Genomic DNA, 65,369 nt, shown 5'->3' with positions numbered 1-65,369 from the left:
GCGTCACACATAATCATCACCTTCATCACGTTCTTGGGTGCGAATGGATATCTTAGAAGCGAAATAAGAAGAATTGAATAGAAAACAGTAGTACTTTGCATTAATCTTTGAGGAACAGCAGAGCTCCACACCTTAATCTATGGAGTGTAGAAACTCTACCGTTGAAAATACATAAGTGAAGGTCCAGGCATGGCCGAGATGGCCAGCCCCCTTGATCTAAGAACAATGCGTTCAAAGATGATCCTAAGATCCTAAGATGATCAAAAGATGCCTAATACAATAGTAAAAGGTCCTATTTATAATAAACTAGCTACTAGGGTTTACATGAGTAAGTAATTGATGCATAAATCCACTTCCGGGGCCCACTTGGTGTGTGCTTGGGCTTGGGCTTGAGTGTTACACGTGCAGAGGCCATTTGTGGAGTTGAACGCCAGTTTCTGTGCCAGTTTGGGCGTTCAACTCTGGTTTTGGATCCTTTTCTGGCGCTGGACGCCAGATTTGGGCAGAAGCCTGGCGTTGAACGCCAGTTTACGTCGTCAATTCTTGGCCAAAGTATGGACTATTATATATTGCTGGAAAGCCCTGGATGTCTACTTTCCAACGCAATTGGAAGCGCGCCATTTCGAGTTCTGTAGCTCCAGAAAATCCACTTTGAGTGCAGGGAGGTCAGAATCCAACAGCATCAGCAGTCCTTTTTCAACCTCTGAATCTGATTTCTGCTCAAGTCCCTCAATTTCAGCCAGAAAATACCTGAAATCACAGAAAAACACAAACTCATAGTAAAGTCCAAAAATGTGAATTTAACACAAAATCTATTAAAAACATCCCTAAAAGTAACTAGATCCTACTAAAAACATACTAAAAACAATGTCAAAAAGCGTATAAATTATCCGCTCATCACAACACCAAACTTAAATTGTTGCTTGTCCCCAAGCAACTGAAAATCAAAATAGGATAAAAAGAATAGAATATACTATAAATTCCAAACTATCAATGAAACAGAGCTTTAATCATATGAGCGGGACTTATAGCTTTTTGCCTCTTGAATAGTTTTGGCATCTCACTTTATCCATTGAGGTCCAGAATGATTGGCATCTATAGGGACTTCAGATTTCGAATAGTGTTATTGACTCTCTTAGTTCAGTATGATGATTCTTGAACACAGCTTTTTTATGAGTCTTGGCCGTGGCCCTAAGCACTTTGTTTTCCAGTATTACCACCGGATACATAAATGCCACAGACACATAATTGGGTGAACCTTTTCAGATTGTGACTCAGCTTTGCTGGAGTCCCCAATTAGAGGTGTCCATGGTTCTTAAGCACACTCTTTGTTTTTTTTCTTTGGACCTTGACTTTAACCGCTCAGTCTCAAGTTTTCACTTGACACCTACACGCCACAAGCACATGGTTAGGGACATCTTGGTTTAGCCGCTTAGACCAGGATTTTATTCCTTTAGGCCCTCCTATCCACTGATGCTCAAAGCCTTGGGATCCTTTTTATTTGCCCTTGCCTTTTGGTTTTAAGGGTTATTGGCTTTTTCTGCTTGCTTTTTCTTTTTCTTTCTATATTTTTTTTTCTATTTTTTTTTTTGCCTTTTTTTTTTCTGCAAGCTTTGTTCTTTGCTGCTTTTTCTTGCTTCAAGAATCATTTTTATTATTTTTTAGATTATCAAATAACATGTCTCCTAGTCATCATTCTTTCAAGAGCCAACATATTTAACATTCTTAAACAACAACTTCAAAAGACATATGCACTGTTCAAGCATTCATTCAGAAAACAAGAAGCATTGTGACCACATCAATATAATTAAACTAAGTTCAAGGATAAATTCGAAACTCATGTACTTCTTGTTCTTTTGGATTAAAACATTTTTCATTTAAGAGAGGTGATGGATTCATAGGATATTTATAACTTTAAGACAGAGTTACTAACTACTAATGATCATGTAATGAAGACACAAACATATATAAGCACATAACATAGAAAATGAAAAACAGAGAAAGTAAGGACAAGGAATGAATCCACCTTAGTGATGTCCTTGAGCTCTTCTATGTCTCTTCCTTGTCTTTGCTGCTCCTCCTTCATTGCTTTTAGATCTTCTCTGATTTCATGAAGGATGATGGAGTGCTCTTGATGTTCCACCCTTAGTTGCTTCCAATAATTGTGTGGAAGAAAATGTATCCCCTGAGGTATCTCAGGGATCTCTTGATTTGCAGTCAAATATTCTACCACTGAGCTATAGACCCTTGATGGAAGCTTTTGTCTTCCCTTTCCTCTTTCTAGAGGTTTCTCTGGCCTTAGGTGCCATCAATGGTTATGGAAAAAAAACAAAAAAGCTATGCTTTTACCACACCAAACTTAGAATGTTGCTCGCCCTCGAGCAAAAGAAGAAAGACTGAAGAATAAGAAGAAGATATGGAGGAGATGGATGGGAGTGTGTGTTCGGCCATAAGGGTGGGATTGGGTGAGAGAGAGATGTTGAATTTTGAAGGTAGTGGTTGTATGGGTGTGAGTGGTAAATTGAAGACAGAAGGGATGAGTGTTTATTGGAAATAGAGGATGATTGAGAAGAGAGAAGAGAGTGAGTGAAGGTAGGTGGGGATCCTGTGGGGTCCACAGATCTTGGGGTGTCAAGGCATTTACATCCCTGCACCAATTTAGGCATGCAAAATGCCCTTGCACACAACTCTGGGCGTTCAGCGCCAGGTTGGTGCCCATTTTGGGCGTTCAACGCCCCTTTGCTGCCATTTCTTGCGTTGAACGCCAGAACCATGCTTGTTCTGGGCGTTCAGCGCCAGGATGCTCCCATTCTGGGCGTTCAGCGCCAGAACTATGCTCTGTTCTGGCGTTTGAACGCCAGACAGATGCTCCTCCAGGGTGTGATTTTTCTTCTGCTGTTTTTGATTCCGTTTTTGAATTTTTTGTTTATTTTGTGACTCCACATGATCATGAACCTAAGAAAACATGAAAAACAATAAAAATAAGAATTAGATAAACATTGGGTTGCCTCCCAACAAGCGCTTCTTTAATGCCACTGAGCCTCACAGATGTGCAGAGCTTTGTTGAGACTCTCCAACACCAAACTTAGAGTTTGACTGTGGGGGCTCTGGTTGACTCTGCTTTGAGAGAAGCTTTTCCTGCTTCCTCTCCATGGTTGCAGAGGGAGATCCTTGAGTTTTGAATACAAGGGAGTTCTCATTCCATTGAAGGACTATTTCACCTCTGTCAACATCAATCACAGCTCTTGCTGTGGCCAGGAAAGGTCTTCCTAGGATGATGGATTCATCCTCTTCCTTTCCAGTATCCAGGACTATGAAATCAGTAGGTATGTAAAGGCCCTCAACCTTTACTAATACATCTTCTACTTGTCCATAAGCCTGTCTTCTTGAGCTGTCTGCCATCTCTAGTGAGATTTTAGCAGCTTGCACCCCATAGATTCCCAGTTTCTCTATTACAGAGAGGGGCATGAGGTTTATTCCTGAACCAAGATCACATAGAGCCTTAAAGATCATGGTGCCTATGGTACAGGGTATTATGAACTTTCCAGGATCCTGTCTCTTCTGAGGCAATGTCAGTTGATCCAGATCACTTAGTTCATTGATGAACAAGGGAGGTTCAACTTCTCAAGCATCAATGCCAAACAATTTGGCATTCAGCTTCATGATTGCACCAAGAAACTTGGCAGTTTGCTCTTCAGTGACATCCTCATTCTCTTCAGAAGAGGAATACTCATCCGAGCTCATGAAGGGCATAAGGAGGTTCAATGGGATCTCTATAGTCTCTAGATGAGTCTCAGAGTCCTTTGATTCCTCAGAGGGAAGCTCCTTATTGATCACTGGACATCCCAGGAGGTCTTCCTCCTTGGGATTCACGTCCTCTCCTCTCCTCACAGGTTCGGCCATGGCGCTTATGTCAATGGCCTTGCACTCTCCTTTTGGGTTCTCTTCTGTATTGCTTGGGAGAGTACTAGGAGGGATTTCAGTGATCCTTTTACTCAGCTGGCCTACTTGTGCTTCCAGATTTCTAATGGAAGACCTTGTTTCATTCATGAAACTTACAGTGGCCTTAGATAGATCAGAGACTAGATTTGCTAAATTAGAAGCATTTTGTTCAGAGTTCTCTGTCTGTTTCTGAGTTGATGATGGAAAAGGCTTGCTATTGCTAAACCTGTTTCTTCCACCATTATTAAAGCCTTGTTGAGGCTTTTGATCCTTCCATGAGAAATTTGGATGATTTCTCCATGTTGAGTTATAGGTGTTTCCATAAGGTTCACCTAAGTAATTTACCTCTGCTATTGCAGGGTTCTCAGGATCATAGGCTTCTTCTTCAGAAGGTGCCTCTTGAGTACTGTTGGATGCAACTTGCATTCCATGCAGACTCTGAGAAATCATATTGACTTGCTGAGTCAATATTTTGTTCTGAGCCAATATGGCATTCAGAGTATCAACCTCAAGAACTCCCTTCTTCATAGGCGTCCCATTACTCACAGGATTCCTTTCAGAAGTGTACATGAACTGGTTATTAGCAACCATGTCAATGAGTTCTTGAGCTTCTGCAGGCGTTTTCTTTAGGTGAATGGATCCACCTGCAGAGGTGTCCAGTGACATCTTTGATAGCTCAGATAAACCATCATAGAATATATCCAGGATGGTCCATTCTGAAAGCATGTCAGAAGGACACTTTTTGGTCAACTGTTTGTATCTTTCCCAAGCTTCATAGAGGGATTCACCTTCTTTCTGTCTGAAGGTTTGGACATCAGCTCTAAGCTTGCTCAGCTTTTGAGGAGGAAAGTACTTGGCTAAGAAAGCCGTGACCAGCTTATCCCAAGAGTTCAGGCTGTCTTTGGGTTGAGAATCCAACCATAATCTAGCTCTGTCTCTTATAGCAAAAGGGAAAAGCATGAGCCTGTAGACTTCAGGATCTATTCCATTAGTTTTAACAGTATCACATATCTGCAAGAATTCAGTTAAGAACTGAAAAGGATCTTCAGATGGAAGTCCATGAAACTTGCAGTTCTGCTGCATTAGAGAAACTAATTGAGGTTTCAGCTCAAAGTTGTTTGCTCCAATGGCAGGAATGGAGATGCTTCTTCCATGTAAATTGGAATTAGGTGCAGTAAAGTCACCAAGCATCCTCCTTGTATTATTATTATTTTCGGCTGCCATCTCCTCTGCCTGTTCGAAAATTTCTGAAAGGTTATCTCTGGATTGTTGTATTTTAGCTTCTCTTAATTTTCTCTTCAGAGTTCTTTCAGGTTCTGGATCTGCTTCCACAAGAATGTTCTTATCCTTGCTCCTGCTCATATGACAAGGAAGAATGGCCAGAAAAATGATAATAATAATAGAGATCCTTTATACCACAGTATAGGGATCCCTTTGTAAGTAGAAGAAGAGGGGGAGATAAAGGATGTGATGTAAAGGAAGAAACACAACTGTGAGGATTGGAATGTGAGATGAGATGTTAGGATATGAATGAATAAATAGAATAGGATGGGGGAGGGATAATTTTCGAAAATTATTTTGAAAAAGAGTTAGTGATTTTTGAAAATTGTTTTTGAAAATTTGTTAGTATTTTTTGAAATTTTTTTTTTGAAATAAAAATAAAAATAAAAATAATTAGTTAATTAAAAAGAAATTTTTGAAAAAGGGGGAGATATTTTCGAAAATTTAGAGAGAGAGGGAGTTAGTTAGGTGGTTTTGAAAAAGTTAAGAAACAAACAAAAAGTTAGTTAGTTAGTTGAAACAAATTTTGAAAACCAATTTTGAAAAGATAAGTAGTTAGGAGGTTAGGAAAGATATTTTGAAAAGATATTTTTGAAAAAGATAAGATAAGAAGATATTTTTGAAAAGATATGATAGAAATTAGTTTTTGAAAAAGATTTGATTTTTAAAATCACAATTAATGACTTGAGTCATAAGAAATCACAAGATATGATTCTAGAACTTAAAGTTTGAATCTTTCTTAACAAGCAAGTAACAAACTTCAAATTTTTGAATCAAAACATTAATTGATTAGTTATTTTCAAAAATTTTATATAAAAATAAGAAAAAGATTTTTGAAAAATATTTTTGGAATTTTCGAAAATAACTAAGAATTTTGAAAAAGATTTGATTTTTGAAAAAGATTTTGAAAAAGATAAGATTTTCAAATTGAAAATTTGATTTGACTCATAAGAAACAACTTGATTTTAAAAGTTTTGAAAAAAATCAATCCAAATTTTCGAATTTGATGAGAGAAAAAGGGAAAGATATTTTTTTTTTATTTTTGAAATTTTTATGAAAAACATGAAAATTATGCAATGCATGAAATTTTTAGATCAAAATAATGAATGCATGCATGAATGATATGAATGTCAAGATGAACACCAAGAACACTTTGAATGTCATGATGAACATCAAGAACATATTTTTGAAAAATTTTTAATGCAAAGAAAACATGCAAGACACCAAACTTAGAATTCTTTGATGCTTACGCACTAAGAATTCAAGAATGCATATGATAAACATGAAAAGACACAAAACAAAAAATCATCAAGATCAAACAAGAAGACTTACCAAGAACAACTTGAAGATCATGAAGAACACTATGAATGCATGAAATTTTCGAAAAATGCAAGATGCACATGCAAGTGACACCAAACTTATAATGTGACTCAAGACTCAAACAAGAAACAGAAAATATTTTTGATTTTTATGATTTTCTAATTTTTTTGGATTTTTATTTTATATTTCTCGAAAATTATTTAGAAGGAAAGAAAAATAAGGATTCCAAAATTTTTAATATGAATTCCAGGAATCTTGCCATGTTAGTCTTAAAGCTTCAGTCCAGGAATTAGACATGGCTCACTAGCCAGCCAAGCTTTCAAAGAAAGCTCCAGTCCAAAACACTAGACATGGCCTATGGCCAGCCAAGCTTCAGCAGGTGATCATGGATCAACAGCGGGTAGATCAGGAACAGTAGCAGGTGGATTAGCTCCAACTAGCTTGCTCTTGATAACCAATTGCAAGCCTCAGTCCAAATGAATTTAGACATGGCTTTACAGCCAGCCAGGATGCAACATATAATTACATGGGCTGGAGTGATTAGTTGAATACCAATCCCAAAGTAGTTTGGGTATGGCTTTACAGCCAGATATGATTCAACATATTTCATGAAACACTAGAATTCATTCTTAAAAATTTTGAAGCCATAGAATAATTTATTTTTGAAAACCTTTTTTATTTTTTTTTCAAAAATAGATGAGAAAATTTTAGAAATATTTTTGAAAAATTTTTGAAAAGAAAATAAAAATAAAATTACCTAATCTGAGCAACAAGATGAACCGTCAGTTGTCCAAACTCAAACAATCCCCGGCAACGGCGCCAAAAACTTGGTGCACGAAATTGTGATCACATTAATGTAGTACTCTTTGTTATTGTATGGAATCATTATTATGGCTCTTTACTATGTGTGGACACAACTCCGTTCAACTAACCAGCAAGTGTACTGGGTCGTCCAAGTAATAAACCTTACGTGAGTAAGGGTCGATCCCACAGAGATTGTTGGCTTGAAGCAAGCTATGGTCACCTTGCAAATCTCAGTCAGGCGGATTTAAACATGATACTTTATTAGATTAAAATAAACAATAAAAGGGATAGAGATACTTATGTAGATTCATTGGCAGGAATTTCAGATAAGCGAATGGAGATGCTTTTCGTTCCTCTGAACCTCTGCTTTCCTGCTATCTTCATCCAATCAGTCTTACTCCTTTCCATGGCTGGCTTTATGTGATACATCACCACCGTCAATGGCTACTTTCGGTCATCTCTCGGGAAAATGATCCAATGCCCTGTCACGGCACGGCTAATCGTCTGGAGGCATCACCCTTGTCAATGGCTTCATCTTATCCTCTCAGTGAATAATATGCTCACGCACCCTGTCACGGCACGGCTATTCATCTGTCGGTTCTCGATCATGCTGGAATAGGATTTACTATCCTTTTGCGTCTGTCACTAACGCCCTGCAATCGCGAGTTCGGAGCTCGTCACAGTCATTCAGTCATTGAATCCTACTCGGAATACCACAGACAAGGTTTAGACCTTCCGGATTCTCTTGAATGCCGCCATCATTCTAGCTTACGCCACGAAGATTCTGGTTAGGAGATCTAAGAGATACTCATTCTAGCTTAATTCATGTAGAACAGAAGTGTTTGTCAGGCACGTGTTCATAAGGGAGAAGGATGATGAGCGTCACACATAATCATCACCTTCATCACGTTCTTGGGTGTGAATGGATATCTTAGAAGCGAAATAAGAAGAATTGAATAGAAAACAGTAGTACTTTGCATTAATCTTTGAGGAACAGCAGAGCTCCACACCTTAATCTATGGAGTGTAGAAACTCTACCGTTGAAAATACATAAGTGAAGGTCCAGGCATGGCCGAGATGGCCAGCCCCCTTGATCTAAGAACAATGCGTTCAAAGATAATCCTAAGATCCTAAGATGATCAAAAGATGCCTAATACAATAGTAAAAGGTCCTATTTATAATAAACTAGCTACTAGGGTTTACATGAGTAAGTAATTGATGCATAAATCCACTTCCGGGGCCCACTTGGTGTGTGCTTGGGCTTGGGCTTGAGTGTTACACGTGCAGAGGCCATTTGTGGAGTTGAACGCCAGTTTCTGTGCCAGTTTGGGCGTTCAACTCTGGTTTTGGATCCTTTTCTGGCGCTGGACGCCAGATTTGGGCAGAAGCCTGGCGTTGAACGCCAGTTTACGTCGTCAATTCTTGGCCAAAGTATGGACTATTATATATTTCTGGAAAGCTCTGGATGTCTACTTTCCAATGCAATTGGAAGCGCGCCATTTCGAGTTCTGTAGCTCCAGAAAATCCACTTTGAGTGCAGGGAGGTCAGAATCCAACATCATCAGCAGTCCTTTTTCAACCTCTGAATCTGATTTCTGCTCAAGTCCCTCAATTTCAGCCAGAAAATACCTGAAATCACAGAAAAACACACAAACTCATAGTAAAGTCCAGAAATGTGAATTTAACACAAAATCTATTAAAAACATCCCTAAAAGTAACTAGATCCTACTAAAAACATACTAAAAACAATGTCAAAAAGCGTATAAATTATCCGCTCATCAACTACCAAGAAGAAGGCAAAGAAATGAACCAATGGAGGAAGAAGAGCCACAAGAGGAAGAGGAACAGCAACACATTCCACCACATAACACTCTGGATATGACTCAGATGCAGGAAGCAATTGGAAGATTATCAAAACAGTACATGAGAATTCAAGAAAGGCAAGAGGAATACCATTAACAGTACATGAAAAACCAACAAGAGCAAGAGGAATGGCAGCTGAGAATGATGAACAAACAAAGTGAGTTTGAGTCAAAATTCTTCGTGATGCAAGAGGAGCATGCTTTTCAATCTCACGAATCATTTGGAAAGTTAGCACAAATGCAAGCTGAAAATATGAGGGCTCTCAAAGAGTTCATAACTCTCCAAGATGCAAGATATGAAGTCCAAGCCGACTACAACATAAATAGTCAAATCAAAATGAACTATATTGGAGAGCATCTGCACAACATGGATCTAGCATTTCCAACTTTCGATGAGTTCTTCAAAGGGAAAAGTGAGATAGAAGTAAGCAAGGCTATGAGACTTGAAGATAGAGTAGAGGAGGCGATGAATAGAGCTGGGTTCTGGCGGGGTCAACAGACAACAGACATGGACACAGGGAACACCAACACCCAAGCAAATGAAAGAAGCAAGAAAAAGCATGATACATGAAAGGTGGACCTGCTCCTTACTACAAAGAAAGCATGCATCATTTCTGTATAAAGTAGTCTTTGCATCTTTAGTAGTCATTTTAGTTAATAGTCTTTGCATTATGTTTGTTTTCTTAAAATAAGTAAGCTAGTCTAAGTGTGTGCTTGTGTGTTTACTTTTACTTAACTAATGCGTGCTTTGTCCCCTGCATCTTTTCAATTCAATAAAATAAATGTTTGAAGCATGAAGTAAGATGATTCATTATTAGCTAGAAGTCAAATAATAGTAAGTGGTGGCATGTATGTGTGATTGTGTGGCAACTCACTATTAGTGAATAAAAGGAATAGATTGTTCTCTTTTTAAGAAGAAAGTAGTTCACTATCTATGAATCTCAACAAAATAAAAGTCCTTGGGTGAAAAGAAAAACAAAAAAAGAAGAGAAAAAGCCAAAAGTGGCAACAGAACAAAAGAAAAATAAAAAGAAACAAAGCTAGACACCAATAGTTTGAACTTTAGAATATATACCTGTGGTGTCTTTGTACTAGGATCTGCTTGGATTATTAAGTTCTTTGGAGTGCATTAACACTTGGTAACTTGGGTTAACTAACCCGGGATTATCAACTGAAAGTCCACTATCAAGAGCAACCTAGCTACAAGACATTTAGTAACCCAAAGAGGTGCTGGGCATCAATGTTCTAAGAGGGGATGTGAGCCAAGTGTCTAAAGTGAATAATGTGTCAAGCATAAATAAAGAAAAGAGCTTGTTACACATGACACTGAACTAAAGTTTATAAAGAAAAGAATTCAGTAAACAAGGACAAAGGAATAATGAGAGGTCATAGCAGTGTTTTGCTTGATGCTTAGAGAGAACTTTCTAGGCCTACTTGTCAATAAGAAGTAAGTAGTTACATATCTGCATAAAACCCCATGAGCTACCAATAATACTCTGCTAACATGAGCATTCTCTTTTGTTTTCATTCTTTCTTCTTAATAATTCTGTTCTTGCTTGGGGACAAGCAAGTTTTAAGTTTGGTGTTGTGATGACAAGTCATCTTAGCCTAGTTTCACTAGTCTTTTTCCTTTGTTCTCATTTAGTTTTATGCACTTTCTTGGGCCACAAGTAAGCCAATTGGGTGGAATATCATGTTTTCTTAGATTCAATCATCTATGGATGAATTGATGCATTTTCATGAGTTTTATGCCATAATTGCTTATATGAAAAGAAAAAGAATAACTTTCATGATTAGAGCATAGCTTTGATGCAATTGTTGGTTGATGATAGGTGGAATAAAGCTTGGAAGAAGGTTGCCAGAATGGGCTTGAAAAGAGGGATTCACGTTTGAGCTAACGTTTGCCTCAAACGTTAACTCAAACGTGAGAAGCAGATGAAGAACACCCTGGAGAAGAGCCAACGTTTGCGACAACGTTTGCCTCAAACGTTGAGGCAAACGTTGGCTGAAGAAGGAGCAAGGGAAGGCAACGTTTGCGTCAACGTTTGCCTCAAACGTGAGGTCAAATGTTGGCGCCAAAAAGAAGAGAAAGAGCACTCCTGGGCATGGCAACGTTTGAGCCAACGTTTGCCTCAAACGTGAGGTCAAATGTTGGCCACATATTAGCAAGGAGAAGCACCCCTGGAGCAAACCAACGTTTGCGCCAACGTTTGCCTCAAACGTGAGGTCAAACGTTGGCGCCATAAAAGCAAAGAAGAGCCCCTCTGTTTGATGCATTGAGTGAGCCACGTTTGCACCAACGTTTGCCTCAAACGTTGGGCCAAACGTTGGCCAAAGGAGTAGCATGGGGTAACCACGTTTGAGCTCACGTTTGACCTCAAACGTTGGCTCAAACGTGGAAGACAGCAACTTGGCCGAGCTGCATAATGTCACACAAGGGACGTTTGAGTCAACGTTTGCCTCAAACGTTGACTCAAACGTGAATGGTTCATGGCCCAGTTCACTAATGGATTTCTTCCCAACACCAAGAGCAATCAACGGAGGCTACTATCAACCCAATTCCATCAAGGCTAAAGGCCCAATTCAAGGCTTAATGATCATTTGAAGAAAGTGTATAAATAGCTTAGGATTTGAAGTTTTAGGGAGCTTTTCTTTTTAGAGTTTTCTTTAAGAATTTTCATAGTATTCACAGTAGAGAGCTTTTGGGTTTTGAGCTATTTGGAGATTTTGAGTCTTGGGTGTTGAAGAATTGAGGAAATTCTGTCTCAATCTCACCTTGAGATCTCTCTGTTTTCTTTACTACACTTTTTGAGAAATCAATATTTGAGTTCCTTTCTTCTACTGCTGGATCTTTACTTTTCTTACAATTGAATTCTAAATTTGGATCTAAGAAGGTATTGAGATCTAGACTTGGTTATCTAGTCTCTTGGGTCCTGAGATCTATTGGTTTTCATTTCAATTTCCTTGTTTCGTTGCTACACCAGGTTTATTTTCATTTTCATTTGAGATCCGGTTTAGTTGAATCCATCTGTTACATTTCTGTTTGTTGAATTTTACTTTTCCTTGTTTAATTTCTGCAAATCCACTTCCCAATTCCCTTTATAATTCAAGCAATTTACATTTCTTGCACTTTAAGATTTTGCAATTTACATTTCTTGCGTTCTAAGTTTCTGCCATTTTAATTTCTTGTTCTTTAAGATTCTGCTCTTTTTCTTTTTGTTCCCTTTAATTTCCTGCAAATCACCCACTCCCCTTTACATTCTATGCAATTTAATTCTTGTTGAACATAAATTCACTCAAATCAACTTCTGTTTGCTTGACTAAATCAACCACTAAACTAAAATTGCTCAATCCTTCAATCCTTGTGGGATCGACCTCACTCACGTGAGTTATTATTACTTGATGCGACCTGGTACACTTGCCGGTGAGTTTTGTGTCGGATCATTTTCCGCACATCAAGATTCAAGAGGGAAGCCGGTTCAACTAAGAAGGATGGTTGGAGTTTATCCAACGCTCAGTCATTTCCACTAGCAACCGGTCTGAAGTTACTATAGACCGGGCTATCATGATCCATAGCATCATGATTAGGGAGGAAGTAGAAGTTCATGAAGTTATATCCCAAGAACTCTACAAGGTGGCGGACAAGTCCTCTACTTTGGCAAGGTTAGCCTTCCCTCATCTCATTTGTCACCTCTGCAATTCAGCTGGAATTGACATAGAGGAAGATATCCTCATTGATGAGGATAAGCCCATCACTAAGAAAAGGATGGAGCAAACAAGAGATCCCACTCATGGACATGAGGAAATTCCTCATCATGAAATCCCTGAGATGCCTCAAGGGATGCATTTTCCTCCACAAAACTATTGGGAGAAAATCAACACCTCCCTAGGAGAATTAAGTTCCAACATGGGACAACTAAGGGTGGAGCACCAAGAGCATTCTATCCTCCTCCATGAAATTAGAGAAGACCAAAGAGTCATGAGAGAGGAGCAACAAAGGCAAGGAAGAGACATTGAGGAGCTCAAGCACTCCATTAGATCTTCAAGAGGAAGAACAAGCCGCTATCACTAAGGTGGACCCATTCTTTAATCTCCTTGTTCTTTATTTTCTGTTTTTCGAATTTTTATGCTTTATGTGTATTTATGCTTGTGTCTTTATTACATGATCACTAGTGTCTAAGTGTCTATGCCTTAAAGTAATGAAAATGAATCCATCACCTTTCTTAAATGGGAAATGTTTTTAATTGAAAAAGAAAAAGAAGTGCATGAATTTCGGATTTTATAACAGATTAATTATTTTGATGTGGTGGCAATACTTTTTGTTATCTGAATGAATGCTTGAACAGTGCATATTTTTGAATTTGATTGTTCATGAATGTTAAAATTGTTGGCTCTTGAAAGAATGATAGAAAAGGAGAAATGTTATTTGATAATCTGAAAAATCATAAAATTGATTCTTGAAGCAAGAAAAAGCAGTGAAAAGCTTGCAGAAAAAATATATATATGCGAAAAAAAAAGAGAGAAAGAAAGAAAAAAAAAAGCAAGCGGAAAAAGCCAATAGGCCTTTAAACCAAAAGGCAAGGGTAAAATAAAAAAAAGGATCCAAGGTTTTGAGCATCAGTGGATAGGAGGGCCCACAGGAATAAAATCCTGGCCTAAGTGGCTAAACCAAGCTGTCCCTAACCATGTGCTTGTGGCGTGAAGGTGTCAAGTGAAAACTTGAGACTGAGCGGTTAAAGTCGTGGTTCAAAGCAAAAAGAGTGTTCTTAAGAGCTCTGGACACCTCTAATTGGGGACTCTAGCAAAGCTGAGTCACAATCTGAAAAGGTTAACCCAGTCATGTGTCTGTGACATTTATGTATCCGGTGGTAATACTAGAAAACAAAATGGTTAGGGTCACGGCCAAGACTCATAAAGTAGCTGTGTTCAAGAATCAACATACTTAACTAGGAGAATCAATAACAATATCTGGATTCTGAGTTCCTATAGATGCCAATCATTCTGAACTTCAAGGGATAAAGTGAGATGCCAAAACTGTTCAGAAGCAAAAAGCTAAAAGCCCCGCTCATCTAATTAATACTGATCTTCATAGATGTTTTTGGAATTCATTGTACATTCTATTCTTTTTATCGTATATGATTTTCAGTTGCTTAGGGATAAGCAACAATTTAAGTTTGGTGTTGTGATGAGCGGATAATTTATACGCTTTTTGGCATTGTTTTTAGTATGTTTTTAGTATATTTTAGTTAGTTTTTATTATGTTTTTATTAGTTTTTATTTAAAAATCACATTTCTGGACTTTACTATGAGTTTGTGTGTTTTTCTATGATTTCAGGTATTTTCTGCCTGAAATTGAGGGACCTGAGCAAAAATCTGATTCAGAGGCTGAAAAAGGACTACAGATGCTGTTGGATTCTGACCTCTCTAAACTCGAAGTGGATTTTCTGGAGCTACAGAAGCCCAATTGGCACGCTCTTAATTGCGTTGGAAAGTAGACATTTTGGGCTTTCCAGCAATATATAATAGTCTATACTTTGCCCAAGATTTGATGGCCCAAACTGGCGTTCAAAGTCAGCTTAAGAATTCTGGCGTCAAAACGCCAGAACTGGCATAAAAGATGGAGTTAAACGCCCAAACTGGCACAAAAGCTGGCGTTTAAATACAAGAAAAGCCTCTACATGTGAAAGCTTCAATGCTCAGCCCAAGCACACACCAAGTGGGCCCGGAAGAAAATTTCTGCATCATTTACTTATTTCTGTAAACCCTAGGCTACAAGTTCTCTATAAATAGGACCTTTTACTATTATATTTTCAATCTTTGGACGTTTAGTCCTTAGACCTTGGAGGCTGGCCATTCGGCCAGGCTTAGACTATTTTCACTTATGTATTTTCAACGGTAGAGTTTCTACACACCATAGATTAAGGTGTGGAGCTTTGCTGTTCTTCATGAATTAATGCAAAGTACTACTGTTTTTCTATTCAATTCACGCCTACTTCTTCTCTAAGATATACACTCGTTTTTCAACCTGATGAATGTGATGATCCGTGACACTCATCATCATTCTCACTTATGAACACGTGCCTGACAACCACCTCTGTTCTACTTGCAATAGCTTGATTGTGTATCTCTTGGGTTTCTAATCTAAGATTAGAACCTTCGTAGTATAGGCTAGAATTATTGGCGGCCATTCCTGAGGTCCGAAAAGTCTAAACCTTGTCTGTGATATTCCGAGTAGGATCTGGAAAGGGATGACTATGACGAGCTTCAAACTCGCGAGTGTTGGGCGTGTGACAGACGCAAAAGGATCAATGGATCCTATTCCAACATGATCGAGAACCGACATATGATTAGCCATGCGGTGACAGCGCATTTGGAACATTTTCACTGAGAGGACGGGAAGTAGCCATTGACAACGGTGATGCCCAACATAAAGCTTGCCATGGAAAGGAGCATGAATGATTGGATGAAGGCAATAGGAAAGCAGAGGTTCAGAAGGAACAAAGCATCTTCATACGCTTATCTGAAATTCCTACCAATGAATTACATAAGTATCTCTATCTTTATTTTATATTTTATTTATATTTTAATTATCAATTCTCCATAACCATTTGAATCTGCCTGACTGAGATTTACAAGATGACCATAGCTTGCTTCAAGCCGACAGTCTCCGTGGGATCGACCCTTACTCACGTAAGGTTTATTACTTGGATGACCCAGTGCACTTGCTGGTTAGTTGTGCAAAGTTGTGATAAAGAATTGAGATTACAATTGTGCGTACCAAGCTGTTGGCGCCATTGATGATCACAATTTCGTGCACCAAGTTTTTGGCGCCGTTGCCGGGGAACAAACGAACAACAATTTCGCATTTGTTTCCGGCAACATCAGTGCCAAGTTTTTGGTCCGGCAACAACACCAAGTTTCTGGCGCCGTTGCCGGGGATCGTTCGAGTTTGGACAACTGACGGTTCATCTTGTTGCTTAGATTAGGTAATTTTATTTTATGTTTAAGCTTTTTACTTCTTATTTTTGAAAAAAATTTTCAAAAATACAAAAATATTTCTATTCTGTTCTTCAGAGTTTTTAAGAATGAATTCTAGAGTTTCATGATGATTTGTTGAAGTCTGGCTGGCTGTAAAGCCATGTCTAATCTTTTGGACCGAGGTTTCAACTTATCATCACAAGAGCTTGTTGATTTCTATCAATTTTGCTGTTGAAAGTAATGATCTGCTAAAGCTTGGCTGGCCATTGGCCATGTCTAGTGTTTTGGACCGAAGCTTTCACTGAAAGCTTGGCTGGCTAGTAAGCTATGTCTAATTCCTAGACCGGAGTTTTAGACTAACATTGCAATGATTCCTGGAATTCTCATTAAAAATTTTGAATCCCTTTATTTTCCTTTCCATATAATTTTCGAAAAATCACAAAATTTTTTTTAAAATCATAAAAATAAAAAATATTTTATGTATCTTAGTGTCAATTTTTAAGTTTGGTGTCAATTGCATGTCTTTCTTCTTCTTGCATTTTTTTCGAATATATGTAATATGTTCTTCATTGATCTTCAAGCTGTTCTTGATGATTCCATAGCTCTGATCTTTAATTTCTCTTATTTTGTGTCTTTTGTTGTTTCTTACATGCATTTTTAAATTGTTATAGTCCTTAGTATACAAACTTCTGAGTTTGGTGTCTTGCATGCATTATTTATTTGATCTTAGTTGCATTTTTTATTGTTTCCCATCATTAAGAATTCAAAAAAAATTTCAAAATTGTGTCTTTTCAAGTCAATAATACAGAGAATTGAAGATTCAGAACATTCAGCAGAGGAATCACACAGAAAAAGCTAGGCGTTCAAAACGCCCAGTGAAGAAGGAAAGCTGGCATTTAAAGGCCAGCTAGGGTACCTGGCTGGGCGTTTAACGCCCAAAAGGTAGTATTTTGGGCGTTAAACGCCCAGAATGGCAGCATTTTGGGCGTTAAACGCCAGAATGGATGCCACTCTGGGCGTTTAACGCCAGGAGGACACTAGAGGGAAGAAGTTGTTTTTAATTCAAATCTTTTTCAAATTTTCATAATATTTCAAAATCAATTTTTTTTCAAATCATATCTTTTCAAAATCAATTTCTTTTCAATTTTTTTATTTATTACTATTTTCGAAAATCCTTGCTACAATTAGTGATTTAATTCAAAATTTTTAAGTTATTACTTGCCTATTAAGAAAGGATCAAAAGTTTTAATTCTAGAATCATATCTTTTAATTTCTTGTTGGTCAAGTAATCAACTTTAATTTTAAAAACTTTCTTCTTTTAAATTTGATTCTCAATCATATCTTCTCAATCATGTCTTTTCAATCACATCTTTTTCAAAATTAAGTTTCAATCATATCTTTTTTATTTCTAATTTCAAAATCTTTTTCAAAAATCACTTAATTTCTTTCCCAATCTTGATTTTCGAAAATCATCAATCAAATTTTCAAATTTCTTTTTATTATTTCAAAATCTTTTTAATTTATTTTCGAAAATTCTTCCCCTCTTCTCACATCCTTCTATTTAAAGGACTAACACCTCTCCATTATCAATAATTCGAACTCCATCTCTCTTGATAAGTTCGAATTCTCTCTTCTCTACCTCATCCTTCTATTTTTATTTTCCTCTGACACCTCAAGGAATCTCTATACTGTGACATAGAGGATTCCATATTTTCTTCTCCTCTCTTTTCATATGAGCAGGAGCAAGGACAAAGGCATTCTTGTTGAAGCTGATCCTAAACCTGAAAAGACCTTGAAGAGAAAGCTAAGAGAAGCTAAAGTACAACTCTCTATAGAGGACCTAACAGAACTCTTCAAACAAGAAGAAGCCATGGTAGCCGAAAACAACAACAATGCCAACAATGCAAGGAAGGTGCTTGGTGACTTTACTGCACCTACTCCTGACTTCTATCGGAGAAGCATCTCAATCCCTGCCATTGGAGCAAACAACTTTGAGCTTAAGCCTCAATTAGTTTCTCTAATGCAATAGAATTGCAAGTTTCATGGACTTCCATTGGAAGATCCTCATCAGTTCTTAGCTGAATTCTTGTAAATCTGTGACACTGTCAAGACCAATGGGGTTGATCCCGAGGTCTACAAGCTTATGCTTTTTCCTTTTGCTGTAAGAGACGGAGCTAGAACATGGTTGGATTCACAACCTAAAGAAAGCCTGAACTCTTGGGAAAAGCTAGTCAATGCCTTCTTGGCAAAGTTCTTTCCACCTCAAAATTGAGCAAGCTTAGAGTGGAGGTCCAAACCTTCAGACAAAAGGAAGGTGAATCCCTCTATGAAGCTTGGAAAAGATATAAACAATTGATCAGAAGGTGTCCTTCTGACATGCTTTCAGAATGGAGCATCATAGGTATCTTCTATAATGGTCTATCTGAACTGTCCAAGATGTCATTGGATAGCTCTGCTGGAGGATCTCTTCATCTGAAGAAGATGCCTGCAGAAGCTCAAGAACTCATTGAAATGGTTGCAAATAACCAATTCATGTACACTTCTGAAAGGAATCCTGTGAATAATGGGACAAATCAGAAGAAAGGAGTTCTTGAAATTGATACTCTGAATGCCATATTGGCTCAGAACAAAATATTGACTCAACAAGTCAATATGATTTCTCAGAGTCTGTCTGGAATGCAAGTAGCAACAGTCAGTACCAAAGAAGCTTCATCTGAAGAAGAAGCTTATGATCCTGAGAACCCAGCAATGGAAGAGGTGAATTACATGGGAGAACCCTATGAAAACACCTATAATCCTTCATGGAGAAATCATCCTAATCTCTCATGGAAGGACCAACAGAAGCATCAACAAGGCTTCAACAATAATGATGGAAGAAATAGGTTTAGCAATAGCAAGCCTTTTCTATCATCTTCTCAGCAACGGACAGAGAATTCTGAATAGAGCCATTCTGGCCTGGCAACCATAGTCTCTGATCTATCTAAGACCACACTAAGTTTCATGAATGAAACAAGGTCCTCCATTATAAATTTGGAGGCACAGGTAGGTCAGCTGAGTAAGAAGATTACGGAAACTCCTCCTAAGCACTCTCCCAAGCAATACAGAAGAGAATCCCAAAAAAGAGTGCAAGGCTATAACCTTACTTGGTGTGGCCGAACCTGGAGAGATTGAAAAGGCAGTGATTCCCAATGAGGAAGACCTCAGGAAACGTCCACTGACCAGTAAGGAGTTCCCCCTTTGAGGAACCAAAGGAATCTGAGGCTCATACAGAAACCATAGAGATTCCTTTGAACTTCCTGTTACCATTCATGAGCTCTGATGAATATTCCTCCTCTGAAGAGGATGAAGATGTCACTGAAGAGCAAGTTGCTAAGTACCTTGAAAGACCCTTCCTAGCCACAGCAAAAGCTGTGATTGATGTTGACAGAGGAGAATTGGTCCTTCAATTAAATGGGGACTACATTGTGTTTAAGGCTCAAGGATCTCCTTCTGTAACCATGAAGAAGAAGCATGAAAAGCTTCTCTCAATACAGAGTCAAACAAAACCCCCACATTCAAACTCTAAGTTTGGTGTTGGGAGGCCACAACCAAACTCTAAGTTTGGTGTTGAGAGGCCATCATCATGCTCTGAGTATCTATGAGGCTCCATGAGAGCCCACTGTCAAGCTATTGACATTAAAGAAGCGCTTGTTGGGAGGCAACCCAATTTTACTTATTTATGTTAATTTTCTATTTTCCATTGTTATTTTATATTTTCTATAGGTTGATGATCATGTGAAGTCACAAAAATAATTGAAAGAGCAAAAATAAACTGAAAAACAGAATGAAAAATAGCACACCCTGGAGGAGAAGCCTACTGGCATTTAAACGCCAGTAAGGGCAGCAGAATGGGCGTTAAATGCCCAGTCTGGCACCATTCTGGGCGTTTAACGCCAGAAATGGGCACCAGACTGGCGTTTAACGCCAGAAAAGGGCAAGAAACTGGCGTTAAACGCCAGAAATGGGCAGCAACCTGGCGTTTAACGCCAGGACTGGCAGCAGAGGGCGTTTTGCACGCCTAATTGATGCAGGGATGAGAATTCCTTGACACCTCAGGATCTGTGGACCCCACAGGACCCCCACCAACCTCAACTCACTCTCTCTCTTCTTCACACCTTTTCATAATACTCTTCCCCAAAAACCCCTCACCTATCAAATCCTACTCTCTTCTCTATAAATCCTTCACTAATCCACATCCATCCATCATAAACCCCACCTACCTCACCATTCAAATTCAAAACACTTTCCCTCCCAAACCCTCCCTTCACTCCTATATAAACCCATCTTCACTCCTTCATTTTCACACATCTTAAACACTACTTCACCCCCTTGACCGAAACACTACCCTCCTCCATCTCCTCTATTTCTTCTCCCTCTACTCTCTTCTTTCTTCTTTTGCTCGAGGACGAGCAAACCTTCTAAGTTTGGTGTGGTAAAAGCGTTGCTTTTTTGTTTTTCCATAACCATTTATGGCACCTAAGGCCGGAGAAACCTCTAGAAAGAGGAAAGGGAAGGCAAAAGCTTCCGCCTCCGAGTCATGGGAGATGGAGAGATTCATCTCAAAGGTGCATCAAGACCACTTCTATGATGTGGCCAAGAAGAAAGTGATCCCCGAGGTCCCTTTCAAGCTCAAAAAGGGTGAATATCCAGAGATCCGACATGAGATTCGAAGAAGAGGTTGGAAAGTTCTCACCAACCCCATTCAACAAGTCGAAATCTTAATGGTTCAAGAGTTCTATGCCAATGCATGGATCACCAAGAACCATGATCAAAGTGTGAACCCAGATCCGAAGAATTGGCTTACAATGGTTTGGGGGAAATACTTAGATTTCAGTCCGGAAAATATAAGGTTGGCATTCAACTTGTCAATGATGCAAGGAAATGCACACCCCTACACTAGAAGGGTCAACTTTGATCAAAGGTTGGACCAAGTTCTCATGGACATTTGTGAAGAGGGCGCTCAATGGAAGAGAGATTCAAGAGGAAAGCCGGTTCAAATAAGAAGGCATGACCTCAAGCCCGTGGCTAGGGGATGGTTGGAGTTCATCTAACGCTCAATCATTCCCACTAGCAACTGGTCTGAAGTTACTATAGACCGGGCTATCATGATCCATAGCATCATGATTGGAGAGGAAGTAGAAGTTCATGAGGTTATATCCCTAGAACTCTACAAGGTGGCGGACAAGTCCTCTACTTTGGCAAGGTTAACCTTCCCTCATCTCATTTGTCACCTCTGCAATTCAGCTGGAATTGACATAGAGGAAGACATCCTCATTGATGAGGACAAGCCCATCACTAAGAAAAGGATGGAGCAAACAAGAGATCCCACTCATGGACAAGAGCATGAGAAAAATCCTCACCATGAAATTCCTGAGATACCTCAAGGGATGCATTTTCCTCCACAAAACTATTGGGAGTAAATCAACACCTCCCTAGGAGAATTAAGTTCCAATATGGGACAACTAAGGGTGGAGCACCAAGAACATTCCATCCTCCTCTATGAAATTAGAGAAGATCAAAGAATCATGAGAGAAGAGCAACAAAGGCAAGGAAGAGACATTGAGGAGTTTAAGCACTCCATAAGATCTTCAAGAGGAAGAACAAGCCGCCATCACTAAGGTGGACCCGTTCTTTAATTTCCTTGTTCTTTATTTTCTGTTTTTCGAATTTTTATGCTTTATGTTTATTTATGTTTGTGTCTTTATTACATGATCACTAGTGTCTAAGTGTCTATGCCTTAAAGCTATGAAAATGAATCCATCACCTTTCTTAAATGAAAAATTTTTTTAATTGAAAAAAAAAAAGAAGTGCATGAATTTCGAATTTTAAAACAGTTTAGTTATTTTGATGTGGTGGCAATACTTTTGTCTTTCTGAATGAATGCTTGAACAGTGCATATTTTTTTTGAATTTGTTGTTCATGAATGTTAAAATTGTTGGCTCTTGAAAGAATGATGGAAAAGGAGAAATGTTATTTGATAATCTGAAAAATCATAAAATTGATTCTTGAAGCAAGAAAAAGCAGTGAAAAGCTTGCAGAAAAAAATATATATGAGAAAAAAAAAGAAAAAGAAAAAGCAAGCAGAAAAAGCCAATAGCCCTTTAAACCAAAAGGTAAGGGTAAAATAAAAAAGGATCCAAGGCTTTGAGCATCAGTGGATAGGAGGGCCCACAGGAATAAAATCCTGGCCTAAGCGGCTAAACCAAGTTGTCCCTAACCATGTGCTTGTGGCGTGAAGGTGTCAAGTAAAAACTTGAGACTGAGCGGTTAAAGTCATAGTCCAAAAGCAAAAAGAGTGTGCTTAAGAGCTCTGGACACCTCTAATTGGGGACTCTAACAAACCTGAGTCACAATCTGAAAAGGTTCACCTAGTTATGTGTCTGTGGTATTTATGTATCCGGTGGTAATACTGGAAAACAAAATGCTTTAGGCCACGGCCAAGACTCATAAAGTAGCTGTGTTCAAGAATCAACATACTTAACTAGGAGAATCAATAACACTATCTGAATTCTGAGTTCCTATAGATGTCAATCATTCTGAACTTCAAAAGGATAAAGTGAGATGCCAAAACTATTCAGAAGCAAAAAGCTAATAGCCCCGCTCATCTAATTAAGACTGATCTTCATAGATATTTTTGGAGTTCATTGTATATTCTATTCCTTTTATCCTATTTGATTTTCATTTGCTTGGGGACAAGCAACAATTTAAGTTTGGTGTTGTGATGAGCGGATAATTTATACGCTTTTTGGCATTGTTTTTAGTATGGTTTTAGTATAGTTTAATTAGTTTTTATTATATTTTTATTAGTTTTTAAATAAAAATCACCTTTCTGGACTTTACTATGAGTTTGTGTGTTTTTCTGTGATTTCAGGTATTTTCTGGCTGAAATTGAGGGACCTGAGCAAAAATCTGATTCAGAGGCTGAAAAAGGACTGTAGATGCTGTTGGATTCTGACCTCCCTGCACTCGAAGTAGATTTTCTGGAGCTACAGAAGCCCAAGTGGTGCGCTCTTAATTGCGTTGGAAAGTAGACATCTTGGGCTTTCCAGCAATATATAATAGTCCATGCTTTGCCCAATATTTGATGGCCCAAACTGGCGTTCAATGTCAGCATAGAAATTCTGGCGTCAAAACGCCAGAACTGGCATAAAAGCTGGAGTTAAATGCCGAAACTGGCACAAAAGCTGGCGTTTAACTACAAGAAAAGCCTCTACACGTGAAAGCTTCAATGCTCAGCCCAAGCACACATCAAGTGGGCCCGGAAGAAGATTTCTGCATCATTTACTCATTTCTGTAAACCCCTAGGTTACTAGTTTTCTATAAATAGGACATTTTGCTATTGTATTTTCAATCTTTGGACGTTTAGTCCTTAGACCTTAGAGGCTGGCCATTCGGCCATGCTTAGACTATTTTTACTTATGTATTTTCAACGGTGGAGTTTCTACACACCATAGATTAAGGTGTGGAGCTTTGCTGTTCTTCATGAATTAATGCAAAGTACTACTGTTTTTCTATTCAATTCACACCTACTTCTTCTCTAAGATATACACTCGTTCTTCAACCTGATGAATGTGATGATCCGTGACACTCATCATCATTCTCACTTATGAACACGTGCCTGACAACCACCTCTGTTCTACTTGCAATAGCTTGAATGTGTATCTCTTGGGTTTCTAATCTAAGATTAGAACCTTCGTGGTATAGGCTAGAATTATTGGCGGCCATTCCTGAGGTCCGGAAAGTCTAAACCTTGTCTGTGGTATATCGAGTAGGATCTGGGAAGGGATGACTGTGACGAGATTCAAACTCGCGAGTGTTGGGCGTGTGACAGACGCAAAAGGATCAATGGATCCTATTCCAACATGATCGAGAACCGACAGATGATTAGCCGTGCAGTGACAGCGCATTTGGAACATTTTCATTACGAGGACGAGAAGTAGCCATTGACAACGGTGATGCCCAACATAAAGCTTGCCATGGAAAGGAGCATGAATGATTGGATAAAGACAATAGGAAAGCAGAGGTTCAGAAGGAACAAAGCATCTTCATACGCTTATCTGAAATTCCTACCAATGAATTACATAAGTATCTCTATCTTTATTTTATGTTTTATTCATATTTTAATTATCAATTCTCCATAACCATTTGAATCTGCTTGACTGAGATTTACAAGATGACCATAGCTTGCTTCAAGCCGACAGTCTCCGTGGGATCGACCCTTACTCACGTAAGGTTTATTACTTGGACGACCCAGTGCACTTGCTGGTTAGTTGTACGAAGTTGTGATAAAGAATTGAGATTACAATTGTGCGTACCAAGCTGTTGGCGCCATTGATGATCACAATTTCGTGCACCAGAACCCTCAACCTCAAGCTTGTCCACCACAACAAGAGAGAGAATCCTCGACCTCAACTTGTTTATCATAGCAAGTGAGAGAATCCTCAATCTCAAATCACCTTTATGTGATCGGGATAACACCACCGTCCTCACTACACAATTTTTATTGTCTCTTTAATTATAATCACAATACGAGACAGGGAATCCTCTACCTCAACTCGCCTATTCACTCTGGGTAATAGTGCCCGTCACACTTCTTAATCACAATCTCATCAAGATCTTCACTCACGTATATAACGTATAACTCGTAGGGAATCTTTAACCTCCCAAACCCATCATCATTCTCCAATTATCAATAACTTAGACTCATCGTTCATTTTGCTCTAGACTCTTATCAGGGTTTATAAAGGTTTAAAGGGATAAAGGAATGGTTAAAAAGCTTAAAAATACACTTTTGCAAAATCCAGAAGTCGCGCGTACGCATGCATGGTCCCTTGTACGCATGAGGTGAAAATTTAGCAAGTCGCGTACGCAGGCATGGTGCCGCATACGCATGACCCCAATTTTGAACCATTCCGCATACGCATGTAGTGTTTGCATACGCAGAGGCACTTGGTAGAGGCCAATCCCGCGTACGCATGTCAAAGGTCGCGTACGCATCCATATCGGAAAATAGAAAATCTGATATGTTGCAGAAATCAGTTTTTCGATCCAATTTTCAAAGCCTCATAAATTTTTTCACAAAATTCATTTTTCAACCATTCTTGAACCGTTTGAAAGATCGATAAATGAATTTTCATAAAAATCTAGTGTTGGAGAATTTTCAACTCCGAGGACTGAGTTACAGACCACCGAAGTTGGTCAAAAATCAGTTTTTACCTAAAAACATAATTCACCAATTTTTCCAAAGTTCACAAACCAAGTTCATTTTCACTCAACCAAAGCGACCATAACCAATCCAAATCAATCATTCACCACCAATTATACTCAAACCTATGCTTTTCACACCATTCAACCCTCAAGCATCAATTATCACAATTCAATATCAATCTCAAACACAACAATTCACAATTCAAACTCAAATATAGCCCTTCACAACTTACCGGACTTACCTTCACGACCTCCAGCCCAATTCCAGGGCCTCCAGCCCAATTCCACGGCCTCCGGCCCAACACTGATCAATTCAATACAAATTCACATATGCACAATCTTTATTTAATATCAAATTCATTTATACATCAACTATACACACCAACTCATCCAACCAAACCATTCAAACTTAATTCTAGGGGCAATTAACCTAGGAATTCTCATCACACCACACGATACTTAAACTAAACTTAAACCATACCTCTTGTAGTCACAACAATTTGATCATTTCTTGTAAATTTCTACCAAGCACTAGCTCCAAACTCCACGAAAAGTTCCACAAACCAATTTAAAGTTTCCAAAAGCACCAAAATCTCACCCAACAACTCTAACACAACTAATATCATACAAATGTCAACCTAGGACTCATAAATTTGATAAATCACAAGATTTTTGAGGTTCTTAGCTTAATCCATGGAAATTTGGGATGAAACTCACTATTAACTCATACTAGAGCACCCCTAAATAACCAAAATCACAATATCTCAACATACACTTAACCAAAAACGCAAATTGAAGGGGAAAATAAAACTGGATAGAGGACAGTGGGATACTCATCACAATACCTAGATAGAATTGAAAAAGAGGAGACAGTTTCGCATGGCCGCAAACGACTCGTCAAACGGAGCTCCAAAGAGAAAGTTATGGTGATTTGAAGTTTGAGAAGTTAAGGTTTCTTACTCTCTTCTTTCTATCTGCTTCTCTCTCATTCTCTAGGGTAAATGAGTTGAAATGCTCATAACTAATGTTTATATATGCTGGGTCTTGGCCCCAACTTGAGCCCAGTTCACTTATATGGCCCGTTTGGCCCAATTGAGATTAACATTTTAATATGCATTTTAACTATTTTTACCATCTCAATTGCAAAGTTTAACCTTTTAACCTTTCTTGCCCAGAATTAATTTTTTCAGTTGCAGTACTGGAAGATCTTAGCTGATACTACTGGTCAAATTTTCAGTGTACGTTTTTATGTAAAAGACTATATTTTTCTACTCAGAAAAATTCACTGAATCCAAATATCATATTTAAATTATCGAATTTCATTCGCTAAATTTTCTAACCATTTACGCCTATATTTAATTAATTAATTACTTAATTAATTATAGCTTGACCGAAGTTTACAAAAAACCAATTTATTATTATTGTACTTATTGTTAAAGACTATTTTATCTTAAACAAACATTTAATTGCACATTAATAGAATGAAAATCAACATCTAAGGATATGTTTGGTTTGTGTTTTTATGTTCTGATTTTATTTTTTTAGTATTTTTTATTTTTTGAATTTTATTAAAAAAATAAAAATAATAAATTTTTTTTATTTTCACTTTTTATTTTTAATTTTTTTCATAAAATTCAAAAAATAAAAAAAAACTAAAAATAAAAATAAAAATACAAACCAAACGTAATTTAATTCCTTTAAAGTTATTGTATATAATGTTTGCTGTGTAATTTTAATTGTCAACTTTAGAAGACAAAAATTGCATATGTGAAAGAAAAGATACATGCCTTCAACTATATTAAGTGTTGGATTGTCATAGATTCCATATTAGATTGGAATGAAATTAGAAAAAAAATACAACTCTGTAAGTTTTTATTTTAGTTAGCAATTGACATTTTTTACATAAATTTTTCGTTTACTCATATAGCTAGTGTTTACCCCTTCTTTATTTTGGTCTTGTTATGAAATTTGTACAATAATATAAAGGTTTTAACAATATAAAATTTAAATTTTAATTACTACTGCATAATTCATCACTTATTCCATTTAATTTTTTTTCTAAATTTGTATTCTATCTTGTCTATGTGACCATGTTAAATAATTTGTATCATAATTATACTAAATAAAAATACTAATTATTAGGTGATAATATTATCTATAAAAAACGCATGAATCATATTTTAAATTTACTGTATTTAACCATCACGGATCAATCGATTAGTTACTTTGTCCTCCATTTAAATAAGTTTTAAGAATTTGAATCCTGCCTTATGCATATAACAATCCACTAGTCAGCGACAAACTTTTAAATATAGTTATATTTAACCAAATATCAATTTGATACTAATTTTAACAAAAACTAAATAGACAAAATGTGACTCATAAATATAAAAAGTTAAAAAAAAAAGGTTTGATTTTAAGGATTCATTGATCATATTTATCCATATAACCTTTATTTTAAATAAAGTACTTATAAATTCTACTAACTTATTTTACTTTCTCTTTTTTGAATATTCAAAATTTCTAACGAATTAATTATATTTTTATAAAATATAACATAATTTTATTTTTTTAAAATAACAGAAATAAAAGTAAAATTAACTATCCTAGCATTACTTCTCATCATTTTTTAAATGAGCCTAATAATATAACATATACAAAAAAAATCAATCACTAAATCAATAATATGTATTTGTATATTTTTTTATATTAAGTCACATATTTTTTCATATAGAGATTCAATGACCATAATAATTAAAATCTGTTTATAATAATATAACAAATATTTTTTGTTATCAAATATTAAATACATAATTTTTTTACACAATATCTAATTTTTGGTATCCGAACAATATGATTAAACACTAATATGAGACGCATTAAAAAAAATACAAGAAACAAAAAACTCCTAACACGAGTGCACTTCAGCCGAAACCATATAGTTTAGGGATGACTGTTTTAAACTTGCAGGAGGAGTGGAGGACAAATTGAGAATTTCAATCTAAAGAAAATTTGATAAAAGAAGAGACAGTTGTATGGTCTAAAATCTTCATGTCCATAATATACTAGCAAGAGGATCCGTGCAAACTGCACGGGATTACAGTTTTATGAACATATTGAAAAATAAACTATTCAATAATGATTTTTCCAAATCAAAATCATATGCAAGTTAAAACAGTATTAAAAGGACTCAGAATGAAAAGAAAATCTATTATTTGACAAATTTAAAACATAGATTGTCAAATATCCATAGAAAGAAAAAAGAAAATAAAAACATATCCAATACAATCGAAAACATAAACAAAAATATCTGTTTCTGCATATTAATAGATAAATAGCCATTTTTAAGTATAAATTAAGATTTCTTGATCTCCAACTGTATGTGCTAGTTCCGTATGGAGACTAATCTCAGGATAAGCTTGTCCCTCCGCTTTAATTTGTACAATCTACAGAACTCCTTCCACTCAACTCCAAATTTTCATTCCGAATTTCTTCCTCCACTTTTCAGGAGATGAAAAAAAAGAAGATATTTTTCGCTACACTGAAAGGTGTACCAGTTATCTTCCACACGGAATCATGCCCAGATAGTTTCAGATATGCAGCAAACTTAGTAGACAAGTACTGCAATGAATATATATATTTAGGGGTTCAGGAGGGGTTTTTCACATAAGCAATAATAAATACAAAGTCAATATTTCATAAGTTTGTTAAAGAAAAAACTGACTTCATTAAAATTATTTTACCAATCGATTTGTGCTGAGGTCTGAATTTGTCATGGTCTTCTCATAGTAAGGGGATCAAGGATATCTACTGTAGAACACATAGACATTTCAGTCACCATAGTAAAATATATGTCTATTCACTACGATGCTAAAACAGAACTTAGGAAAAAAAACGTATGTACCATTACCGATTGTCATGAAATCTAAATAATGTTGTCAAATCTAAGGGACTTTATATTGAGTAATTTACCTGTTGGAACCACTTGTACCTGTATACATCGCCATTCAACTATTTGATCCTTTAAATATCCTTATCAATATTGTAGAAAAAATTCAATATTTTATCCATTATAAAAAAAGATTATTTTACAATGATTAAATAAATAGCAGCAGCAAATGTTAACAAAATCGGGAACAAACAATCAGGTCCAAAGAAAAATAGAATGAAATCACTAGAAGTGTAAAAAAAGAAAACCAGGAAAGATGACACGAATTGTGAAACATTGGAGATCACAAGCTACAGATTGAAATTGAGAAACACTGAGTCCGAGTGATTCTTGAAGGAGAGAATCGAGTCTAACTAATATAAGGAGTAAAAATCATTTAATGGTGACTTTTAGATTTTACCTTGAACTTGACCCATCAAATTCTTTAAGCTACGATTTAAATGTTTACAGATAATTATCATGAGGCATACTTAACTTTTTATTATGCCAAAATACATATGTCATCAAGAAAAGTGTATATATTAAAAATTATAAGAGAGAGGATTTATTTTTAAACAATAAACATAAAACTGTATACATTAAATTTTGTTAAGTATCTGAAGAGGCATACTAAAATTAATTGTCAGCTATTAAAAGTTTAAACCCTTTTCAAATAATAATAACAATAATAAGTAAAAAGAATTATCCTTGTTATTCTACATTGAATGTTAATTATAAATATCACAATTTTTTTATGTATTCCAAGACTATACAATTATTAGTTATGAGTGTAAAATTAATAACAATAAATATCACAATAATAACAACATCACATGTTATCCATATTAAATAGGATATACTTTATTTTTGGATTACATGATGATATATTATATTATTTGAAATTAAGTTTAAAATTGTTATGAAAATCCTAATTTTCTACTTTCTCATAAAAAACCTATATCAATACTAATTTTATGTTTTTAGCATTTTAATACTATAATTATTATTTTTCACTATAATATTATTATTATTACTATTTTAATACTAACAATATAAAAGATTAAAGCAAATAAGCAATACTCTTCATGACATTATTATTTCAATACTAACCTATTTTAAATATGATTTATATCCATTAAATATAATATTTTCTTTCCTAACAAATTGCCAATTAAAAAACTTGTCATTTCAATAAAAGAGTATTATCCAATTCAAGTAACTAATTCAAGTGATTAAATTCTTTTTAAAATGATTAATTATTCAGGAACTTAAGTAACTAATTCAAGCAGCTAAATATTTTTTTAAACTGATTTAAACACAAACAAATCCAACACTTTTTTGCATTCAGAAAATGCACACAAATCAATTAAACCAAAAATGATGCATACATATTTTATGCAGTTCAAGTAACTAAATAATTATTAAAATTTAAACTGATTTTAACACAAATAAATTCTAGAATTTCTTCATTAGAATCAATAGTGCAATGAGATTACGGGTAATTAAGTTGTCATTCCATCAATCAATCAATTAATATTATTTTGAAAACAAATGACAAAGAAAATATTTGCCACAAAAAAAATATAAAAATTTACCTAATATAATATATGAAAATGCCAATTCATAGCATAAACTTAATCCTTTAAACAACTAACTCAATATTAACTCATCATCATTAGAGGAAACGGCAGCACCTTGCATATAATCTATTGAAAACTTAGTTCTTCCTTCTCCTCCTTCTAAATCTTCCTAAAAAAATAAATTGAAAGTACATATAAGTTTATTGGATGCAACAACAAACAAACAACAAAAATAGAGATTTTGAGAAATAAGAAGTTAAAGAAAACATTAACAACTCAAATGATGTTTGTTATGTTAAGAGACACAATCTTAGCTTCAATTTCATCATAATAATGTCCTAAACATAAAAAATAATTTTAATTTCTGAATCTCAGGTAAAAAAATATAGCTAATTATTAATTAAAAGAAAATAAATAGTTAGACTATCATAAGCAAACACTATACAATGACTTATCACAATTTAAAAAATAAAAATGGTTGAAAACAAAAAAGTTGGAATTCCAATAGGAAACAAATGGAGAAAAAAAAATAAAAAGAAAAGCAGAACAACAATCTTTGATCTCACTCTACTAATAAACCTCTTTAGTTGTATACTTGTATTCATTGCTTGCAGTCATAGCCTGTTGATCTGATTACCTGAAATTATAAGATAACCAACAAAATAGAGACACTTCAAAGGCTCACAGTGAAGTTTAATAGGATTTGCAGCCTCTACAGAAACCCAATTATTGGCAAGGATGTAAGATACTCCTCAGCACAAGTGCAAGAGACACATTGAAAAATTCAAGTAAAGCAACAAATAAGCCTTTTATATAATAAACAATAGAGTTTCTATGTATATCTAAATAATCTCTATTCTCTTTCTTATATTGCAATCCTCAAACACATCTAAGTGTCTCAAAATTGAAAATTTTCAATGATTAATAGTATTTCAATGAGAACAGGTTTTTATTCTCCATTCTAAAAAGCAAATAATAAAAAAATAAAAATAAAAATTTGTTACACCCTATCAATCCAAGTCTCAATGGTAACTCCCATTGATAAAGTACCCTATCAGTTTATAAAGTACAACCTCAATTTATCAGAGAAAAAGAAAATTAACAAAGTACATAATTCAAACATAAAATAGAACTAAATGAATTAGCAACTCCCATAAGCAACAAAAACCATCCAATCGAATTAGGATAAAACTGACAATAATTAGCCTTGATATAAGTTAACTTTTTTAAAATAAAACAACTTAAACTCTAAAGAAAGAAAAAGCAGCTGAAAACTCGAAATTAAAAACAAAAGATCAGAAACAGGAATTGAGAAAATCCGTACATGAGGAGGATGGGGGTTGAGCTCTCAGATCAGAATGTGACAGCCAAGTAGTCGAGGTTCCAAAGAGCGTCGCTCGTTTACAGTTACCAGAATTCCACTGGAGTCATCACCATCATTGTGCTATCAGACGATGAATTCGAGTAGCTACAGTTAGAACTGTGGCTGGGCTCATAACAATTGGTGATCTGAGAACAACAAACGAAGAAATTGGCGAGGATTAAAGAGAAATATGAACCGAAAAAAAGTGGGTTGAAGACCTAGGGTTACAGAGTGAGAGGGAAAGAGCAAGAGAGAGAAAGATACGGGTAGCGACACAGGGAAACCTTCCAAATTTTTCCGCCACTCTGGTGGTCGTGATTTGAATCTTCCCAACTAATCAACCCCAAAATCTAACTGACTGAATCTGAAAAAAACAGAACGACACCTCTCCTTGATTGTCTTGCAAACTGCAACTGATATTTGCTAAGTTTTTTTGTTTTTGTTTTTTGGCTCATCGTATTCATTATGTTTAAAAAAGACTAAAAAATTGTTTGATAACTAAACAAGTAAAAAACTAATTTAAAACAAAAGGCAACTTCAATAAAACAAAAAAAATATGTAATGGATCAAAAATATATTTGTTATTTATATGTATATACTCAATTAATACACATCTAACTTTCTTTTTAATTATCACTAATGAAAAAGAGGATTGAACAATAAAACTAAAATTAAAGAATTAAATTCATGATTAAAAAATGATGGTACTAACTGAAAAAAAGATATATTAATTATCTAAATTAAAAACATAAATTTTAAAATGTGAAAAAAATTAGTTAATTATAACTTTAATATGGAAACTAAATATGGTGTGATATAACATATCAATGAGAAAATTGAAAAGTGTTTGAATGTATAACACAACACAAATAATTGTCTTCAAGATCAAATTTAACAAAAAAAAATGAATTAGTAACTCTTTTAATTTTCATGTATCATTTTTAACACTTATAAAATTGGTTTTTAAGTAATATATAAAATAAATAAAAAAATAATATATTTAAGAGATATTTTTAGTACTCTGTATATAAAAATAAATTCTATAAGAGTAACTGTATTTAATATGTCAATTCGTGTCTTCATCATGACTAACCCAAATTTTGCCCCATTCTTTTAATTCATCTAAGTATTTTCTCAAAAATGAATAAGGTATATGCTGTGTATTGAAAATACAATTCACTCATTAATCAATTATTACATATAAAAAACATATTTAGTATTTTATAAAATTTTTATTATGTAACTGTAAAAAAGTACAGTATATTATATATTTAATTATTTTATTAAAAAATAATTATTTTATAAAAAATTTATAATATATTAATGCATAAAAATATAATAACATAATAATTAATTTAATAATTCATTTTTACTGTATCTATTTTAGTAAGATATCAAGTATTAACCCTATTATTTATAATATTTATCATTTTAATTATTTACATAATGATTTTAAAAATTCTAAATTAGTTGACAACAAAGAATAAGATTACTTACTAAAATATTCAGCAGCTTCTATACTATGTACACCAATTAAAAATATAACAATATCAATTCAAAATTTGAAACTACAACAAATTAAAAATATAAAGTATAAAAAATAAAACAAAAAACATTTTTACTAATAGAAAATAAACTGCAGAAAATATGGAATGAAATTAATTATTGACTTTTTGTTTTTTTTCAATTGCTAGTAGATTAGCGTTGTCACGAACATACGAAGACTTCAGAACAAGAAAAAAAAATAAATTTTCAGCTTTGTAAAGAAGGCTTTAACCATTTATATTTTTTTTCTTACATTGAACATGTTTTATCTAGTTCCTGGAAAAAATAGACTAAAATAAAAATTATTTAGGTAGAGAAATCTAATATTAACCTAGTAAATAAATAAAAAAACTTTTGAAAGATATTCATTAAAAGCTACATCAATTTTTTTAACCAAAATTTAATACTTTGTTCTTTGAATTTCTTGAAATTGGTTTCAAATATGAGGTGAATAACAAAATAAAAAAAAAATTAACATAATTGAAGTTAGGTTTTAATTAGCTGCATTGTTGATTCTCTTTGTCTTTAGCTTTCTTTGGACATCATCAACAACTACAATATAATCATGATCACGTTCATGAATAATACAATCTCATTTCTCATAATTAAGAACTACAATCTCATTCCTCATAATTAAGAGTTGGTTGGTACCAACCAAATACTTCATATTTGTTTAGAGCAACTATACACACTATATAACAAAAGATTACAACGACTAAGTCACAAATTCACCCACTATACATATTTTTAAATTTCAGAGCATGAAAAGTCTAAGCTTCAAAATACAATACATATCCCAAAATAACATAAAAAAATTTCAAACCAGCTAATGTACTACTTCTTAGTTACAGAAATTCGAATCAGCTTATCCTCTTTCGAAACCATCTCAAACACACATGAATCTCTGGTTTTAAATTTGTGCATTTTCACAAAATCTTTTCATTTAGGACCAATTTTGTATTCTCGTTCTTTGCCTTTACTTTTCAAAACATGCATTTCAAACCTTGTAGTAATCTTTGATTCCTCAACAATGAACTTTCAATTTTTATATCCTCCTAGCTTAAGTAGTAACTTAGCAAATTGATACGGAATATACTGCAAATAAATAAATAAATAAATAAAATTAATTCCAAAAAAAATGAAAGTAACTAATAAATATGAAACTATCATTATGCAAACTTACAATTCGATCAGCCTTGACATCATGCTTAGTCAACGTCTTGCAATGATGTAGAATAAGATATCTGCTTGTTTCAATGATAATTTATAAAAAAAGTCATCAAATTAAAAATCATAACAATCAAATATGTAAAATGATGTTATACAAAATATTCTGAAATAGAAAGTAATTCTTCTACCTAATACATTTTGATTGTAACAAACTGAACTACCAATTAGTTTATACAGAGAATGACAAAATCAAGAACTTATATAACACTAGGATAATATTAAATGAACATACCCTCTCTTTTTTGTCTTTGATCTATTCTGGACAGTGCTTGCTTTTGAATTCTTCTTGACAATTCTTTGTATCTCAGGCCTACAAGTGCAATTAATAAGAAAAGAAAAAATTTCAGAAATAATTGAAAAAAACAGACAACCGAAGAAGCAAATAGCAACATGATATTATACAATGAATTATAGACATATTTAAAAATAAATATATTAATAAATATAATAATTGAAGTATAATATGTACAAAATTAACAATAATTAAAAAAACTGTAAATTCTAACTTTTTATATTCTCATGCATCCCATTATCCTCTATACCAGAAGCAACATCATTCAATGCATCAAAGTAATTTAACTCTAACTTATCTTGGATAACTTTTAACAAAGATATCCCAATAATATCTTTTACATAGTGAGATTCATAAAAATCCATATAGATTGGATTATTTTGTTTATCCAGAGGAGCCATAAAAAATATTCCATTTGTGACATACATTAAACAAATCCTCACCATGCTTCTGAAGTTAAAGAAAGCAAGTAATTTCTCTACTTCAGGTGAAGGTATCCAGATTCTTTTTTCTTGAGTTTTTATTTTAAGCTTGATGCAATTGTCACAAAGATCAATTAGGACAATTTCATATTTCAATTCAGCACCATATCTAGCAATTATTCTATCTAGAACCAACACATCATCCTAAAAAAAAAAAATACTTATCACATACATTTATTTTATCATGATAGATTTTACTAATTCAGTTACATGTAATTTATTTATTTCTTACATGGTTACTAAAAAAAAAGCACAAATTATATATTAATTTAAATGTGTACCCATTTTTTGTATGCACCGAATGTAATGATTGATTCTTTATCAAGTGGCCAATGTTGTTTTGTGTCAAAGAAACGCCTAAATCAACTCCATTCAGTATGTTTATAATACAGAACGAAAAATCATTAACAGAACAAATTATATATTAATTTAAATCTTTCTCTCTTGTTACACTTTTTTTTACCTCATATTCCTCCAAAGCAAACAATATGTAAAAATAATGAGTAGAATAAATTAAAAAAGAATAAAAATATTAAATTAAATTTATATTGAGAGAGAAAACACATTGAGTCACCAGTTAGTCCTACCTCAATTGAAAAAAGAGATGATTCAACAAATCTAACACTATTATAGAGTGATAAATTACCTTACAACCCACGCACACCAAAGTGAATCCTTTTACCTCATAATAGACTTCTCACACATAGACTATTAACTTCTACCAAATCCATATAACAAAAGTACACAAGTCAATATAGGTATATAAAGTTATTGCATAGGAAACAGCACACTAAACTGAACCTAAGAAATAGATTCTACACTTATTTAAAAAGTAATTTTACATATATAAGAGTTAGAAAACAAAAAAAATGAGATCTTATTGGGAATACCAAATATCTTTCTCAATCACATCAATCATGATATCTAAGATGAGAGACCTATAAAAAATAAACAAACACATCACTTAGCATGGAAAATAATAAAAAAAAAGACAAAATAAAATAAGTATAAACTGCTATACTTTGGAAAAATCATTTTGTTGAAAAATTGGAACACATTATAAACAAATTAAATCTCATAAAGCAGTAAACCATAATCATATGAGCATATTAAAAAGAAGAGAATAAAAAATTATACAAAATATGCAAAGAGACAAGAAAAATCCTCTGACCTTGTAGTATCTGAATAAACTTTTCATTCATGTATTAGACCAAAGAGTAATATTAGACCCACTAACTACAAGAAACAAAAAAAAAATACACTATTAGTAATACGAAGTAACAGTTCAAACCATTAGAAAAAAATTTAAAATCAACATACAATTAATCACACTGACTGTGAAAATAAAAAATAACATGCACCTTCGAACTTGTATAACACTCAAATCAAGAACATATCTAGAATTAGCACGAAAAAGCCTTAGTTCTTCACATATTCACTTAAATCAAGAGCATATATAAAATTAGCACAATTACACAGTAGCAGATTCAAAGTAAAATTCAACTAAGATGACACATAGACAAGTTTTTTCAACCACGAAAAATAGTCGAGACAAGAAAAAAAATAATCACAAGAAAAGCAAGACAAAACCACAACAAAAAAAAATCTGAAAATAAAAAAAAAGACATGAACTTCATACTAATAGTAACGCCAAAAAACACGAATAAGAAAATCAATTGAAATTAAAATACAAACAAAATGTGAAAACTCCATCAATTATCAAGACACAATGTGTTTGAATAGTGAGCAAAAATAACACAAGATTCTTTCATTGTATCAAAGTTTGAACAATTTTCCTAAAAATAGATATGAAAAAAATTATTTAATTTAACTTGGTGCTAGAAGGAATTTTTCTCGGAACCCAACAGCTAATCGGTGTCCACCCAATATTTAGCCACCAATAGAGATTTTGAGGACCCATTGGAGATGAAGTTTCTCAGTAAGCTACGTAAGCAATACACAACTTATGTAACCAACAACTGTAAATATCAGTTTTCTACCCAAAAATATCAGTAATATACCCAAAATTATCAAAGAACACATGGAAAACACATCACCTTCACCATTGGAGACAGCACTACTATCGCAACGATTTTGACCAAAGCAGATGACAGAGATATGAGAGAAAGTATAACAGCCAAAAATCCAAAGATCGAAAAAGACATAAGCTTGATGCTTAAAGTAACACCAAAAACCACAAATAACAACATAATCACAGGAAACTTCCGATAGTTTACTAAAACTATTATCAGTATTAGTATCACTCAGCCGAATAAAATATATACAGATATCTAAATTAAAAAATAAATACTACAAAACACAGAAAGAACACTCACAAATACATAGAGAATCACGGAAAAGAAGATTTCAATTTATCTTTTCACAAATAAAAGATTTGCAATTTTTTTGCTAACACATCACAATTACAAAAAGGTAAATTAATATTTATTTGAAACAAAATCAGAGAACACATGGGAAATACACCACCTTCACCATTGGAGACAGCACTACAACCTCGACAATTTGGACCAAAGCAGATGACAGAGACATGAGAGAAAGTAACACAGCCAAAAGGGGGATTCTCTGAGAAGGTGAGCAAAGTTGTAGGCAGTGCAGCCGAATCTCTTCGTCCACGAGACAACTCAGTCACAACCAAAGACAAAGACATCAAAATATATACATTAGCATAACAATACTATACGTGATAATAGTGGCAAGCTAACAACATTGACCTTCATATGCTTTTTCTTATCCTATCCATGTTCAACCTCCCAATCCACCAATCAAAATAATAAAGGATACAAAATATTTAACTGATATAAAATAATAAATAATAAATAACAGACTAACAAATTTTCAGAGGAGATAAAATAAACACAATTACACAGTAATAAATTCAAATAAAATTCAAATAATTTCTTGCAAAACCCATTTTTCCAGCTACCCAAAATTATCCACGCGGAAGGAACCAAATAGCAATTAAAAAAAATAAATCCACAATTTTAAAAAATTGAAACCACAGGAGTAACAATTAATGGTCATCTTCATAATCAACGTCATACCCGATATAAACATCGAAAATCAGCCAATGCAAAACAAGAACTTATAAACCTCTAAACAAGTGAATGCAACACAATTTTTTTGCAACGACCCTAGCTAACACACACAAGAAAGAAACAGATACCCAAATAAAAATCAAGACAAAACCCCCGACTCTAAAAAAATCCAAAGATCGAAAAAGACATAAGCTTGATGCTTGCAGTAACAGCAAAAACCAGACATAATAAACCCTTTCAAATTAAGATACATACAAAAAATGGAAGATCAAACAACCACAAAAGAAAAAAGATAAAGTCTAAAGTTAAAAATAAAAGGATTTAATATTATAAAAGGAACAAACAGCCAATAAACCAATGACATTTACAACCAACACATAAATTTTTACACACAATGAAAAATATGGCACATCTATTCAATTCTTCTCATAAATAAAAAAAGGATCCAGAACCTCCAAACTTACAGCAATTTAAAAATAAACAAAATTAAAAGAAACTAACTTGAAATTAACACAAAGTACTGACTACTGAGAGAAGATCACCACAACAGCTCATCCACACCAGACCACTTACCAATCATGTCATGATAATGCAAGAGATTAGCTGATCCCAAATGTTTTGAATGAGTTCCGACTAACCAATCGCAGGTCGCTGATACCAGAATCAAGCTTTTGAAATTGGCATCAACACACGATCCCCCAGAGAAACCCGAGATTCGACAAATTCCAATTTTGAAGAAAACTCTAAAACACCTGAAAATTCGACATCGCCGATAAAACTACATGAATTCTAGTTTGTATGGATGGATGGATAACTCACTAATCATATCCAAAGATATAATAAATAATCATTATAAAGCATAAGTTATAATTGAAGAAGCATACATTACTATAAGAGAATAATGTGACACACATATTATGCTCTGGAAATCTTTTTCTTTTCAATATATAATATATAACTTAGTAGTAATGTACGATGGTTATCTACTTTTTCCAGCAAAGCCCTCTTGAATTCATCATTAAGTTCATAAACCACCTCAAAATCAAAATAAGAAATAGTAGTATTGACATATACAATATCAAATCTGTAGCAAATATTCCAAACCATTTAGTTGCACAATAATTCAAAAAGGATGGCACAATTGATCTAAAAAGAAAATTTAGTCACGAATACCTCAATCTCAAATTTTTCATTGAGTATCTGCACAACTTCTTTTAGCATTTGGTAAAGCTAAAACCATATGTAATACTCTTCTTTAACGTTATCTGGGTCAAAGAGGCATTCGTTTGGAAAAATAATGTAATACTTCTTTGACTTCCTCAAGAGTTTTGCACTCTCGTCTCAACCCGGTAAAAATGAAACAAACTATTAAAAAATTGCGCAAGAAATTATAAAACTGAAAATTAACCAAAATAAAAACTCGTGAATTTTTCAAACAGAAAAAATACAATAGAATTTATTATAAAACATAGCGATTCAAAATAGTGATTATAAAAAATAGTGATTTACAATAAACCAACCACATTTACAACCATCACATAAATTTTTACTCATAATGAAAAATATGGCACATGTATTCAATTCTTCTCATAAATAAAAAAAAGATCCTAAACCTCCAAACTTGAGGCAATTTAAAGTTAAACAAAATTAAAAGCAACTAACTTGAAATTAACACAAAGTACTGACTACTGAGAGAAGATCATCACAACACCTCATCCACACCAGACCACTTACCAATGATGTCACGATAATGCAGGAGATTAGCTGATCCCAATTGTTTTGAATGAGTTCCGACTAACCAATCGCAGGTCGCTGATACCAGAATCAAGCATTTAAAATTGGGATACGCGATCCCCCAGAGAAACCCGGGATTCGAAAAATTCCAATTTTGAAAAAAATTCTAAAACACCTGAAAATTCGACATCGCCAATGAAACTACATGAATTCTAATTTGTATGGATGGATGGATGGATAACTCACTAAGCATATCCTAAGATACAATAAATAATCATCATAAAGCATAAGTTATAATTGAAGAAGCATACATTACTATAAGAGAATAATGTCACACACATATTATGCTCTGGAAATCTTTTTATTTTCAATATATAATATATAACTTAGTATTAGTGTACGATGGTTATCTACTTTTTTCAGCAAAGCCCTCTTGCATTCATCATTAAGACCATAAACCACCTCAAAATCAAAATAAGGAATAGTAGTATTGACATATACAATATCAAATCAATAGCAAATATTCCAAACTATTTAGTTACATAATAATTCAAACAGAATGGCACAATTAAACTAAAAAGAAAATTTAGTCACAAATATCTCAATCTCAAATTTTTCATTGAGTATCTGCACAACTTCTTTCAGTATTTGGTAGAGCTAAAACCATATGTAATACTCTTCTTTAACTTCTTTAACATTATCTGGGTCAAAGAGGCATTTGTTTGGAAAAATAATATAATACTTCTTTGACTTCCTCAAGAGTTCTGCACTCTGGTCCCAACCTGGTAAAAATGAAACAAACTATTAAAAAATTGCTCAAGAAATTATAAAATTAAAAAGTAACCAAAATAAAAAACCCGTGAATTTTCCAAACAGAAAAATACAATAGAATTTATTATAAAACATAGTGATTTAAAATAGTGATTATAAAAAATAGTGATTTACAATAAACCAACCACATTTACAACCAACACATAAATTTTCACACACAATGAAAAATATGGTACATCTATTCAATTTTTCTCATAAATAAAAAAAAGATCGAGAACCTCCAAACTTGTGACAATTTAAAGATAAACAAAATTAAAAGAAACAAACTTGAAATTAACACAAAGTACTGACTACTGAGAGAAGATCATCACAATACCTCATCCACACCAGACCACTTACCAATGATGTCACGATAATGCAGGAATTTAGCTGATCCCAAATGTTTTGAATAAGTTCCTACTAACCAATCGCAAGTCACTGATACCAGAATCAAGCCTTTGAAATTGGCATCAACACGCGATCCCCCAGAGAAACCCGGGATTCGACGAATTCCAATTTTGAAGAAAACTCTAAAACACCTGAAAATTCGACATCGCCAATGAAACTATATAAATTCTAGTTTGTATGGATGGATGGATAACTCACTAATCATATCCTAAGATACAATAAATAATCATCATAAAGTATAAGTTATAATTGGAGAAGTGTAACACCCCAATTAACCTAAGCCTTACCTCTAGCCATAAAGCAAAGGTTAACCAAAGGTTATGACACTACTAAGGCTTATACATATTTATATAGAAAGAAATAATATAATCTAGAAGCCTAATGAAGGAGATAGCTCAAAAACAGGATTTGAAAAGCACAAAACGTACTAGCAAAGCTACTAACTTAAAGCACAAAAACTAAATACAGTATAGCAATTATCATAGCATAGTATTATAAGAATCTAGCCATAGCTCTCGGAGTGTAAGCCGGCTAGCCATATATACAGACAATCAAAAGACTGTAGTTCAAAAGGGCTTATACAAGTTTTGTTCTCTCATATAAAAGCCTCTAGGCAAAACAAAATACAAAATTGAGAGTACAAGTTAAAAATAACCAAGATTGACAACAAAATAGAATAAGATCCTCCGCTCTACTACCATCACCCAACTCACTGCGGTGGGTTGCGACCTGCATCTGAAAAACAACAACAACGTATGGAATGAGAACCGGAGGTTCTCAATATGGTAACAGTGCCCAATAATGTAAGATGTAAGGCTTTGGGATGCCAAAGATAATCCTAGAACTTCACATCAAACCGATATTCAAGCTAAGAACAAAATATAATTAAGATAAACCTTGAGCAGTAAACATGGTTTTCTAAACTTAAAGGATTCTAACTAATACTAATCACATAGCTGTATCCCACAGCCTTCGCCAACCTAACCTCCGTGCAATCCCATCGCCACCACCTGCCTAGCCTCCTCAGCATCAGACAAACACAAGATAAATACAAGCAAGTAAAACACAGATAGTATACATTTACAGCAAGTAATTCAAGAAGCAAGTAGGCATGTTATACAATTAGGCAAACTCAAGTAAACAAAGCAAGCAAGCATATAGAGAATGCATATGATGAATGTCTGTCCTATCGGCTATGATATCACATGTCGGTTATCGCCAAACCCGACATAAAATCCGGTTGACAACTCCCGGATTAGTCTCTCTATTGCGCATAAGGAGGAAAATTCCGAGGGATGAGTGCCCGACCACCTTCTCCTTTCAAAGGGAAATATTCCGAGGGAGCGTGCCCTACCACCTTCCGCTGGTTGCTACATGATTCCGTGGGTTAGTGCCCTACTACCTTGCAATCAGAGAGAAGTCACATTTTCAGGAGGAATAATTCCGAGGGATAAGTGTCCTACCACCTTCTCCTTTCAGAGGGAAACATTCCGAGGGAGCGTGCCCTACCACCTTCCTCTGGCTGGGAGAAATATGAGTGAGAAGCCCAGCTTCAACTCTCACATCCGAACGTAGGCGGGAGACTGCCACAGCCCCTACGACAGAGAATAATGCATATCGTAATCACATATTCAAACTCAGAGGCCACTGCTCATAGCACCCTTCCACTCATACTCGTCACAACCATTCTCAATTCACAACTTCCTATTCCGAACTCACTAGTTCATCACTTTTTCAACTCATATACCATTCTTCTTTCGCACTCCACCAAACCCAGCTTCAGAACACCAGAAACCTAAGCCTCTATTCTCTAACTTTTCAAAATAACATAACTAAATCCCTTAAGTTCTATCCCATATTCTCACACCCAAAAATTATGTCCAAGAGTCTTAAAGTGGTATTATAGAAGCTTGCAACCTTGTTGGGAAGGTAGAATAGTTGAAAACAAGTGAAATTTGAGAAACGGGGCGTGTGCGTCCGCACAGGGGTGTGCGTGCGCATGCCCAGGAAATTTTGAAAGTGTGTGTACGTGATGACTTGCATCATCTACCTTTTTTCTTGCATAAAAAGGACCATAAAAGAGCACATTCTCATTAGATCATTGCAATTCATGCATTATTTGATGAACATTATAGTACATTGCTTTGAAATGAGTTTGTGCTGAATTTCAGGTGAAAAAAACATCAAAAAGGGGAAGAAAATAACAAAACAAGCTGGGCGTGTGAAACTGGCATGCCACTTGGAGCAAACGCCACAAAATTTCATTGGCGTGGCACGCCAGAAGCTGGGCATGGCACGCCAGTACAACTTTCCAGAAAGCAACAATGAAGGCCACTGAAGGGGCGTGGCACGCCAGCTTTAAAAACCACTTGGGCGTGCCACTTGAGGAGCCAGGCGTGCCACACCAAGCTAGGAGGGCCACAAATGAATGGGCGTGCCACTTGAGCAGTATGGTGTGGCACGCTAGTACAAAATTCCAGAGAAGAGGTTGAAAGCTAAAAAAGCTGGGCGTGCCACTTGAGATCGAAGGCGTGGCACGCCAAGGTACAAAGAAGGCCAAAGCAAAAGCTGGGCGTGCCACTTAATGTCGAAGGCGTGGCATGCCAGCTCAAGGTTCTCATCTGGGCGTGCCACTTGAATGCTGGGCGTGGCACGCCAGCTACTGGAACCAAGGCAAATGATGGGCGTGGCACGCTGGTACAACTTTCCAGAGAGGGAGACAAAAGGCCAACCATATGGGTGTGACACTTGGTGTCAAAAGCGTGACACGCCAGCTACCAACCTCCAACCAGGCGTGACACTTGAGTCTCAGGCGTGGCACGCCATCATCACCAATCAAGCAAAAGAAGAACTGGGCGTGCCACTTGAGTTCTGGGCGTGGCACGCCAAGCAAAGGTGCCACGCTAGTTCAACTTTCCAGAAAGATAGATCAAGCATTGGGCGTGCCACGACAGTTCAACATTCCAGAAGCTAAAGAGAAGAAGGAAAAGGCCTGGGCGTGCCACTTGGGCTCGAAGGCGTGGCACGCCAGGCTACCCAAGGCTTTAAAGAACCCTGGGCGTACCACTTGAGCTCGAAGGCGTGGCACGCCAGGGTGGTCAATGAAGGAAGCGTGCCACTTGAGGATTGGGTGTGGCACGCCAAGGCAGGATCAGAGCAAGGCGTGGCATGCCACTGAAGCGCCAACCACACGCCAGCTGTGAGATCACGTTTATTGAGTTTTTGTTCCCTCCAAAATGTAATTTTCTTTTTACTTTTGTATTTTTTTAATTGTTAGTGCTAGGAGTAGTATAAATACCCCCTGGAAGTATTGAAAAAGGGGTTAAGCAGTTGAGCTATTAGTTGAAGCATAGTTAGATTCACTTTTTTCATCTCTTACTTTTTCTTGAGCTATGAGTAGCTAAACTCCTCTCATTGAGAGAGGGAGCTCTGTTGTACTTGATGGATTAATGATAGTGAATTTCTTCTTCTCTTCATCTTCTATTTGATTTGCTAGAGGAAATTTTGTTCTTCACGCTAGTGTTCAATCACCTTGGAAAAGGGGTTGAATGCAAAATGGGTTTCATGGGAACCTTGGAAAAGGAAACATGAAATCATGCTAGAAATCCCTTCTCACACTTGAGTAGGATCTGGGTTTTGGTGTTGGATATGGTGACATAAAATCCTCCCTCTACTTGGACCTATGATGATGTGTGGTATAATCAGGGACCAAGCATATCTCTCTTCATGAGCAATTAGACCAAGGAATTGGCTATTGATCAAGATCTGAGAGATTGAGTCACCAAGGGATTGGGATTCAATCAATCATGATTGCCAAGAGGTCAATGAGTTTCATGAGTGAAGAGGATATGAGCTGGATTTAATCCAAAGAGACAACATCTCATAATCTTAATGAATTCCCCTATTCTTATCTTCCACTTTCTTTATAGCTTTCTTTTACATTCTGCAACTTCCCCATTCCCATTTACAATTAAGTCATTTCTGTTTCTGTTCTTTACTTTCTTTCCATTTACAATTCTGCCATTTATTGCTTTCATTTACTTTTGAGTCATTTATAATTCTGCACATTTACAATTATGCACTCACAATCTATTCTGCTTAGCTTAACTAATTCACTAATTGATTAAAATTGCTCAAATCTACCAATCTCTGTGGATACGATCCCACTCCACTGTGGGTTATTACTTGACGACAATTTTAGTGTGCTTGCCAAAAGAACGAATTCACCATTTTTATATGGGGAGTGAATTTAACTCATCAGTACGCATGGGAGTGTGCGTACGCACAGGTATAAAAACTTGTAAGGTCTGTTCACTCGCACAGGGTGTGCTAGCGCTCCCAACAGACGACCCTTCCCGGCTTGTGAGTGCGCACAGGGCTGTGCATTCGCACAAGTTGCAATTCTTCATTGATGTGCGCGCGCACAAGCTGTGCTAACGCTGCAAGCAGTAAGCCTTTACCTGCCTGTGCGTACGCACAGAATGAGATTTTTGTAGAGTTGTGCGTGCGCACCAGGCTGTGCGTGCACACATATCAGAAGTCCTGAAATTCTGCAACTTTGCAGAATTTCAGATTTTTAACACCAACTTTGAATGATCATAACTCCCTCTACAAAATTTCAAAATTTACAAACTTTATATCAAATCGAAGGGTTTTCAATGATCTTTAATTCTAAACCAAATTCAACAGATTTTGAAAACTGAGGCAAAAGTTATTATCAGACAAAGTTCACTAAAATTCCTTTTTTTTTTTACCAAAAATCACAAATCCTCAACTTCACCAAAATTCACAATTCAAAGCCAAACTAGTCATACCCCAAACAATACCAAAACAACATCAAAGTCCATACCAAATATTTTTCAACCACTTCAACCATTCAAGCATATAAACCACTTAATACTCACCTCATCCAACTTTAAATTCAATCTAACATCACATCCAATTTTCTTAATACCACCATTCAAATTCTCAACAACCATAACAAATCTCATCATTCAATATCTCAATTTATCAACACTTAAACGATCATCTCCACTTACCAACAACATCAATATGCATTCGTAATCATCAACCATATCACAAACCTCCATCAACAACAATAAGTCTCATATTCATCATCAACCTTCATAATAATTAAAACACCAATAATCATCATCAAATCATATAATCATTATCATTATTATTCCAATTTCTTCCACACAACACCACCACAACATCAATCAATCCCCATCAACAACCCCAATAATCAATTTTTTCCATCAACATCATAATCAAACTCTAACATACACAACTCATAAAATCATCAACACAATTCACATGTATATATCCAACAAGTTTCCAAAACATCTCATTCTCCAATTCCCAAGTATGCTCTCCAACTTCTGCTCTCCTCCAAGCAACCCTAACCAATGAAACTTCCTTTCCTCGCAGCTTCTTCACACGAGTGTCGTCGACTCTTACTGGTGTCACTTGGAATGCCAAGTTCTCTCTCAACTCGTTCGACTAAGGCTCTAACACATGAGCCGTATCCGACGTGTACTTACGGAGTTGTGACACATGGAATACGTCGTGCAAGTTAGACAGATGGGGTGGCAAAGCTAATTAGTACGCCACCGGCCCGAATCGCCTTAGAATCTTGAACGGCCCTATATGCCTCAGATTCAACTTCTTGGTCTTAATTGCTCTTTCAATCCCAGTTGTCGGTGTAACCCTCAGAAATACATGCTCTCAGCATATATCCCAACGTCTGAATGGCCCTTTCTGACTGTCCATCTGTTTACGGATGATATGCGGTACTAAGACATAGCCTCGTACCGAAAGCTCTTTGGAAAGCTCCCCAAAGCCTTGAAGTGAATCGGGGATCACGGTCTGATACTATACTCGACGGCACACCATGCAACCTTACTATCTCCTTTATAAACAACCTTGCTAACTCTTCCATAGAACAGTTCACCCGGATAGGCAGAAATGAGTGGATTTGGTTAAGCGATCCATGATCACCCAAATCGCATCAAATCCCGGCCTAGTCCTCAGTAAAACGGTCACAAAATCCATTGCAATTCCTTCCCACTTCTATTGAGGAAATTCAAGAGACTGTAGCATCCCCGACGATTTCTGTTGCTCTACCTTCACCTTCTGACACGTCAAACACTTGGATATCATTGAAGCTACATCACCTTTCATCCTAGACCACCAGAACCTCTTCTTTAAGTCTTAATACATCTTTGTGCTTCCTGGATGAGTAGAAAACCCGTTGATGTGAGCCTCCAACAACAAGTCTTGCCTCAAACTCCCGACATCCGGTATGCAAATTCTTCCCTTATATCTCCACAACCCTTCATCATCCTAGGTGAATTCTCTACACCTCTTATCACCCACTGGTTGAAACAATTGCTGAAGCTTCTGTTCATCTTGCTGAGCCTTTTGAATCTCCGTCTTAAACGTACTTGATATCTGCAACTGATATAAACAAGCTCTTCCGCCAATTTCACCAATATTCAACTTAAGATCCACAAACTTATCCACTAACTCCTCTTCCTTGATTGTCATCCAAGCTATTGTCAAGGACCTTCGACTCAATGTGTCCACTACCATATTCTGGTGTTGCATCAACCCGCAACCCAAACCCTTCAGAGAAGCATCACAGTACATTTCGAATAGTTCATGCGGTTCCGACAAGATTAAAATAGGCGCTGAAGTTAACTTCTGCTTCAAAGTCTGAAAACTCTCTCGCCTTCCGCTGCGTCACTCTGATTATCTTCGTTAAAAATCCAAAAATTTTTCCTTAAACCAAATACCGATTTTTGTAATACTGTTTAAAGCCTTTAAAACAAATTCCATATAAATGAGTTCATTGTTAAAACTTTTTCAAAAGAGTCAAAAATCATTTATTTGTAAATCAATCATTTTAAAGCATGATTTTCCTAAATTCATTGAAACCCATGAATCAAAACCTCTCCATTTGAATCCCTTTTGATAAATGAAATTACAAACCCAAAATCACAAGTTAACAAAATCATACAACTCACTTTCCTTTTTAAATTGTACCAATTGATCAAAAGTTCCAGTCTTAGTTTCAAAACCAAATCATTCAAACCAGAGTTCTAACCAAGTTTAAAAATCAATCTAAGCTTTAAACTTTTTCAACACGAACAACGATAGTCTATCCTATGAAGATAAGTTGAGATTTGGTCATCGGCTTCATAATTACCTCAACCCCGTGGTTGTGATCGATTCGCCTCACGTGTTCCTCGGTGTGGACAATCTCTAACCAAATGTCCCGGTGCGCCACACTTGTAACATAGTTTCTTACCCAACTGGCATGGCCTATTCGGATGGTATTTCCCACACTCTTGACATTTCATATCAGAGGAGTAAGCTCTTGATCGCTTCCCTTCACCATATTTCTTAAAGTTTTGCCCCCTTGGTCTAAGGTAATCATCGCGTTCCCTACTAGTGTTCCCTCCATAAGTGTCCCTTGACGAGGCTACCGTCTTTGCGTATTCCTCAACCACTCTTGCCTTGTTTACCAAATCGGAGAAAATCCGAATCTCCATAGGAGCCACAGCAGTCTTGATGTCGGCCTTCAAACCCCTTTGATACTTTACACACTTCCAACTTTCATAGGTCTCCGGGGCACCCTGACATACACTAAAAAACTTACAGAGTTCCTCAAACTTGCTTGTGTAGTCTGCCACAGATAGGGAACCTTGCTTCAGCTGCATCAGTTCCATCTTCTTCGCTTCCCTTGCAAACTCATGAAAGTACTTCTTGTAGAAGGCTGTCCGGAATACATCCCAAGGAACATCGGCATTCTAAAGTTGGAGCAAGTGGCATTCCGCCTGCCACCAATGTTGGGCCTCTTCCAGAAGCTGATAAGTAGCAAACTCCACGTATTGGTTGTTCGGGACATGCTGTGCTTGCAGTGCACGCTCCATAGCTTGGAACCAGTTATCCGCTTCCGTGGAATTGGTCGATCCTCTGAAAGTCGGTGGGTGAACTTTCAGAAACGTAGCTAGGGTCATCGGAGTACCTCCTAAGTCATCACCATTTCCGTCTCCATTCTCCGCCGGTTGGCCTAACCTCTGCGCAGCTTGCAGAGTCGCAGCAGCATTCGCCCCCATGGTGTTCACAAGATTCGCCATTGTCGCCATGAACTCGGCATGGTTATCGGTAGGGGTGTGCAAAAAAACTAGTTTTACTGAACTGAATTGAAACTGAACTGAACTGAAACCATAGTTTTTATGAAAACCAGTTTATTAAAAACCAGTTTTTATGGTTCAGTTTAGTTTTAAACCAAATAAAAACTGGTTTTATTTAAACTCTAAAATTAGTTTTTATATACTCTTTCTATCTCTCTCCCCATCCTCTCTCTCTCCTCTTTCTCCCATCCTCTCTCCCCTCTCTCTCTCCCTTCTTTTTGTCTCCCTCCTTCTCTCTCCTCCTCCCTTCCCCTTCTCTCTCTCTCCCCTCTCTCTCTTCCTCTTTCTCCCTCTCTCTCTCTCTCTCTCTCTCTCTCTCTCTCTCTCTCTCTCTCTCTCTCTCTCTCTCTCTCTCTCTCTCCCTCCTTTCCCTTTCTCTTCCCCTTTCTTTCTCTCTCTCCCCCTCCCATCTCTCTTTGTATCTCTCTCTCTCCCTCCTCTTTGTCTCCCTCCTTCTCTCTCTCCACCTCCCCTTCCCTCTCTCTCCCCTTTCTCTCTCCTCTCTCTCTCTCCTTTTCCTCTTTCCCCCTTCTCTCTCTCTCTCCTCCTCTTTCTCCCTCTCCCCTCTCTCTCTCTCTCTTTTCCCTTTCTCTTCCCCTTTCTCTCTCTCTCTCACTCTCTCTCTCTCCTCCTCCCATCTCTCTTTGTCTCTCTCTCTTTCTCCCTCACTCCCCCTTCCTTCCTCTCTCTCTCTCCTCCCTTCTCTCTTCCTCTCTCTCTCTCCTTCCTTTTCCTTACTCTCCCCTTTTCTTTCTCTCTCTCTCCTCTCCCTCTTCTCTCTTTCCCCCTCTTTTTTCCTCTCTCTCTCTCTCCTTCTCCTCTTTCTTCCCCTCCTCTCTATCCATTTCCTCTCCCTCTCTGTCCCTCTCTTTCCTTTTTCTCCCCTCTCCATCGCTCCCCCTCCCTTCCCCCTTCTCTCTCTCCCTCTCTCTCCCTCTCTCCCTCTCCCTCCCTTCCCCCATTCTCTCTCTCTTCCTCCTTCTCTCTCTCTCTTTTCCCTTTTTTCTCTTTCTATCTCTCACCTTTCCCTTCTTTCTCGCTCCTTTTCTCTCTCTTTCTTCTCCCTCCTCTCTCTCTTTCTTCTCGTTCTTTCCTTCCTTTCTCTCTTTTCTCTTTCTCTCTCAACCTTCTCTCACTCTATATCCATTTTTTTTCTCTTTCTCTCTCCCTCTCTTTTTTTCAAATAAGAGAGAGAAGGAAGGAGAGAGAAAAGAGGAAAAAAGAGGGAAGAAGGAGAGATAGAAAAAAGAAAAAGGAAAAGGAGGAGAGAGAGAAAGAGAAAGAAGGGAGGAGGAGAAAGACCGCAAGAAAGAGAGAGGAAGAGAGAGAGGGAAAGAAAGTGAGAGATACAGAGAGAAAGAGAGAGGGAGAAAGAGAGAAAGGAGGGGAAGAGGGAAGGAGAGGGAGGGAGAGATAGAAAGGAAGAGGAATAGGGGAGAGAGTGAGAGAAATGGATAGAGGGAGAAAAGGGAGAGAGAAAGAAAGGGGAGGGGGAGAAAGAGGGGCAGGGGAGAGAGAGAGAAAGGAGGGGAAGAGAGAGGAAGATAAAAAGAGAGAAGGGGAGAGAGAGAAGGAAAAGGGAGAGAGAGAGAGAGAGAGAGAGAGAGAGAGAGAAAGAGGAAGACAAAGAGAGGAGAAGGGGAGAAAGAGGGGGAGAGAGAGAGAGAAGAGGAAGAGTGAGAGGGGAAAGAGAGAGAGAAAGGGAGAGAAGGAGAGAGAGAGAGAGAGAGAGGAGGGAGAGAGGGGGAGAGAAGAGGAGAAATAGAGGAAAAGGGAAGAAAAGAGAAAAAGGGAGAGAAGGGAGAGAGAAAAAAAGAGAGAGGAGAACTAGTTTTAGCCTATAAACCAGTTTAAACTGGTTTTTTCTATTAAAACTAGTTTTATTTTTATGAAGTGGTTTAAACTGGTGCACTGTATTGTAAACTGGTTTAAAACCAGTTTCTTATTTGACAAAGTAGTTTGGTTCAGTTTCTAAACCATTTAAAATGATTTAGTGCAGTTTCAGTTCAGTTTATGAAAAAATTGAACCATGAACACCCCTAGTTATCGGCCGGTTGCTCGTTTCTACTCTCTCTTTGTGAACGTGTACGGCCTCGTCCGCAAGTAGCCATTAGGGTTCCTGTCTACACCAAACAATTGATATCAAGGTGATCAGTCTCAATATCAAAAGTCCAGTGCTTCAATTATCCCAAAAAGGCACTCACAAACAAGCATGCTTTGAAATATCAGGTAGATAACCTAAATATCATGAAAAAAAATGACCCAGAGTATGCAATGAAGCACAATCGGTCCATCCCTCGGGCTCACGAGGACGAACCGCTCTGATACCACTAAATGTAACACCCCAATTAACCTAAGCCTTACCTCTAGCCGTAAAACAAAGGTTAACCAAAGGTTACGACAATTCTAAGGCTTATACATATTTATATAGAAAGAAATAATATAATCTAGAAGCCTGATGAAGGAGATAGCTCAAAAACAGGATTTGAAAAGTACAAAACGTACTAGCGAAGCTACTAACTTAAAGCACAAAAACTAAATACAGTATAGCAATTATCATAGCATAGTATTATAAGAATCTAGCCACAGCTCGCGGAGTTTAAGCCGGCTAGCCATGTATACAGACAATCAAAAGACTGCAGTTCAAAAGGGCTTATACAAGTTTTGTTCTCTCAAATAAAAACCTCTAGACAAAACAAAATACAAAAGTGAGAGTACAAGTTAAAAATAACCAAGATTGACAACAAAATAGAATAAGATCCTCCGCTCTACTACCATCACCCAACTCACTGCGGTGGGTTGCGACTTGCATCTGAAAAATAACAACAACGTATGGAATGAGAATCAAAGGTTCTCAGTATGGTAATAGTGCCTAATAATGTAAGATGTAAGGCTCCGGGATGCCAAAGGCAATCCTAGAACTTCACATCAAACCGATATTCAAGTTTAGAACAAAATATAATTAACGTAAACCTTGAGCAGTAAACATGGTTTTCTAAAATTAAAGGATTCTAACTAATACTAATCACACTGTTGTATCCCATAGCCTTCGCCAACCTAACCTCCGTGCGATCCCATCGCCACCACCTGCCTAGCCTCCTCAGCATCAGACAAACACAAGATAAATACAAGCAAGTAAAACACAGATAGTATACATTTACAGCAAGTAATTCAAGAAGTAAGTAGGCATGTTATATAATTAGGCAAACTCAAGTAAACAAAGCAAGCAAGCATATAGAGAATGCATATGATGAATGTCTGTCCTATTGGCTATGATATCATATGTCGGTTATTGCCAAACCCGACAGAAAATCCAGTCGACAACTCCCGGATTAGTCTCTCTATTGCGCATAAGGAGGAAAATTCCGAGGGATGAGTGCCCTACCACCTTCTCCTTTCAGAGGAAAATATTCCGAGGGAACGTGCCCTACCACCTTCCTCTGGTTGCCGCATGATTCCGTGGGTTAGTGCCCTACCACCTTCTCCTTTCAGAGGAAACATTCCGAGGGAGCATGCCCTACCACCTTCCTCTGGTTGCGAGAAATATGAGTGAGAAGCCCAGCTTCAACTCTCACATCCGAACGTAGGCGGGAGACTGCCACAGCCCCTACAACGGAGAATAATGCATATCGTAATCACATATTCAAACTCAAAGGCCACTGCTTATAGCACCCTTCCACTCATACTCGTCACGGCCATTCTCAATTCACAACTTCCTATTCCGAACTCACTAATTCGTCACTTTCTCAACTCATATACCATTCTTCTTTCGCACTCCACCAAACCCAGCCTCAGAACACACCAGAAACCTAAGCCTCCGTCTTCTAACTTTTTAAAATAACATCACTAAATCCCTTAAGTTCTCTCCCATATTCTCATACCTGAAAATTTTGTCCAAGAGTCTTAAAATGGTGTTATTGAAGCTTGCAACCTTGTTGGGAAGGTAGAATAGTTGAAACAAGTGAAATTTGAGAAACAGGGCATGTGCGTGCGCAGGCACAGGAAATTTTGAAAGTGTGCGTACGCATGGGAGTGTGCCTACGCACAGGTATAAAAACTTGTAAGGTCTGTTCACTCGCACAGGGTGTGGTAGCGCTCCCAACAGGCGACCCTTCCTGGCTTGTGCGTGCGCACAGGGCTGTGCGTCCACACAGGTTGCAATTCTTCATTGATGTGCGCGCGCACAAGCTGTGCTAACGCTGCAAGCAGTAAGTCTTTACCTGCCTGTGCATACGCACAGGTCTGTGCGTGCGCACCAGGCTGTGCGTGCGCACATATCAGAAGTCCTGAAATTCTGCAACTTTGCAGAATTTCAGATTTTTAACACCAACTTTGAATGATCATAACTCCCTCTACAAAATTTCAAATTTTACAAACTTTATATCAAATCAAAGGGTTTTCAATGATCTTTAATTCTAAACCAAATTCAACAGATTTTGAAAACCGAGGCAAAAGTTATGATCAGACAAAGTTTACCAAAATTCCCTTTTTTTTACCAAAAATCACAAATCCTCAACTTCAGCAAAATTCACAATTCAAAGCCAAACTAGTCATACCCCAAACAATACCAAAACAACATCAAGGTCCATACCAAATATTTCTCAACCACTTCAACCATTCAAGCATATAAACCACTTAATACTCACCTCATCCAACTTTAAATTCAATCTAACATCACATCCAATTTCCTTAATACCACCATCAAATTCTCAACAACCATAACAAATCTCATCATTCAATATCTCAATTTATCAACTTTTAAACAATCATCTCCATTTACCAACAACATCAATATGCATTTGTAATCATCAACTATATCACAAACCTCCATCAACAACAATAAGTCTCACATTCATCATCAACCTTCATAATAATTAAAATACCAATAATCATCATCAAATCATATAATCATTATCATTATTATTCCAATTTCTTCCACACAACACCACAACAACATCAATCAATCCCCATCAACAATCCCAATAATCAAATTTTCCCATCAACATCATAATCAAACTCTAACATACACAACTCATAAAATCATCAACACAATTCACATGTCACTTACATAATTCAATCCACCATGTATTTAATTCAATCCTATCTTAAGGTCAACTAGGCAAAGTATCCAGAAACATTACATATTACATAAAGAAAACCGAAATCATACCTTGGCCGATTCCCAAATGCTCCAAACACCAAAACGAAACCACCAAACTCAATCCAAAGCCTCAATCAACTCCAACAAACACCAAAGCTCAAACGAACAACACATATATCACCAAAATAAAAAACTAAGATATATAAAACAACTAAACACAAGGATTTAGTGAAACCTTACCTTATCCAACGTGAGTAGGGGTAAAATTCAATAATTACCTGCTACTAGAGACCACCTAAACAAGCAAAACCACAAAACTTGCTCAAAAACCAAACCTAAAATGTGCAGAAACTTAGGGCATGAAACTGGGGAGTGAGATGCAAGTTATTACTAGATTTCTTTATATAGAAAGGAAGAGCTCGTCAAAAGCTTCTTGTGGTCATGAACGGCTCGTCAATCGAAGGTCCGTAGCTCAAGTTATGGCTCCGGGAAGATGGAGGTGAATAGTGCTCCCATGGCTTCTCTTCTCTCTTCTCTCATAACCGAACTCCCTTTCTCTCTTTAATGAAAATGAGCTGAAAGCTCATTAAAGGAGACTTATATAATTGAAAAATGGTATAGTGGAAGAAAGTTATCCGAAGTGGCATTTTCTGGGTTTTTTGAATTTTTTTAATTGAAAAATATCACTTTAAGGGTCCCACTTATAGCTCATAATCAGTTGTGTTCTCTCTCTTCTATTATCCTGTCTCTTGTCTCTTCGTTCTCTTCTTCTTCTCTCTCTCATTGAAACCCTATTCACCTCCTCCACTTTCCCCAAAGTCAGCTTCTTTCCCTCTTCTTTCTCTCTTCTTTTGGATCATTCTTGCCACCCCTATCATCGTTCGCCTGCTCTGTTTCTTCTTCTCTTTGTTTTATTTTTTTCGTATTCTTCCTCCTCTTCATTCTTCCATGGTTTCTTCGTCACCGACGACGTTTCTACTGTCGGTGGTGTCCACAACCTCATAAAGCGTGAGCCCTCGCTCGGCCGCTCGCGCTCCTTGGCGATTCCGTTTCTCCGCTCAAGATGGACATTCTCTGGCATCGATTCGGATCTCGACGGCGTGAGAGATTCAACGGCTGTGAACGGTAGCCGATCGGCGAGGTCGTTTTGGTCTTTTTTCAGGTCGCACAAGAACTACAGGTCGCACAAGAGGTCGTTTCCCTTTTTTCCCAATGTTTGTGACTTTCTGTGATTTTGATTTGTTTTATAGTTCGTTTGATTTTTAAGTTTGTGGAGGGGTTTTTGTTGTGTTATTTTTTCCCTTGGTGTGATTATCATTTCTTCTTAGTGTAGTTTGATTTGATATTTGATATTGGCTATAATCAGCGTGATAATGTTGAGTTTATTCAATTAAAAGTTTATTTGGAAGAGGGATTTTATTTTAAATCACTATTTTTTATAATCACTATTTTGAATTGCTATGTTTTATAATAAATTCTATTGTATTTTTTCTGTTTGAAAAATTCACGAATTTTTTATTTTGGTTAATTTTAAGTTTTATAATTTCTTGTGTAATTTTTTAATAGTTTGTTTCATTTTTACCAGGTTGAGACCAAAGTGCAGAACTCTTGAGGAAGTCAAAGAAGTATTACATTATTTTTCCAAACGAACGCCTCTTTAACCCAGATAATGTTAAAGAAGTTAAAGAAGAGTATTACATATGGTTTTAGCTCTACCAAATGCTGAAAGAAGTTGTGCAGATACTGAATGGAAAATTTGAGATTGAGGTATTCGTGACTAAATTTTCTTTTTAATTCAATTGTGCCATCCTTTTTGAATTATTGTGCAACTAAGTGTGTGTTTGGATTATAGTCCGTTTGCATAAAATTAATTTTGCAAAATTGATTTTGATGATAAGTAAGTTTGGGTTAACGTGATTTATGTTTGGCAATCTTTATATCAAAATTGATTATAGTAAAATAAATATTGTTTGGATTATACTACTTAAAATCACTTTTAGATGAAAAATTACTAAAGGAGACATCAATTTAAATAATTTTTTTTATATACCTGCAAAATCAAAACACTATCAAAAATAATATAAAAAATATTTATCATATAAATAAAATAAATACAATAAAAAATAAAAATATAAAAGAGAGTACTATAAATTTTATAATGTTAAACAAAAAAAATTCTATAATTTTTTTAGTACCATCAGTACTCTTTAATTTAGTATTATTTTGGACTATAAATTTTCATTATTTATGACTTTATTGTTATTTATAATTAATTTTTTATTCATTTTATCTTTTTTTTATAGGATCATAATTTATATTATATAAAATTTTGATAATAAACATAGTATAAAATAATTACAATTACAAATTTTACAAAGTCAGAATAAAAAATAAAAAAAATAATACAAAACAAAAATAGAGTACATCAAAGAATAGGAAAAAAATTATACAAATAAAAAATAATAAAAATTTCATAAAATCAACAACATATATCATATGAATAAAAAAATACCATAAAAAGTAAATAAAATTCATATGAATAAAATCAAATAAAAAAATAAAAAAATTTCATACACAACATAAATAAAATGCAGTAAAAGATAGAAAAAAAAGAATTCATATGAAAAAAATAATAAAAATATCGTAAAAATTAATAAAATACTTAAAAAATCAGAGTACCATAAAAAATAAAAAAAATCAACAACATTTATCGTATGAATCAAAGAAATACAATAAAATAAATAAAAAATCATATAAAAAAGCCAAACAAAAAAAAAGATTTCATAAAAAATATACATATAAAAAATAATATATTAAATGATAAAAAAACTCATATAAAAATAAAACATGAGAAATCAGAACACTACATAAATAATATAAAAATATTTATCATATAAAGAAAAAATACAATAAAAAAAACATAAAAATTAAAATATGAAAATGAGTAGTAAAAATAATAAAAAAATTAAAATATTCAATTTGTTAGTGATTGAAACAAATTTGAATGATTTTGATGAAAAAAAATTGGAACGAAAAAACTATGAAGAAGTAGGAACTAGGAAGAACTACAAAGAACATGTAATAGTTATTGGTATCATTCTTATAGAAGAAAATGAAGGGTAGGGTTGGTAAAAAAAAATTTGTACCCAATTTTCTAATAGCAATCAGCAACCATGAACGTGAAACGAAGAAGCTACAAATTTTAGCTTTTCCTGAACATGCATTCAGAGGCAGAATCAATTCTGCATTTAGAAAGATAAAAATTGCCAAACATCAAAGTGAAACTTTCAAAAAGCTGAAACGAACTTCTCTCCTCCCCAACATGTTTGCCAAACACACTCTAAATGGTTTGGAATATTTGCTACTGATTTGATATTGTATATGTCAATACTACTATTTCTTATTTTGATCTTGAGGTGGTTTATTGTAAGGCCCAGAATCTTTGAAAAGTCTTATTATGATCAAGTCTCAAATCCTACAATTATTTATAGCCTTAATTTCAGAGATTATTTTATTAAAGATAATTAAGGCAAGTTTTGATTTATTGGATTTGAGATAAGCTATGATTATTATCCAATTTTATAATTATTGGATTATTTTCTATATTTGAATTATAAAGTTGATAATTATAAAATAATAAGTATTTTATATGATTTGGGTTGGATAAGTAATATTTTAAATATTAATACTGTTATTTTGGAAAATGAAGAAATTAAGTATATTATTTCTTATTATTTGATTTGGGCATTTTATTGAAAATAATTGTAGAGTTGATGAACAAATAGTATTTTATATATTATTATTATTGGATTAGAATTTATTTCTAATTACTATATTATCCCTATTTTTAAGTGAAATTACTAAAATGTCCCTAACCCTAATTTTTGAAAATGAAACCCTAACCCAGTAACCCGCTAACCGACCCGGTTTCCTTCACTCACACTCAGCAGCAGCAGCTGCTGCCCCTCTAACCTAAGCACACACACAGCCGCAACCTTCCCCATTTCAGCCAGCAGCAACATCTGCAAAAATGAAAGAAAGAAAGAGAGGGAAGGGAGAAACGGATTCGTGGAGGAGAAGAAGGAGAGGAGGGGAGGAAAGAGACTGCGCCGCGCGCTGGGCTTCTCTGCCACCGCGCCGTCGCCGTGACTGCCGGAGTCGCCGCGCCCTGCACGCTCGTCGCCGCCGTTACGTGTAAGTCCACCTTGGTGCCGGTCGAAGAGGGGTGAAGGAGAGATGTCGAGAGTGAGACGCGATGGAGGTGAGTGAATAGAACTGCCATCACCACCGTCCTGTCCGTGGGGTTGAGATCGCGTCGCCATCTTGGATCCTCGATGCCGCCGCAGTGGAGAGTGGAGCAGTCACCGCCAAAGGAGGTGTTTCGCGCATTACCGTGAGCTGTGAACCACTGACCGAGAAGAAGCTCCATCCTCGTCCCTGCTGTGCAGCGCCGGCGCTATTAGGGTTTCACCGCCGCCGTCCTCGTGGTAGCTGGTGTCGTCACCGGAGAAGACCACCGGAGTTGCTGTCTGCTTCTGCCTCGGGATTATGCAAGTTGCCGGAGCCCACTGCCACCAGAGCTGACCAGAACCACCACTGTGGTTGCCGCTGGGATTTTGAACGGAAGAAGGAGAAATCAGTCGCGCCGCCGTGCCTGGCAGCCGGGAATGCTACTGTCGTCGCCGAAAAATTTGTCGGTAAGGGTTTTAAGTTGATTCTCCTTCCGTTGAGTTTCCGGAAACCTCATTGTTGCTGCATGTTGTTCAGGTCACCGCTGCCGCTTTAGGTGGCTATCGGGCTGCCGCCGAACCGGTTCGGAGACCGTCGCTGTTTCGGTTCAGCCGTTCCTTCTTCGGTTCGGTAAGCGCTTCAATTGGAAAGCCCTTTTGTTATTGTTCCGTTATCTCAAGCTGAGGTTTGTGGCATTAATTGCTATGAGATTGAGTTTCGGTTGTTGTATGTTGCGATTAGAGTTGCTGAGATTGTTGAGAACGCAAGTGGAGCCAAGTTGCTGGCTGCAGTTGGTTTTGGGTTGAGGCGGAGATGACTCTATGAGACTTTTGGGCTATGGAATTGCGTTTTGAGGTAGGGGCGCTTTCCAAAAACTATAGTTTATTATTGGAATTATTACATATGGGTACTGATGTGAGATATTGTGTATTTGGTGATTGTATCTGCCTTATGTATTATTTGATTGACTCGAATGACTATGGATGTTGGTTTGGCCGAATTGTTGTGTGGCTTGTGAAATGTAATGTTTGAAGTTGATTCCTTAAAGATTTGAAATGAGTTTAATCCGTTGAGGATTGGTTTGAATTGAGTCAATTATTTTGATGATGTGGAAGATAGAATACTCTTGAAATTCAGCCTGTGTTGCTTCAATTGATTTGGTTTTGATAAATGATTTATTGCTGAACCGATTCTTTAAAGCTTTGGAAATGAGTTAAATCGGTTGATATTGAGTTGATTTTTGAAATGGCTTCCTTGAGATATGCCACTGAGGCTACTGTTGGATTTAGCTTGCTTTTGAATTGATTTCTGGTTTTGAGCTGTTGAAAAGGAATGAGAAACGGTTTAGTTGGGACCCGAACCGGGTGGCAAAAGTCCAAGTTTTAGGGGAGGTGCTGCCGAAATTTCTATAGAATCTGAGTCCTTATTTGAAATGTTAATTGGGGAATTTTGAGTTTAATGCCTTTCGTATCTATTTTGAGGATTGTGAAATTATGGCTTCTTTATTACCTTTACTTAGAGCAATTAAGAAAGCAATGAAGTTATGCTTTGAAAGAATTATTGAAAAGAGAATCATGATTTATCCTTATTTTCCAAGAAGAACAGTATGTCTTTGGGTACAAGTCATTTGAAAGAGAATTTTGCTTTGAGGCTGTTTTAAAAGGTAAAGCGGGTTTATGTTTTTCTCTATTAAACACAAAGATTGTCCCTTGGGAGAGTTTTCGTGATTTTAAAAGGAATTGGATTTCGATTGATGAGCCTCATTATTTTGACGTTTTAAATAAGATTCAAAGTATCTTTTGAACTCTAGTTTAACACAACAAAAATGATTCTCTTATCAGTTTGAAACGCTTCAGATTTAATTATGGAATTGAAGCCGGTTTTGTTTAAGTAAAGGAAATGGTTTCGAAAGAAGTAAAGGTTACGTGACTCGGTTTGGCTTAGATCCTATTTTCTTACTCAAATCAGAAAGCCAATGTTTTAATGATTTTAAATGATTTTGGCGAAATGAGATATGTTATTCTCCCCTAAAGACTTGGGACTCTGCCGAGAAACTTTGTTATAAAATCCCATTGTTGAATGGATGATTTTGAGTGTTTCCAAAAAGAATCTTTAACTTGCCATGGTTATGGAAGTTTGGAAAGAGGATGCCGAGAGTGACATTGTTTTCAAAGGGGAATTTACCTTGAGTAAAAGTGGCTTATGAGCCTAAAATGATTTGAGAAATGAGATCTTTAAAGCCAAGGCTGAAAAGAGTTGAAACTCGATTTCAAAGTGAAATGAATTGAGAAAATGATTTATGGCTTAAATGCCGACTTTATGAATTTAATGATGTTGAATGGTGGAAGTGCTGTTTTGTTGTGAGCCGGAATGGCTGTGTATGATTATACATATTGGTTGGTTCTGGATTGAACCGTGAGCCGGAATGGCTGTGTATGATATGAATATTGGCTGGTTCTGGACTGAACCATGAGCCGGATGGCTGAGATGGATGTTGATCCATGGATGAGATTGAATGCATGTTTATGCTGAATCATTGATAAATGTGAATGTTGCACTTCCACTATCTGAGATACGAGTTTCCCTGGGTAGTAGCAGTGGCTAGCCACCACGTGCTCCGGGTCGAGACTTGATACTCTGTTGACCCTATGTCGTAAGTGTGGCCGGGCACTGTGAAAGGCCCGGATGAGCTCGCCCCCGTAAATATTCACCAGTGAGGGTGATGGATATGGATCATGATTATGATCAAGTTTATGATGAGTACAACTCGAGTTGGGGATGCACGACAGAGGGACAGTCCAATGGTTAGCTACCAGGACTTGTCGGGTTGGCTCTATAACCGACAGATGATATCATCAGCCACTAGGGACAGGCATGCATCATATGCATTTGTGTGACATTGGTTGGGTGTGCATATTATACTTGGTTTGCCTATGTGATTAATTGCTAACTGTTCTACTTGTAATAACTGTTTGTTTGTGCTTGAACTTCCTATCTGTGTTTGCATCTGGGACTCTGTTGGATTTGTGGTGACTGGTTGTTGGTTGGATTGTTTGGGCCTAGGGCCGTGGTTGGAAAGAGATGAACTGATGGTTGATTTCGGTTTTGTGTTTCTGGTTTGGAATAAAATTATGAAAGGCTATTTTGGTTCCGCATAGATAAACCGTTTTGAAAGGCTTTTGAGTTTTGAGAATTGAATGGTTCCTCTTTCAGTAAAGATTTTTTACTTTACTTTTATTGAAAACCGTGTTTTTGAAAAGAGGCATAAGAAGGTTATTAATCACTGGTACGGTTTATCTTCATGTATCCTATTACAGTAATTCCCAAAAACCCTCTACTGAGAACCCTTTCGAGGATGATGTTCTCACCCCCCTACATTTTTCCCCTTTCAGGATATGGGCGCAGAAGTTACGAAGAGTTCTTTTAGTTGTGGTTGAAATGCTCTGTATTGCTTTAGACTATTATTTGTACCCTCGCCTTTATCTTGAGATATTCTGTAAGAGGGATAGGAATTGTATTGGATTATGTTTGTAATATTATATATATATATATTTTTGTATATATATGGATGTACTCTTTATGAGTTTTGTAAGTTGTATGGTATTTATGGACGTATGTTATCGGATGAAAGTTTTTGGGAGCGGTATTGCGGTTTAAAGTTTCAAACAGGCTCATATTTTAGTATTAAATAAGATAAGTGTCGTCGTAATGTCCGACCTATCAGAGTCGCGCAGCCGGAAGCGTGAGCTTTGGTAGTTAGGGTGTTACATTTATGATCTTAATGATGAATGCAAGAGGGTTTTGCAAGAAAAAGTAGATAATCATCGTACACTACTACTAAGTTATATATTATATATTGAAAAGAAAAAGATTTCCATAGCATAATATGTGTGTTATATTATTCTCCTATAGTAATGTATGCTTCTTCAATTATAACTTATGCTTTATGATGATTATTTATTGTATCTTAGGATATGATTAGTGAGTTATCCATCCATACATACAAACTAGAATTCATGTAGTTTCATCGGCGATGTCGAATTTTCAGGTGTTTTAGAGTTTTCTTCAAAATTGGAATTTGTCGAATCCCGGGTTTCTCTGGGGGATTGCGTGTTGATGCCAATTTCAAAGGCTTGATTATGGTATCAGCGACCTGCGATTGGTTAGTCAGAACTCATTCAAAACATTTGGGATCAGCTAATCTCCTGCATTATCGTGACATCATTGGTAAGTGGTCTGGTGTGGATGAGGTGTTGTGATGATTTTCTCTCAATAGTCAGTACTTTGTGTTAATTTCAAGTTAGTTTCTTTTAATTTTGTTTATCTTTAAATTGCCGCAACTTTAGAGGTTCCGGATCATTTTTATTTATTTATGAGAAGAATTGAATAGATGTGCCATATTTTTCATTGTGTGTGAAAATTTATGTGTTCGTTGTAAATGTGGTTGGTTTATTGTAAATCACTATTTTTTATGATCACTATTTTGAATCTCTATGTTTTATAATAAATTCTATTGTATTTTTTCTGTTTGGAAAATTCACGAGTTTTTTATTTTGGTTAATTTTCAATTTTATAATTTATTGCGTAATTTTTTAATGGTTTGTTTCATTTTTACCAAGTTGAGACCAGAGTGCAGAACTCCTGAGGAAGTCAAAGAAGTATTATATTATTTTTCCAAACGAATGCCTCTTTGACCCAGATAATGTTAAAGAAGTTAAAGAAGAGTATTACATATGGTTTTAGCTCTACCAAATGCTGAAAGAAGTTGTGCAGATACTTAATGGAAAATTTGAGATTGAGGTATTCGTGACAAAATTTTCTTTTTAGTTCAATTGTGCCATCCTTTTTGAATTATTGTGCAACTATATGGTTTGGAATATTTGCTACTGATTTGATATTTTATATGTCAATCCTACTATTTCTTATTTTGATTTTGAGGTGGTTTATGATCTTAATAATGAATGCAAGAGGGCTTTGCTGGAAAAAGTAAATAACCATCGTACACTACTACTAAGTTATATATTATATATTGGAAAGAAAAAGATTTTCAGAACATATATATGTGTCACATTATTCTCTTATAGTAATGTATGCTTCTTCAATTATAACTTATGCTTTATGATGATTATTTATTGTATCTTAGGATATGATTAGTGAGTTATCCGTCCATCGATACAAACTAGAATTCATGTAGTTTCATCGGCAATGTCGAATTTTCAGGTGTTTTAGAGATTTCTTCAAAATTGGAATTTGTCTATTCCCGGGTTTCTTTGGGGATCGCGTGTTGATTCCAATTTCAAAGGCTTGATTCTGGTATCAGCGGCCTGTGATTGGTTAGTCGGAACTCATTCAAAACATTTGGGATAAGCTAATCTCTTGTATTATCGTGACATCATTGGTAAGTGGTCTGGTGTGGATAAGGTGTTGTGATGATCTTCTTTCAGTAGTCAATACTTTGTGTTAATTTCAAGTTAGTTTCTTTTAATTTTGTTTATCTTTAAATTGCCGCAAGTTTGGAGGTTCTGGTTCTTTTTTTTATTTATGAGAAGACTTGAATAGATGTGCCACATTTTTCATTGTGTGTGAAAATTTATGTGTTGGTTGTAAATGTGGTTGGTTTATTGTAAATCACTATTTTTATAATCACTATTTTGAATCGCTATGTTTTATAATAAATTCTATTGTATTTTTTCTGTTTGGAAAATTCACGAGTTTTTTATTTTGGTTAATTTTCAGTTTTATAATTTATTGCGTAATTTTTTAATAGTTTGTTTCATTTTTACCAAGTTGAGACCAGAGTGCAGAACTCCTGAGGAAGTCAAAGAAGTATTACATTATTTTTCCAAACGAATGCCTCTTTGACCCAGATAATGTTAAAGAAGTTAAAGAAGAGTATTACATATGGTTTTAGCTCTACCAAATGCTGAAAGAAGTTGTGCAGATACTCAATGGAAAATTTGAGATTGAGGTATTCGT

At 35.8% G+C, this 65,369-nt stretch overlaps 1 protein-coding gene, 1 long non-coding RNA gene and 1 other non-coding gene across 3 annotated transcripts in view; 2 read left to right on the top strand and 1 right to left on the bottom strand.

The window, feature by feature from the left end:
- Nucleotides 1–4,662: 4,662 nt before the first annotated feature.
- On the top strand, nucleotides 4,663–4,770 carry LOC148581041 (small nucleolar RNA R71). Its single transcript, XR_015896085.1, has one exon. It is a non-coding gene; the product is annotated as a small nucleolar RNA R71 (small nucleolar RNA).
- A 24,421-nt stretch (nucleotides 4,771–29,191) lies between these two features.
- On the bottom strand, nucleotides 29,192–31,804 carry LOC148581040 (uncharacterized). Its single transcript, XR_015902225.1, has 3 exons — nucleotides 31,521–31,804; nucleotides 31,056–31,110; nucleotides 29,192–29,243 (listed from the first exon to the last, which is right to left on the bottom strand). It is a non-coding gene; the product is annotated as an uncharacterized LOC148581040 (long non-coding RNA).
- Nucleotides 31,805–59,497: 27,693 nt separating this feature from the next.
- The window catches only part of LOC110271816 (replication protein A 70 kDa DNA-binding subunit B-like), a 16,196-nt gene continuing 10,324 nt past the window's right edge, over nucleotides 59,498–65,369 (top strand). The window contains exons 1-3 of the mRNA XM_088492297.1: nucleotides 59,498–59,539; nucleotides 59,581–59,860; nucleotides 60,074–60,187. Coding sequence (XP_088348423.1) covers nucleotides 59,498–59,539; nucleotides 59,581–59,860; nucleotides 60,074–60,187 — 436 coding nt within the window. The remainder of the gene's footprint in view (nucleotides 59,540–59,580; nucleotides 59,861–60,073; nucleotides 60,188–65,369) is intronic.

This window comes from Arachis ipaensis, chromosome B10 (assembly GCF_059453495.1).
Source record: "Arachis ipaensis isolate K30076 ecotype BB chromosome B10, ASM5945349v1, whole genome shotgun sequence".
Lineage (NCBI taxonomy): Eukaryota > Viridiplantae > Streptophyta > Magnoliopsida > Fabales > Fabaceae > Arachis > Arachis ipaensis.
The sequence above is the reverse complement of the archived record's forward strand: the minus strand, read 5'-3'. Positions and strand labels throughout refer to the sequence as shown.